Source organism: Nicotiana sylvestris, chromosome 11 (assembly GCF_000393655.2).
Source record: "Nicotiana sylvestris chromosome 11, ASM39365v2, whole genome shotgun sequence".
In the NCBI taxonomy this organism is placed as follows: domain Eukaryota; kingdom Viridiplantae; phylum Streptophyta; class Magnoliopsida; order Solanales; family Solanaceae; genus Nicotiana; species Nicotiana sylvestris.
In genome coordinates, this window is record NC_091067.1 from 141238542 (window position 1) to 141310630 (window position 72089).

General features: G+C 37.0%; 4 protein-coding genes across 7 annotated transcripts; 2 read left to right on the forward strand and 2 right to left on the reverse strand.

Annotated features, from left to right (window-relative positions):
- The first annotated feature begins 9574 nt into the window (after nucleotides 1–9574).
- LOC104233174 (protein ACCELERATED CELL DEATH 6-like) lies at nucleotides 9575–17056 on the forward strand. The gene is made up of 5 exons (XM_009786513.2): nucleotides 9575–10082; nucleotides 14383–14571; nucleotides 14884–14997; nucleotides 15478–15929; nucleotides 16361–17056. The coding sequence occupies exons 1-5, from the start codon at nucleotides 9575–9577 to the stop codon at nucleotides 16982–16984; spliced, it is 1887 nt and encodes a 628-aa protein (XP_009784815.2). The 3' UTR covers nucleotides 16985–17056.
- A 14736-nt stretch (nucleotides 17057–31792) lies between these two features.
- Nucleotides 31793–49171, forward strand: LOC104233175 (uncharacterized). 2 transcript variants are annotated; one of them, XM_009786514.2, is made up of 14 exons: nucleotides 31793–31965; nucleotides 32613–32711; nucleotides 42324–42451; nucleotides 42557–42701; nucleotides 42877–42986; nucleotides 44040–44123; nucleotides 44203–44251; nucleotides 44422–44513; nucleotides 44949–45087; nucleotides 45428–45507; nucleotides 45587–47040; nucleotides 47187–47297; nucleotides 47384–48204; nucleotides 48648–49171. In XM_009786514.2, the coding sequence occupies exons 2-13, from the start codon at nucleotides 32619–32621 to the stop codon at nucleotides 47950–47952; spliced, it is 3054 nt and encodes a 1017-aa protein (XP_009784816.1). In that variant the 5' UTR covers nucleotides 31793–31965; nucleotides 32613–32618; the 3' UTR covers nucleotides 47953–48204; nucleotides 48648–49171. The 2 variants fall into 2 exon arrangements, with proteins under 2 accessions (XP_009784816.1, XP_009784817.1); XM_009786515.2 differs by having other exon boundaries at nucleotides 44955–45087.
- A 6058-nt stretch (nucleotides 49172–55229) lies between these two features.
- Nucleotides 55230–55886, reverse strand: LOC104233178 (uncharacterized). Its single transcript, XM_009786521.2, has one exon. The coding sequence runs from the start codon at nucleotides 55884–55886 to the stop codon at nucleotides 55230–55232; it is 657 nt and encodes a 218-aa protein (XP_009784823.2).
- A 5144-nt stretch (nucleotides 55887–61030) lies between these two features.
- Nucleotides 61031–65586, reverse strand: LOC104233176 (APETALA2-like protein 1). Of its 3 annotated transcripts, none has more exons than XM_009786517.2 (10): nucleotides 64528–65584; nucleotides 64405–64430; nucleotides 64241–64271; nucleotides 63836–63923; nucleotides 63579–63724; nucleotides 63211–63255; nucleotides 62989–63092; nucleotides 62761–62879; nucleotides 62103–62219; nucleotides 61031–61503 (listed from the first exon to the last, which is right to left on the reverse strand). In XM_009786517.2, exons 1-10 carry the CDS (start codon nucleotides 65061–65063, stop codon nucleotides 61222–61224), a joined length of 1494 nt encoding a protein of 497 aa, XP_009784819.1. In that variant the 5' UTR covers nucleotides 65064–65584; the 3' UTR covers nucleotides 61031–61221. The 3 variants fall into 3 exon arrangements, with proteins under 3 accessions (XP_009784819.1, XP_009784820.1, XP_009784821.1); XM_009786519.2 differs by lacking the exon at nucleotides 61031–61503 and adding an exon at nucleotides 61510–61989 and having other exon boundaries at nucleotides 64528–65586; XM_009786518.2 differs by lacking the exon at nucleotides 63211–63255 and having other exon boundaries at nucleotides 64528–65583.
- Between the last annotated feature and the right edge of the window lie 6503 nt (nucleotides 65587–72089).

The following is a 72089-nucleotide window of genomic DNA, read 5'->3' on the forward strand; positions in this document are numbered from 1 at the left end:
TCCAAGTGGCGACTCTGATTTTTTTTAATAAATCCTGTTTTGATTGTCCTTTAATTAGAAAAACTCCCTTGTATTTATACCCTTTACGTGGTATAGGTAAAAAGGAGGTGTGACACTGATTCTTCTACAGATAAAGTATGTTTGTTGTAAACTCTAAAAGATCGACTATTAATGGAGTAACCGATAAAAATACCTTCCTCACTCCTTGGATTAAATTTTCCAAGGTTATCCTTACCATTATTGTGGATGAAGCACTTACTTCCAAACGGATAAAAGTAGCCTATATTGGGCCTTTTACCTTTCCATAATTCATAAGTCTTCTTCAAAATGGGTCTTATGAGACATCTGTTGAGAATACGACATGTTGTGCTTACTGTTTCTGCCCAAAAATGATTTGGCAATGAATGTTCTAATATTATTGTTCTGGCCAAATCTTGTAGAGTTCGGTTCTTGCGCTCAACTACCCCATTTTGTTGGGGTGATCTTGGGGCTGAGAAATTGTGGGTATATCCTTGGTCGTTGCAGAATTCTTCAAATGTTCTACTTTCAAATTCTCATCCATGGTCACTTTGAATGGTTGTGATAAGATACCCCTTTTCTCTTTCAATTCATTTGTAGATAATCTCAAAGTTTTTTAAAGCTTCATCTTTATGAGATAAGAAAATCACCCATGTAAAATATGAGTAGTCATCAACAATAACAAAAGCATATCGTTTACCTCCAATACTGGCAGTTCTGGTGGGTCCAAACAAGTCCATATGAAGTAATTGTAAAGGCTTGGTTGTGGACACAATGTCCTTGGTTTTGAAAGAGTTTCTAGTTTGTTTACCAATCTGACATGCATCACATACATGATTTCTAGAAAAATTGAGTTTGGGAAGGCCAATAACTAAATCATGCTTGGAAAGTTTTTCAATTAGATGCATGCTTGCATGACCAAGTTTTTATGCCAAAGTCATGGATCATCAGATATGGATGCCAAACAGATATAACTATCCAGATTTTCAATATCGTCAAGAATGTAAATATTTCCATATCTTTTACATGGAAGAATGATTTTACCTTACTCATCTTCAATGGCACATCCTATTTTCTTGAATTTAACTTCGTATCCCGAATCACATAGCTGACTTATACTCAAGATATTGTAGTTGAGTCCATCTTCAAGATATACTTCTGTAATATCACAATTATTGTTGAATGGAACTATGCCGGTACCAAAGATCTTTCCTTTTGAATCATCACCAAATTTGGCATTTCCTCCATTTGTTTTTGTGACTTCTTTGAACGGATTTTTATCACCTGTTATGTGACTGGAACATGCACTATCTAAATATCATTTTCCTTTGCGACTCTTTTTGTGGTGTTCATGCAAAATAGAATTATCACATTCTTTTAGGTACTCAAATTTGCTTGGGTCCTTGTTTGTTAGTTCTACTGGAATCAGGGTTACTTTTCGATTTGCAAATCCATCCTAAAACATTAGATTTACAAAATCTATAGAAGAAATATTTATGTCTAACCTTGTTACAATAATGGCACACTGGGGTTGATCCAGTTTTTGATCTACCACTTGTATTAGTATTCGTGTTCTCGGTTCTAACATGTCTTTTTCCAGCTGACTTGTAAGTCACCTGGTTAGACTTGACAAAACCATGACTGGTGAATTTACGCATGCCATTAAGTTGTATTTGCAATTCCTGAACCTCATCTTGAAGCCCATCTCTTTCGATTTCACATACTTCAAGTTTAAGTACCCAATCCTTATTTTCTCTATTGAGTCTCTTTAATTCATTTAACATTTTTTTAGACTCCTTTAGGGTGAGGTCAAGAATATCCTGCAATTTATTACATCTATCATAGTTATAGGGTCTCATCTTGCTTGTTTCACCACGTTCTATGAAACAATTTTCAGTGTCTTCTTTGCATTCATCGTCTGATGCATCTTCATCAATCCAGCAACCAGAGTATTTGTTCATATTATTTTCCAAATAGTCATGAAGCACAGGTTTGCTATTTCTTCATGTTCTGAGCTATCTTCATCACTCCAGCTTCCGAAGAATTTATTTTTATTGAACCCTTTAGAGAATTTTCTTTTAAGATCTGGGCATTCAGCTTGAACATGACCATACCTTCCACATTTAAAGCATCCGTCATTTTTGTCTTGTTCATTGTATTGCATGTCTCATCTAAATGACATCCTTATCTTTTTGTGTTTCTGTGTCTTCTCATTAATCCATTCATGTTTCTTGACACCATGGCAATTTCTTTTTCAAGAGTTTCTGGATCATCATTAATATCATTTTCAGGTCCTTTAGTTGTAGTTTTGAAAGCAACTATTTTCTTATTTTCTTCGTGAAGCATTTTCTTGAGATGGGTTTTCTCAAATACTATAAGATCTCCTCGTAGTTCATCATATGAAATTTTGTCGATATCTTGAGATTCAAGTACAACTACTTTTGTCTGCCATGTGGTAGGCAAACTTCTCGGGATTTTTTGAACTTGATCACCACTTGAGTAAGGTTTACCAAAGGCTTTCAGATCGCCACTGATTTTTCTGAATCTTGCATACATTTCCTCAATAGATTCTCCTTCTTTCATCTAGAAGAGTTCATAATCGTGAACCAACAAGTTTATCCGAGTTTCTTTCACTTTGTTGGTTCCTTTGTAGGTAACTTCGATTTTGTCCCACATTTCCTTGGCGGTATCACATCTTGAAATTTTCTCATATTCTTCTCCACTTATAGCATTATAAAGTAATCTTGGTGCCTTAGCATTAACTTGAATGACAACCATTTGATTGTCTGTGTACTCATCTATATCTCCAGGATCAGCTGGTGGTTGTGCTGCTGTTGGCAGTGGATAATTTCCCTTTTTGATAACACTTCATACTTTGACATCATAGGACTCATAAATTTCCATGCGCACTTTTCAATGAGAGAAGTGTTGTCCATTGAAATATGGTGGTCTTACTTGCGATGTCCCTTCTTGAAAGAGTGCGTCAATAGTTACTTGGTTTGATATCATCTTTTCTCTCTAGCTGTTAAGCAAAAGATAAAAATGTGTGACCTACTCTGATACCAATTGAAAGTACAAGAAGGGGTGAATTATCAATTTTTCTTTATGTGTCCTAAATAGTTGACTAGTTTACTAATTAGTCGACTGAAGGTAAGAACAAACTATAAATAGAGCAGAAGTAAAAATGCATGAATTAAAGATACCAAAATTTTTATACTGGTTCGAATTCAATGTAAATCCTACGTCCAGTCCTATTGGGTTGTAAGGGAGTTCTCTTTCAGTATTTGAAGTTTCTCGATACAAGAGAGTTGATGTAGTTTTACACCAACAGCTATGTCACTATGTTACTTCTCGCTTCTTGATATAATACATCACTAGTGATTTTTCTCTCTTTTTTCTCTCCCTAGTTACACAATAGATTAGAGTAGAGTACAATTCTTGTTTGGAGTAGAACAAAAAGAGTGATAGTAGTTCGATCAAAGTATATGATGCTCCCTTGACATACTCCATTTTATACTTGAGCTTGTCTTGGCAAATCTTTGAAAGACTATTGAAAGATTGGAAATCCCAAGGGAATTGATCTTTGGAATTAAATCTGTTATGATTCATTCCAAGAATAAGTATAGAGCTTCCATAGATGGTCCATGACTGTCGGTCGTTTCCTTCTTCGAAATGGGAATTGTCATAAATTCTCCTTAAGTTGTTCCTTGATTCGTGGGATTGATAGCCTTCTTTTTTCGATACATATCTTCAATAATCATGCTAACCGTAAATCTTGGTCCTTCCTTCATTGTATCAATCATCTTGGTTTCCATATTGCTTCAATATTGAATCTTTCTTACTTACTTTCGTTGGAATATCTTTGCTTTGATTCTTTTACTCCTTCCTTTCTTGACTTCATCCGTACATTATTGATAGATTTGCTCATATCCTTCTTTTCATCTCTCGTGATCCTGCACCATAATAATATGTTATTTTTCATCATTGGAATCTAATCTAAAAATAATCAATATAAATGTTAGTCGATGTCAAATTGTTATCTACTCCAGTACGTACAACGTCAAACTTCTCTATCTGGACCTTTGAGTCTGCTATAGTGATTGATTGTAATACACTTACAATATAATGAGTTCTCTCCTTGCCTTAATCTCTTCCTCGCATGAAATTTTGGAGTTGGTCCCCCATTAAGTAGTAGAGAATAACTCATGGAAGATATGCAAGTCATAATCGGGCTCACCATTCCGAAGGGAAGTCCAAATTCTAAAACATCATTCACAAAAAAGCTCCAATTAACTGAGTCATAAGCTTTTCTCATGTCTACCTTGATCAATCATCTAGGAAAGATCCTTTTTTGTGAGTATCCTTTGACCCGTTCATGGGCAACAATCATATTATATTGCCAATGATACATTGGGTGTGTATGAACAAACCACATGAAAAGTAGAAAGAAATAAGAAACTACCTATAAGGAGTTGGATAGTTTTAATGGTGTGAGGCCTTTTAGGGGACATCGTGCGAGCTTGGCCCAAAACGGATAATATCACACCATGTTAAGAGTATCTTTGGTCCATTTTGGTTTAACAACTAGTTATCAGAACTAGACTCATCCTAATTTATTGTTGGAAAATCCATGCGGTATACCCATTGAAAATACTAGTTAACTCCATATACATTTAAAATATTTATTTTACATTCTATACTTACTTTATAAAACTTTCTTTACTTTTTACATCTTTAATATCATTATATGTCATTAAACAGATTCCACCTTTTAAGGGACTCTATTATCTCTCACTCCAACTTAATAAATGCCTTAAAACACTTCATCATCCCACAAAATTAGGATTATACATTATCACCGAAAAATTTGAACACTAATAATTTCTCTTGTTCGAAATAAACAACCCTCTCTATTCCTTCCTATGATATGGGGGCACAGAAGGAGGAAGAATATGATGGAGCATTTGTTTTGTATAAGAAAATATCACTTTACCATTTATTTGTTAGATGAAGTGTTTCATTCTTTTTATTTTTCTCTTACATCTATGTAATCAAATTAAAAGTTAAAATAAGGTCAAAATATTTTAATTTGGGATACAGTATCTAAACTAAAGAAATATTATAATATACTATTCAAACCAATACACCATAATATTCTAATGTAAAATACAATATTCAAATCAAACACGCCACAATATTCTAATTTGGAATATACTATTAAAACCAAACATACCATAATTTTCTAATAGAATACAGTATTCAAACCAAACATACCACAATATTTTAATGGGCGACACATTATCCAAACCAAATATACCAAACTACAATTGACTAATGAAGAATATAGTATTCAAACCAACATACCATAAAATTCAAAACCAAACATATCACAATTTTCTAATAAAGAATACAATATCCAAAATCAAACATATCATAATATTCTAATTTGGAATACAGAATTCAAACACAATATTCTAGTTTAGAATACAATATTCAAACCAAATATACCACAATATTCTAATTTAGAATATAGTATTCAAATCGATCAAACATACTTTTATTTATTTATTGTGTATATATTATTTTACTTGGAATATTAACATACTTTAATAGTATAGGATGACAGTTTACTGTATTTTATTAATTGTATAGAAGAAAATAAACTTCTATAATGGCAAAGGTTCCCATAGTAAAAACAATAATTGTTTAATGGATAATATTTTTTTATTCTTTAATTTTGGTCCAAGCTTAAAACGGATGGAGTAAGATTTTGAGTTGATTTGCTTTGTCTATATAGCTTCCTTTAATTTAGAGACAAATTTACTAGGTAGATATTGTACTTTGACTAAATGGATATGTGGGCTAATTAATTGATGTGTACAACAAGTAATTTTATAATTAAAGTATATAGTGTTAAGGGTTTCTTAAAGGGGGTATATTGTAATGATCCTACCGATCGTTTCGTGAGTTATAGCCCCGTTTTTTTTCATTTCTGCTTCCTTATGTGTTTTCCAGCTGTATTTCATCGTATTGTGTTGGTTGGTTTGGGTCCGGAATGGTTTCGGTTTGGAATGAGACACTTAGTCTCCTATTTAGAAGTTTAGTTGAAAAAGTCAATTGGATGTTGACCTATGTGTAAACGATCTCGGATTTGGATTTTTATGATATGATTAGCTCCATTAGGTTATTTTGGACTTGGGAGCACGTCCGGAATGTGATTTGGAGGTCTGTGGTAGAATTAGGCTTGAATTGGCGAAATTGAAAATTTGGCGATTTTCGGTCGGCATTGAAAATTTTGATATCGGGGTCGGAATGGCATTCTAGAAGTTGAAGTAGGTTCGTAGTGTCATTTGTGACGTGTGTGCAGAATTTCAGGTCATTCAGAGGTGATTTAGTAGGTTTGGTGTCGTTTGCGAAATTTAGAAGTTTAGAAGTTCTTAGGCTTGAATCCGAGGGTAATTGGCGTTTTGATGTTGTTTTGAGTGTTCCGAAGGTTCGACTAAAGCTCGTATGTTGATATTTAACTTGTTGGTATGTTTGGTAGAAGTCCCGAGGGCCTCGGGTTGATTTCGGGTGGTTGACGAAACTAGGTTGGAATTTGAGAAATGCTGAAGATTGAACTCAACTGTCATAACCGCACCTACGGAGTGGAGACCGCAGGTGCGAGCCCGCGGAAGCGTAGAAGGGGGTTGCAGATGCGGCCAAGGCTGAGGTAGGCTGGGAGCCGCAGGTGCGAGTAGAGGAGTGCACCTGCGAGACCGCAGGTGCGATGTTGGGACCGCAGATGCCGTTTCTGAGGGAATAAGTGGGAACCGCACCTATGACGGATATTTCGCAGGTGCGGCATCACAGATACAACTATTGGACCGCATATGCGAAATTCTGGGCAGAAAGTATAAATTGTGGACTTCGCGAATTTTGGGTCATTCTTCACCATCTTTATCCGATTTTGGAGCTTTTGGGAGCAATTTGAAGAGGGATTCAAGGGAGTTTTCATTGAGGTATGTAATTTGAGTCCTAATACTCGTGCTTATGGTAACTTCCTGTTGTTTAATCATGTAATTTTGTGGAGATTACGGGTGAGAATGGGGGGTTAGGGATTGGGATTTTTGGAGAGTTTGATTGAGGATTTGAGGGGTCAAATGGAGTCGGATTTTGATAAATCTTGTATGTATGGACTCGTGGGTGAAAGGGCTTTCTATTTAATTTTGTGATTTTTGTCGAATTCCGAGAAGTGGGCCGGGGTTGCGAGGATTTCGGTGTTTATGCCTAATTTGATAGTTTTTCTTGTGGAATTCATTCCATTAGCATATATTGATGGTATTGTTCTGGTTGTGAATAGATTCAGAGCGATTGGAGGCCGAGTCGAGGGGAAAGAGCATCGCGGAGTAGGGATTTGATCGGTTTGAGGTAAGTAATGATTGTAAATCTAGTCTTGAAGGTATGAAACCCCGGATTTCGTATCGTTTTACTATTTTAAGGTAACGTGCATGCTAGGTGACGGGCGTGTGGGCGTGCACCGTTGGGGATTGTGACTTGGTCCGTCCCATAGCAACTATAAGTTGCGAATTTGGTTGAAACTATATAATACTTATGTGTTTTAGAAAGAATTTCTATAAATTGGGTTGAATGCCATATTTGGGCCTTGTGTCAGAGCTGTTTGGACCCTTATGGGCCTTTTCTTATTATCCCCTCACTATTTATGGTTGAAAATATATACTCAGTCATGTTTTACTCATTGATTTCATAACTCAGTCTTTATTACTCTATCTTGATGCATATAAAAAATATTATATTGGGCTGAGTACCCTGTTTTTACTGATAGCCCGAGTGGCTTGAGAGGTTTATGATTGAGTGGGGCCGAGGGCCTGACTTGTGAGGATATTTATGGGATCGGACTGCACGACGCAACATGTTGTTACTGATTCATCATTGAGTGACGCCGAGGGCCTGATTGATTTATGCCACGAGGTGGCTTGTTATAGCGCTTGGGCTGAAGGAGCCCCTCCGGAGTCTGCACACCCCCAGTGAGCGCGGGTACCCTGCGTGAGTGATATGAGATATTCTTGAGGGGTTGTATACGAGTGACTGTAAGGTTTGCCCGAGGGGCTGTATATGAGTGATGTTTTGCCCGAGGGGCTATTTATGATTTCATCATTTTTTTGCTCACTATTGCATTGAGCCTTTGTCGAGAACTGTTGAAAAATATTTTCAAATGATTTTTCTGAAACGGAGTTTAAACGAACGGATTTGATTCAAACTCTTCTTTTAAAAGCCTGTTATGTTTTTACTGAAATTTCATGATATGAACATTATATGTTTTTATTGCTCGTCACTACTTCTCAGCCTTTATTTACTTTGGTTACTTACTGAGTTAGTGTACTCACGTTACTCCCTGCACCTTATGTGCAGATCCAGGCACATCAGGACCTGGTAGCAGCTGTTGATTGTTCCAGCTGTAGATCTTCGCGGAGTTAGCAAGGTAGCTGTTGGCGATCGCAGCCCTACTCTTCTCCCTCCTATCTTCCTATAGTTTGTTTTGTAGTTACATTTCGAGACTGTGTTAGTCTCAGTATTTTCGGAACAAATGTAGTAGATGTTCATGACCAGTGACACCCCAATGTCGGATTTTTCTTTTCGCACTTTATTATTCAGATCTTCTTATGAAGTTTTATTATTAAATAGCTTGAAGTTATTGAATTGAAATATCGGGTTATTTTTGGTAAAGAGTCGGCTTGCCTAGTTCCACGATAGGCGTCATCACGACATAGTAGTTTGGGTCGTGACATATATGGTGTAAAGTGCACTTTACCTATGTTGGAACCTTATTTATGTTGTCCACGTTCCAGTTTGCAATCCTAGGCATGAGGAATTAGTTGCTTCAATAAAAGCATATTGGAAATTTTTACCAAGTAATCCACCACAGTTTTCAATCTGGCAGGGAGTATCTTTGCAATAGTCTTATAAATTGTGGAAGGTGTAACATGTTATAACCAATTAAATTTTGCTGAATGTGTAAAATTTTCTTACATTAGCCGCGCTGATAAATTGCTACACTATGATATTGCTTAAAAGGTTTATGATGAAAATGTACACCAACCAAAATCGTTACGAATTACAAACAAAGTGAACCTTAGAAGTGATTTTGATCAAACCAACGTAATATCACACGCACAATTTTCTCGCCTACAGAGTAATTGCAGTATCATTAACATTCATCGTACTCTATTTTATCGAGTTTCAAGTAAATACAATAAACGCCATATAGAAAATTATTTACCTTTAGGAAAGTTCTTGGCTACGATAAAAGCATGTGTAACAGGTAGTTCCGAATTGCTTGCACTATACTTAATCTTATTATATTCCAATTCCAATGAGAATCAATTATATTTACAGCAAACAATATTCCAAATTTGCTTGTAGTAGAGTCAATAATATTATTCCAAATGACTAGACTTACTATTTATTTGAAGCAAATACTAGTAGTAGTAACATTTTATTCCTAATCATCTGACAGTAGCGGAGTCAGTCTCCAACCATACTAAAATATTTTAACATGCAAATTAAAATAGGTAGAAAATGCACCACTGCAAGTCTTCGCCAATCTGCAGCTTACACAGCAACAAATCGCGACGATGAAAAATCTATAGAAATCCTACGCGATTTCTGTAGAGAAGAAATGGTGTCACCTATTGATAATCGCGGCGACACCATTCTTCATTTTATTGCCATTCACGGCAACGTGCGAGCATTTCAACTAATTCTTGAGGAAAGGCCAGTGAGCAGTGAAGATTTGAGAGTTAAAAACAAGAATGGAGATACACCTTTGCATGAAGCTGCTAGGTTTGGACGAAAGAAAATTGTGGAGATGATGTTAAGGTTGAAAACAGATCTTGTTTTGGAGAGAAATAACTCGGGAGAGACACCCATTTATGTTGCAGCTGCGAGTGGAGAGAAAGAAGTGTTCATTTTGTTAGCAGAGAACAATTTTTGGGATGAATTTACTATGACGAGAGACGATGGAAGAACGGTTCTTCATGCTGCTGTAACTCAAGAGTGTTATTGTAAGTCAACTTATTTTTCAGGTTACTAATTTCGTGGTAGGATCACTTCTCACATTACCCCTCTTTCCTTCCTCCGCGCGGCGGAGCCACATGGTTCCACGAGGTATCAATTAACACCCCTTAATTCATTGGAAAATTACACCGTTTTGGTAGATAAATTTTTATTTAATGTATTCATACTATATACTATTAAATTCCCTAAAAAATTTGTGTTTGTTTCTTTAGATGTTGACACTTCTTAGTAAAAATTCTGAGTACGACGTTGTCTTCCCCTTGCCCCAATGACCCTATATGCAATGGGGGGGAAAATTTAGTTCCATTAATTATGAATGTAAATAATACAGATCTAATTGCACCTTCGGAAAAGGGCCATATATGCCAGTGAACTATGCGAATTAGGACATATATGGCCGTCGTTAATAGTTTGGCATAGATATGCCAAATCCGTCCAATACTTGCTTATTCATGCCCTTAGTTTAACGGAACCACTATTTAGTCTTTCTTAAATAATTAATAACTGGACCCAACTAAAATCTGCTGACCCGATCCGTTAGGACCTGACCCAACCTTATTTCAAAGATATTTTTTTATATATTATTTTTGTTTGATTGAGAAATTGTGTGATAATCATATTTATTTATTTGAGTAATTTGATAATCGATTCTTTTTTGTTATACATCATTTCGGGAAGTAATCCTACTAAAAGTAGTAATTGATATTTATTTATTATTTTAAAAATATAATATTCGAATTAGTTTGTGCTTTCTTCAATCATTTTACCATCTATTTTTATTTTTCTCACAGTCTATTTGTATTTTCCACCAATACAAATACGAATAACTTCATGTTCACTATAACTTAACTTGATGGATCCATCTTTTTTTTGTTTAGATAAGTGATCATTATATGATTGATTATTAGTTTATTGAATTATTTTCTGCATTACAAATATGATATGAAATAATTAATAAATTATTAAAATAATGGTGCTTCTTTTCCATTTTTATTAATTAATTATTTCATAACAAATATTATTTCATAACAAGCACCACTGAGAAAAATAAAAATAGAAGGTAAAATGATTGAAGAAAGCACAAACTAATTCGAATATTATATTATTAAAATAATAAATAAATAAATACCAATTAGTACTACTTTTAGTAGGATTACTTCCTGAAATGATGTATAAAAAAAATTGATTATCAAATTACTCAAATAAATAAATATGATTATCACACAGTTTCTCAATCAAACAAAAATAATATATCAAAAAATATCTTTAAAATAAGGCCGGGTCGGGTCCTAACAGACCGGGCCAGCAGATTTTAGTTAGGTCCAGTTATTAATTATTTAAGAAAGACAAAATAGTGGTTCCGTTAAACTAAGGGCATAAATGAATAAGTATTGGACGGATTGGGCATATCTGTGTCAAACTATTAACGACGGACGTATCTGTCCTAATTCGCATAGTTCACTGGCATATATGACCCTTCTTCGTTGTGCCTTTAATGTGACCTCAAATAGTGTACAAAGAATTTACACTATAAGTCATGTATAAATGTTACTAGATCATTTATTGGATGTTCATAGGCAAGTTATATATGCTATATTTGCGTGTACGTTAAGATTTAAGAAAGGGACTATTTGGCGTACTAATATCTCAATTAGATATAAATTTAAATTATATATACCGATAGTATAAAAGAAATTTTACCCAACTTAACGTGGATTTGCCTGCAAAAACAAGTTGCCGTGATTTAATTTGAGGTTATCAGACCATGCTCGTTATGGAATATTACATATAATGATAGGTTATTAAATGACATGACACTAGTACAAATTTTTTTAATACAATCAATGCAACAACAATAATATACTCAATATATTCCTAACAGATGAGGTCTAAGGAGGGTAGTCTGTACGCGCACTTTATTCCTACCTAATGAAGGTAGAGAGGTTGTTTTCACTAGATCCTCTGCTCGGAAAGGGGAAGGAGGAAGAGGAGGAAGAGGAGGAGGAGGCGAGCAATAATGGAAGAGAGAAGAAAAAGAGGGAGATAAAGGATAAGTAATACCAAATAATAACAACTGAGAATAAAATACCTACGGCAAACAAAACCACATAATGCAATAAAGATCCAAGAATATAAAGGGACATGCGTGTTACTAAGACTATCGGTGAGCAACTAAGAAACTCCCAACTACCTACTATCCTTCTACCCTAATTATCGACCTCCACACCCTCCTATCAAGGGTCATGCAATCGGTGAGCTGAGGCAGAGCCATGTCCTGCCTAATTACCTCGACATCTTCTCATACTCGCCATGGCTAACTTTTTGCACCCCCTAACGGGAGCTTTAATGCTTCTCCTCTTAACATGTCCGAACCAACTCATCCACGACTCTCGCATCTTGTCTTCCAAGGAGGCTACTTCCACTTTGCCCCCGATAGCTTCATTCCTAAGCTTATCTCTCCTGGTACACTCACACATCATCTCAACATCCTTATTTCTGCTACTTTCATCTTCTGCACATGGGAGTTCTTGACTGGCCAACACTCAACCCCATACAGCATAGTCAGTCGAACCACAACTCTATAAAATTTACCCTTGAGTCTTGGCGGCACATTCTTATCACATAAAATATCAGAAGCAAGCCTCCATTTCATCCATCCCGCTCTGATGAGATGTGCGACATCTTCATCAATCTGCCCTTTTTTTTTTCAAAGGATCGGCCCCAGACGGATTTCTCAGTCATAAAAAAAAAATAGACCCAAGATACTTGAAACTAGCTCACTTGGGGATAACTTGAGCATCAAGCTTTACATCTACATCTATTTCATGGGTCCCGTCACTGAATTTGCACTCCAAGTATTCTATTTTGGTTCTACTCAACTTGAAACTTTTAGACTCCAAGGTCTGTCTTCAAATCTCCAGCCTCGCGTTAACTCCGTCTCGCATCTCGCCAACCAACATTATATCATTGATAAATAGCATTCACCAAGGCATATCCCCTTGGATATGTCGCGACAGTACATCCATCGCCAAGGCAAAAAAAACATGGGCTAAGAGCTGATCCTTGGTGCAACCCCATCACAACAGGGAAATGCTCTGAGTCACCTCCCAATGTCCTCACTCGAGTCTTAGTACCATCATACATATCCTTAATCACCTTAGTGTACGCTACTGGAACACTACTAGCCTCCAAACACCTCCATAGAACCTTTATCAGGACTTTATCGTACGCTTTCTCAACGTCAGTAAACACCATATACAAGTCATTCTTCCTTTCCCTATACTGCTCCACTAATCTTCTCACGAGATGGATCGCTTTTGTAGTCGAACGCCCCGACATGAATCCGAACTAGTTCTCAGAAATAGACACGCGCCTCGTCACCCTGGCCTCCACCACCCTATCCCAAACCTTCATAGTGTGACTCAACAGCTTTATACCCCTATAGTTGTTGTAATTTTGGATATCACCCTTATTCTTTTACAACAGAACCGTCGTAATCCACCTCCATTCTTCGGACATCTTCTTCATTCTGAAAATAACATTAAACAACCCAGTGAGACACTCCAAGCCTGCTCGCCCCGCTCTATTTTCAGAATTCCACTGGGATTTCGTCTGGGCCTGTCGCTCTGCCCTTGCACATCTTACACATCGCCCCTTCCACCTCCTATACCTTAATCCACCTACAAAACCAAAATCCCGCCGACTTTTGGAGTGCTCCAACTCACCCAGCATAATGGTTTTATCTCCCTCTTCGTTCAATAGTTTATGGAAGTATGCCTGTCATCTTCTTCTAATAAGTGCCTCGTCCATCAATACTTTGTCATCCTCATCCTTGATGCACTTGACTTGGTCTAAGTCACAAGCACTCCTCTCCCTTACCTTGACCAACCGGTACAACTTCTTGTGCCTTTGCCCCCGAGCACATCGTACAAATGACCAAACGCATAGAAGTTAAAAACTGGTTTTGATATAGGTAGGATTTACATCATCAGTTACAAATGAAATATGATACGGTCAGACCTCTCTATAACATCCTATATAACAAAACTTCACTATAAAAGCCAAATTTTTCCGGAATCAATTTTCATGTTATGTTATAATATATATTCTCTATAACAGTAATTCGTTGTAACATTCAAAAATATTCGAAACAAACGAGGTTGTTACATAAAGGTTTGTTATATATATATCGTGGTTTCGCATTGATGTAGTTTTGCCTAGATTCTAACAATTAAATTCGTAGAATATATGACAGTGGGCTTTTGTTTTGCATGAAATGAGAACCAGACTTCGCATTACAGCTGCTGGAAATATATCCTCAGCTAGCCAGCAAAGCTGACGGAAAGGGTACGACTGCATTAAATATATTGGCCACAAAGCACTTGTCTTTCAGGAGTGGATCCATCTATACAATCGGACAATTCGGCACTACTCCTTTCGTTCCCATGCAGGGACTTGAAACCTTTATGTATTTCTGTAAGTACTTTAATTTCCCAAATTATTAATTCTTTATCAAATGCTTAATTTGAAAAGAGAACATTCTCCTTGCTAAATACTCATAGAATTAAGGCTTAAATAGTAATAGTTATTTTTTTCCACATGGTGTCTTGTATCTGCATGGGGTCTGGACTAATTCGAATTCGAGCCGCGTAAGACCTAGTAAAACGCTCCTTAGAAGGATTTTATATATGTTCCACCATCACTTTGGTGGTGCTTATATAGTAGTTTTACCTTTGACTAAGCCAAAAATATGACTTGTTTCTCCTCTAATATAATGCAATGGAACAGGCATACCAGCAATGTATGGAGAGTCAAAACCTAGTTACAACTTGGAGGAGGCAGGGACTACTAAAGGTGTCGTCTTTCAAAGAACAAGGTCTTCATTTGCTAACTATCTACTAGGTAAGCTATCTTCCAAATTTACTCTATACACATGTTAATTATGTATGTATAATGTTCATTATGGTCTGTTTGGTTGGTTGAATAAGGAGATTAATCTTTATATAAAAGTCCAACAAAACTATTACTTGTTCTGTCATCATTACTTTTCCTAATAGTATAAATAAGTTTTGCTAGAACCTATGCACTGTTTCATGCATGACAAAATGTGAAATAAGGATACATGTATTAGTAACACATGAATTACCATACGCAACTAATATGACAAAAATGTCCTCGTATTAATTAAAGAAGATCAAGGGTTCAATATCAAACAGACTTTTATATGTTTTGTTAAAAAATAAACACATTTTCGCCAAACATCTAATAAGAACAGAGTCTCAGTATTACTAATACCTGCATTACCATACACATTTAAACCTATGTGCTCTTCTGATTGTCATTCTTTTATCTTTTGCTGTTCTTGGGTGTGTGTTCCTGTAGGTAATGCATGGTTAGGAGAAATTGATTATGAAAAGCAAAAGCATATTCTTGCATTAATATTAGCAAGAAGATTGATAAGGGAAGAAGATTGGAGCTTCTATGCCAATTTTGTGCCAAATCCTCTAATACAGGCAACAAAACATGGTATAAACGAGTTAGTCGTGGAAATTATACAAAATTATCCTCAAGCAGTAGAAACTGTCGATGAAGATGGAAAGAATATATTGCATATTGCAGCAGAGCAGAAAAACAGATTCCTATTTGATTATATTTTGAAAAAGGCATCTCACAAAGATAGGTTACTTGCTGATACCGATCAACACGGAAACACCATAATGCATTTTGCAGCAAGTGTTGGATCGCCATTCAAATTTTCTGCAGGGAAACCAATTAAAACAATAAGGGGTTACAAAACACTCGTACTCATGGCATGGGGTGTCCTCTGGTTTAAGGTACTTTCTTATTTGCTTTTTTTACCAATATAACATATATAATTCACAGAAATATGTGTTTGTTACACTTCAATCTTATTGTCATTGGTTACATGTATATATTGACAAGTAAATGGCTGAGAATATAAGAGTTTAAAATGAGTTTCTAAAAAATAATACAATATGGTTAAAGATATCATAATGAATGGAATGAATCCCACATCGGACCGGGATGAGATCCCTGGTCTCCTTATAAGGCTTAGGCAATCCTCCTTCCTTCGAGCTAGCTTTTGGGGTAGATGAGTTAGGCCAAGGCTTATTTTGACATCATCCTTATCTATTCGAATACCATATCACCTTAATGTTTCCATACAAATTAGTTGCATGAACGTTTTAGTTTCTCCCAAATTACACCTTTGTCACTTACAATGAATACATTTAATTTTTTGAAGCACGTAAAATATTGTGTCCATCCACGATTATGGACGGTGGAAAATAATGAAGACATGACTGCGACAGAGTTATTCGAGATAAAACATTCAGAAGTATGTAAAGAAGCGGAGAAATCAATCAGAGAATTAGCAGGTTCAGTTCTTATATTAGCTACTCTTCTCTGCACAGTCAACTTTGCTGCAGTTTTTACAGTCCCTGGAGGTTTTGATCAAAATAATGGCATACCTATTCTCCTCAAGACACAACATTCAGATCTATGGATGTTGATGGTTTTCTTAGGTGTAGCTCTTTATATTTCAATATTCACTGTGGGAACATTGCTTTCCATACTTCTCTCGAAATTTGATTCAGACGACTTTTATATTGCCTTGCCAGTGAAGTACTGCACTGTCATTATTTCTGTGTATTATTCCGCAGCATTCACAGTTCTGGCCTGCGTTCAAGCCCTTAATGTTGAGAATATATTCATGAACAAAGATGTCTGGTGGCTACTTTTTTGTATGTTTGTTCTTGGATTTGTAGGACCTTTAATACTACTAGACTTAAGTTATTTCGCCTTTGATTATATGTACCATTTCATTCGTTATTCAGTTTCTTATAAGAGGTTCATACATGCATTCTGAATAAAGTACTATATTTTACTACATTAAGATACGTCAGTTGAACTATGTAATGTGTTATGAGATATTTAAGGCTTTTTTCTGTAAAAGGAACTTAGGAAGTAATTTGCATAATCTTTTGCATTTATTACTTTTTATTTATTTTTGTAAAGTGAACTCATAACAGGTTTTCTTTTCCTTCTAGTTGCGTAGCTATGTTTCAATAGGAGGATGGTGATGCAAGAAAATTAAAAAAAAACTGACATTCTATCTTAAAAGCTCAATCTTATAAACTATGACATTGTGTTGTTAATTTTAGATAAATGATTATTAGAAAAATGGTTAAAGGTTAATCAACTTAATCAAAATAGTTATCTTGTTTGCAAATAATATAGAAATGTTACCAAACTATTAACCTTAAGTTATTACCAACATCAGAAATGTTTTTCCTGGTTTTATGCTCCAACTAATCCCGATCAACTACGAATCCAACCGAACCACTCCCAATATATTCAAGTCAACTCATACTAGCTTTCACATTCAAAACTTATTGAAAATCCAAAATTTCATATATAGGCATACCTAAAGTATCAATTCCACAACCAAGTAACACAAAACAAGCATATAAAACATACAGAGTGGAAACTCAATCCTGAATTTTAAAGGTGTGATACCTGCAGAGTAGAAAACATACAGATATTGTGCTTGTATGACCTCCTCAACCTCCCAATTAGCTTCTCTTTTTTCTTTACTGTGGTATCCGGGCCAGTTTGTGTGCACCTCGACTAATTCCAGGAGATACCTGCCACCTCCCAAATAGCTTCTTTAACTCGAGTGGTTCCTCCAAACGACCTTTACTGACGCGATTTCATTGGAACACAACTTCCTCACTGTCTATCTGTAATGGCAATCGGTTCTTCCCCATACAACAAAATCTCATTCAGTTGTACAGTTTGTACTTATCCAACATGATAACATGAAATACTAAGTCAGCATATATAGTTTGGGTGAGAGTCGGAAGAAAATAATAAAGCAAATAGTCAATAACTAGAATTCTGTAAAAAGTACTAGTAAGAGGATGATAAAAGGACAGCCCGGTGCACTAAGCTTTCGTAAGGTCTGGGAAAGGGTCGGACCACAAGGGTCTAAGGACCAGATAATAATTTAGTAACAACAGGAAAGTTTGTCATAATTTCTTTACAAAAATGTCCAATCTTTGCTGGTCGTTAAATTAGGTACCTTACTAATATATTGATTGTTTTGGTGAGTTGATAAATTCATAAGCACAAATTAAAATTTCATCAATTGTGTTCCGTCTAGCTAGTTAGCGCATCATATTTTAATATTTTTTTTCAAAAGTTTAAGCTTGTGGGCAATACGCCTTCTTTTAAACATGTACTGGTCTATAGGTATGAAACCATAATGAATGAAGGTGCTAAAAGAAGATGAGATAGACCTAAAATCACATGAAATGAAGTTGTCTTGACCTTTTTTACTTTTTTGGATCCATGTAAACTTAAAAAAAGATGAAAAACATCTATATATGCAATAGATATTGTAGTAAAGAATATGTCTAGACGTTGACACTTTTTACTGTAGGTACTTTGCTTTCTGGTTCAGCCTTTTAGAGATTTATATCTTTAGAAAAATATACAGAATGCTTTCTAGGATTAATTTGGCCTTTTCGAGATATATATCTTTACAAAATTATACAAAACTTCTAAAACTTTTTAGTTGTATTCGCATAATATTTACATGAGATGAGTTTAAACAGAATAATATGGTCAGAGTAATATAGTCGGTGAAAATTCATACAACTGAATCCAACTTATTTGGGATTGAGACCTAGTTGTTGTTGGGCTAAAAATATATTAACAATAAATAATATTTTACTTATGTCTGAATACTGAAAAAAGAACCAAAATCTACAGAAAAGACAAAAGAGCAGCCCGATGCACAAGGCATCGTCCATTCACCCAGGGTCCGAGAGAAGAGAGACTTACAGAGCTGAGGTCGTCGCCGATGTTGATCGATTGTGTCGGCGAATCGCGGTTCAGGCACACTGCAAAAAAGAAGTTATAGTTAAAATAATAAAGAATATTCAGTGCACACCTAATTAATTTGTGTCCTAATTAGTCATGAACTTGGCGGATTAATACCTCTTACAAAATTCAAGTATTATTTGGAATTTTGGATTATCATATTCGTGCGGCATCTTTAAAATCTTTTTGGTTAGAATTAACTAGAATCCATTATTTTGGATTTTTTTTTTAGATTTGACTAAAAGTAATGAAATTTAAAAGGGAAACTTACACAAATATCCCAAATAAATCTCAAAACCTTTAGTCATTAATCATAGACTTATCAAAACTAGCCAATAAAAATTGAAAAATCAAATAATAGGGTTCTTTCTCTCAAAGAATCACATGCAAAAATCACCTTCCATATTTTTAAGCGTGATTAGCAATACTAAATATAAGACGGAAAGGAAATTTTATGGATGAGGTAGCAAATAAGGTGATGAAATACAAAAAAAAATATACAATATTCCAAAAATCTAAACTAAAAAGGAACTTTTTCAATGGGTATAGTTGAAATTCATTGAAAATATATAGATAAGTCAATATACAAAATTTGAGGAAGATTGGAGGTGATTTGGACTAGTTTTGTATCAAAATTCGTAATTAAATCGAGTTCAAAAAATTCTTATGTGACACATGTATCACGCATACACCTCACACACAGGTATACATGGATATACATGTGATACACAATAGATACAAATATGATACATATGTGATACACAAATGATACGCAGTGTGATACACATATCATTTTTTCATGTTCAATTTTTACCGAATTTAACCACCTCAAAACTTCACCAAATCATCCCAAAACTGAGATTCAAGCTCCTTAAATTGTGATCAATCTATTCTAATAACACTCACTCAAAACAAAGCAAAAAATGATATTTTTTTGCTACAAATAGCTAATTGGCTAATTTGGCTAATATTAGTAATATTTTATCAATTGGCCAATTTTTGTAATAAGCTACCTATAAATGGACATAGCTGGTAATTTTCCAATTTAAAATACATAGTTTACCCATTGACCTTGCACCCAAATCCCTGTTACACACCTCTCTATCACGGACAACCTTTTACACACCCAACATTTTAGAAGTGTGTCAATGACACATCACTTCTATATTTGACCACTTTTTCTAAACATGTGTGTGCCACGCATGAATAAGGTTGTGACACGTGTCACTAACTTAAAAGTAGAAAAATAAAAAGAATTCATCCAAGTTTAATTTAAAAAATAAAGAAAAAGAAAAGGACTCCCCACCCAACTCGTCGGAGAATCTACTTCGGCCATTGATGTCGAGAGCAATCTTTGTATAATAATTTTACATTTTTCTACAAATGCACTAGGTTTCAATTCCACAAATTCATTAGATTCCAAATTATGGCTACAAGAGACCTTTTTTTAGAAAAACTAAATTAGTTCTCTGATCCCCCATCTCTCCTGCACATCATCGCAGGTGACCACCACTACCATACGTGGCACCACTCATCACATCATCTTCACATTCATTGAATCGGCAGCTTAAAATTATAATTTAATTTTTTTGACATAGGTTCGAATTTTGACAAACCCAACAGCTGATTTAAGCCCAATAACTGTTAAATTCAATTTGAGAACAACAACAAAAACTTAATTCAGTAAACAAACTCAACAATTCGGTCCAAACAATTTCCAACATTGTTGCGAGATTTCTCCGCCCAAACGCCGATTCGAAGACTCAAGAAATCCCAACAATGGAGGTTCAAAAATTTCTCCTCCCAAATGACGATTCAAAAATTCGATACCACCACAAATCGTCGAAATTTTTGAATAGAAAGGGAAAAGATAGAGAAGATGACTTCATTACCTTATTTGATTGAATATTATGGTGTAAATTTATAGATTGGGATTTATATTCTTTATGGTGAAGCTATCGGCGAATTAGACCAGATGGTCTTTTCCTTTTCTTTCTCTTGTTTTTTCTTTATTTTTGTGTTTGTTTTTAAAAATAATTTTCATTTTGGTTTAATTTTTTACAGATGGAACGTAAATACGATTTTGGACAAAAGGTTTATCTTTCTCACGCTCTTACTTTTTGTGTTAAACACGCACATGCCGGCTAAACAAAATGGTGTGTCATTGACACACTTCTAAAAGATTGGTGTGTAAAAGATTGGCCGCGGTAGAGAGGTGTGTAACAGAGATTTGGGAGCAACGTCAATGGGTAAACTATGTATTTTGCCTTTATAGATTGCCCAAAAATGATAATGGGGGGAGAGTTTTTCTAAAAAAATTATTTGGCTAAAACAGTGAAGCTCCAACCAAGTTTACAAATTTGGTGTGTTTACCCTAAAATTCGAGTAACAATTAAACGTGTATTGTGGTTTTAAGGATATGTGATTTAATTCAATGTCAATTGATAAACAAGGGATTAAATAGATAAGTTAAAGAATAAAGTAAATCAAACCAGTGTGTAAGTTAAATCTCGACCTTGACCTGTGACAGTCTCGAGGTATGAAGATGGGAATAACAAATGATAAAACAACTCTGACGAACAGTAAATGAAATAGCAAGAGAGTAATGTGCGTATATGTTTTTATCACTGAACAATGTGTCCTACAAATGAATGGAATCCCCCTTTATATAATAGGGGAATCCTAAATAAGATACACTTCTATTTATAGTAGGAAATCATATTTGACAAATGTTTAACCGCTGAAGATCAATCCATTCTTAAATTCACGTCGTGATATCCGGCCCGTTGCGGGTATCTCGCTCTTTCTGTTACTGAATCATACCGGCGTCATCTCGAAGCACGCCTTCTTCTGACCTCGGTAAGTGTTATCAACCTCGACCATGGAAAGAAACTTCGACCCCGAGCTCGACATCCTGGTCTTCCGACCTAGTGTCACTTTTTCCATCGAGGAACGAAATTGGGTAGCCCTGATTTTCACCTTATACAGATAGTCCCTCGTTTCTTAAAATAAAATGATAAGAAATAACTTGAACCTCGATTTTCCGGAGGCCCCGATAATGACGTCATCCCCGTGACGTAAGCACTCGAGGTGACCGAAACGTCCCGTCGGTTCGGTTCCCCAAAACATTAAATGCTTGCCAATGACGGTCGGCTACTAGTGCCACTGAATCGTCGTCGTGAGCCTATAAATATAGGTTTCCCATTTGAATCAAAACTTTACTTCATCTTCACCAATTTCTCTAAGTTTTTTCCTCTCTCCATCTCTTCTTTTCCACCGCTCGTTGATTCGATCTTTTAGGACCAAAAATACCAAACTCTACTTCTTTCTGCTTCATCTCATCTGAATCAATGGCAAAAACCTCCAAAGTCATCCCTCAAAAGAAGAAAGCCTCTTCTTCTTCTTCCCGTCTGGCCGGTGACAAAACCTTGGTGGAATCGCTCCTTTACGAGATTATTCTCGGCCCTTATGTCCTAAAAAATGACTTCAAAGTCGAGAACCCTTTGTCGGTCCCTAGCCGATGTGAATATGTATCGAGGTATATTTGCTCGATAACAGCAAAATAGCTCGATGTCATGAAGGAAGACTGGAACTGGAGGCCCGAGGTAGTGGTACAGATCCCCGCCCCCGAAGAAAGTATCACCACTCACGTGGACGGGTTTCTAAGTGTTTACACCTACCCCTTCACATTGGGTCCCTTTGACCTAGTTATCATCGATTTCTGCAAGACGTACTAGGTTACCCTCAGCCAGGTGCATCCCTCATTCTAGCGCATAGTGATTATGCTCCGTTTTTTCTCTGTTAAGGCCAAGGGGTTGGAATTCACTTTCAGCCACCTTATACAGCTATATCGACCAAAACTTTATCAAGGATTAATCAAGCTTCAACGCCGATCGACGAAGTCCTTTTTTGCAAGTATCGATGAGGACAAGAACCAAGGTTGGACGAGCCGGTTCGTGCAAGTAAGGACTTGTGACCTCATCCCCGAGGAGAAACCGTCGTTCCTCGAGAAGTGGAACCCCAATCGTAAGTATTAGCCATTAATCTTCATTTTTTATTTTTTGCTTTGTGTAACACTTTCATCCGTTATGCAGCGGTTGCCTGGATGCCTCACGCGGTCCCCGACCTTGAAGACTAGGTTCAGAAGCTGGTTGCAACTTCCTCCCATGCCGAGCGCTGCTGGCGTGACTTGGCTAGGGGTAGATAGAAGGCTAAAAATCATGGTAAGTTTATCTTGTATGCTTACGACGTTCTTTTCTGAAACATTTCATTTCGCTCATACTTGATTCCCTTTTACGCAGGCCTCGGGGACATTGCTAAATTGAGTTCGGCCCGCCCGGGGAAGAGGTGGTTGCCAAACTAGCCAAGAACAAGAATAGGAGAAGGGCTTCGCCTTCTAATACCTCGGAGCCTAAGAAAGGTAAGGCTCGTAAGCCGAAGGACAGCTCTGTTGCTCTATCTGTCGGCATAGCCCAAAAGCTACAAAATGAAGAGGAGGAGGGAGAAGACTTCGGTTGTGAGATGGTGCCTCGAAAGAGGGGGAGAGTCGAGGCTCTAAAAATAGTTGGGCTGGTGAAGGTCGAGGAGACTCATCCTCGGACCGAGAAGATCTCTAAAGGTACTCCGAGAAAAGTCCCTGAGCCATCGGGGGTAAAAGATACTTCCCACCGTGATAAACAAACGACGAGTGTGCCCGAAGGGTCCGGTAGTAGGGCTTTTTGGAAGGGAGAGAGTGCCCCAAGTGACTCTCTTGGGGCAATTAATATTGACTATTCGCCGCCCGACCCTCAATTCTCTAAAGGCAGTTTCGGGAGGCTCGATCCTTGGAGACCCCCAATGTTGGAACAACCCACTAAGGGGAAGACATAATCCGTGGTTACTTTGAGAGGGTCGATGACGTTTCCGACCTAGATACGATGATGGTTTTTGACGAGTCCCATCGTATCCTAAACCAGGTAAACTTCATTCCCTATTATTAAGTTTGTTTTTATCTCATCTTTGCTGATTTTTTTCCTATCTCTATAGGTTGTGGTGCTCCATTAGGAAGCGTTCAACAAGTCCCAAGCCGAGCTGAGCTGGTATGAGGTTGATCTCAAAAGGCTTATTGAGGAGGGAGACGCCGTTAAACGCCTTTACGTGCAGAAAGAAATGGAGCTCCGAGACCTCCGAGCTGAATTGGCCCAGGCTCGTAAGGAAGAGGCTGAGCTAGACGAGCAAGTAACTAAACTTTTGAAAGAGTATGGTCTCTACCAAACTTTGGAGGTTAATACTTAAATATCTCAGTTGCAACAAAAGCTGGAGAGGATCGAGCTGCTCCGAGGAGAGGTCGACCAAGTCAAAGCCGACTGTGATTGGTGGAAGGAGAACATGGACTGCCTTGCTGCAGAGAAAGAGGCTGCTTTAGCCAAACTATCATCGGCCGAGGCCTAACTTCGGGGCGCTAAAGAGACAGGTTCAGCCCAGGCCAAAAGGATCGAGGAGCTTGAAGCCAAGCTTGCTGAGTCCAAGGCAGAATCAGGGAGACGAAGATTGCGGCTGACAAATCCATAGTCGTGTACTTGGCCGATGTTGAGGCTACTCAAACGTAGCTAAGGGAGGCTTCCGCTCGAGAGTGATGAAGTAATGACTTGGAAAAGTGCCAATCCCCGAGGGAAACCCTTGAGGAAATCCACGCTCGAGGTTTTGACCTCTCCAAAGAGATAGCTCAAGCTAAGGCACTTGAAGCTGATGCCAGGTTTCTTGTCTCCTCCAATGACGGCGATGATGATGAAAGCAGCAAAGACGGGTCCGATAATGATGAGGGGCCCGAAGGAGAAGCTGCCCCAAGGGAGAAACCAACTCTAGGCATAGTTAGGATTTTATTTTTCTTTTCTTTTTTTGTAAGACCTCCGTCGGTCTCTTGTACATATCCTTCTTCGTCAATATATATATAAAAGAAAATTTCTCTTGAACACCTTCTCAATTTTTATAAACATGTGTTTTTGCCTTGTAAAATTTTCAACCCAACCTTATGCTTTGAATGGTACGTTCGAGACTTTGGTTTTGGGTGACTTCCTCGAAATCACCATGGTCGAGTTCGAATAAAGTTTGAACTTGAGGCGTAGGCCCTTTAGGGTTTCTGTCGGATAATGGTGAGTCCCTGTGCCATCGTCAAGTTATTCTTTATTTAGGCTCGGGATAGTCGAACCCTTGGGTTCGGATGGAGTGAGAACAAGGTCTCGAACTCTAAGTGTATTGGCCCTTAGGCTCTTTAGATCGGGCCGATATGGTCTTTAAAAGATGGCTATTATTCCCCTCTTTCAGCTTAAAATACTTAGTGAAAATTTCTTTATGCCTTAGCATGTATTTTTTACCCATTGGATTTTTTGAGGGTTCGATGTCGATTGAAACCCCTCTGTTTTTTGTGACTTAGCACGTTTGTGTTAAGATAATTTAATACCTCTTAAAGTTTTTTTAGGGCTGATTGTATCGAAGCCCTTTTGGTTATTTGCCAAGGGTAGCCTTTTTAAACTTATTTTTCAAAGAATTTGAAGGCTATTGTGATTGCGGGATCATCTCCGAGCCGCATTAATTTGGTCGTAGCCTTTGGGTATGCCTCTTGGGCTTATTTCCAATAACTTGTTCGAAGTGTTAGTCCCCGGGAATGATGACCTTGGCCTATAGATCAAGGGATATCTCTTTGAAGTCTTATGAATTCGAGTTTAGATAACTCGAACATGTCGATTGATGATAGTCCCCGAGTGTTAGAGGTATATTTACGCCTGGCCTTTGAGCCATTTCTCACAAAATCATAAGTACAGAGCTCGTATAGTAGAAAGTTTTCTTTGAGACACAAAATGTTTGATATAGAAAGAATGTTTCTTGAAATAATTTATACATGCGTACATGTTTTACCTTCAGGTCTTGACTAATCTATATGGACACGATTCATTCGACCGTTTGACCCATTACAAAATTTTCCTATCGAGACCCTTTGACATGAAGTATTTTCCTCAAAAATATAACTTTTGAGGGTGATTCCCCCCAGTATTCAAGGTTGTTTGAAAAGAAGCCTTGGATACTGTTGAATTTTTCTCAGGTAGCATATAATTGTTGCCTCGCTAAAAACCTCGCCGGAAAAACCCATTTGGGATAAAAATCGATTTAAGGAAAAAAGAGTGCAACGCATGCTTTAAAACCTAAGGTCCTCGTGTTGAAGAGTTTCTTGACGTTTTCGATCGAACACCTGCAATAAGTTAGTATCAAATACAAATGGAAAGGGTAAAAGTCATACCTTAGTAATAATACCATTTGAGGAGTGATACATTCCAATTGTTGGGTAATTGTTCGCCCTCCATTGTGCCAAGTTTGTAAGACCCCTTTCCGATGATACCAAGGTCCTAATATGGTCCTTCCATATTTGGTCCTAGTTTTACTTCGTTTGGGTCTTGAGTGTTGTGGGTGACTTTCCTTACAACTAAGTCCCCGATTCCGAAGTGGCGAATGTTAGTTCTTCTATTATAATATCTCTAGATTTTTTGCTTTTGCGCAGCCATCCGAACGAGCGCGGCTTCTCATTTTTCATCCAATAGCTTGAGGCTAGTATTCATAACCTCGTGATTTGACTCTTCCGTTGTATGTCGAAATCTAGCACTAGGTTCCCCGACTTCAACCGGAATCAAAGGTCTCGAAGCCGTGTACTAAAGAAAATAGGGTTGCCCCCGTACTAGACTTCGATGTTGTTCGATATGTCCAAAGGACTTCGGGTAACATTTGTCTCCACTTACCCTTAGCGTCGTTTAACCTTTTCTTTAAGTTTTGGATAATAGTCTTGTTCGTCAATTCGGCTTGTCCGTTCCCGCTAGGATGGTACGGTGTTGATAATATCCTTTTTATTTTGTGCTCCTCGAGGAATTTTGTTACCTTGATGCCGATAAATTGTTTTCCATTGTCACACACTACTTCGGTGGGTATCCTAAATCAACATACGATGTGATCCCAGATGAAGTCTATAACCTCGTTCTCTTTTACTTTCTCGAATGCATGTGCTTCAACCCATTTAGAGAAATAGTCAGTCATAAATAAAATGAATTTAGCTTTACCTGGGGCCGTTGGCAGTGGGCCGACGATATCCATCCCCCATTTCATGAATGGCCACGGGGGTAGGACTGAATGAAGTTGCTCTCTGGGCTGATGGATCATCGTTGCAAACCTTTGACATTTATCACATTTTCGAACAAACTCCTTAGTGTCTTTCCCATGTTATTCCAGTAGTATCTTGCTCTAATGATTTTGTGAATCAACGATTCGGCACCGGAATGGTTCCCACAAGTGCCTTCATGTACCTTTCGTAAAACATAATCGGTGTCTCCTGGTCCTAAACACACTGCCAATGGTCCATCAAATGTCCTTCTATATAATGTTCCGTCTTCATCCAATATGAATTGATCAACTTTGGTTCGTCGGGCCCTCAATTTTTTGGGGTCCGATGGGAGCCTTCCGTTCTTCAAGTATTCAATATATTTATTCCTCCAATCCAAGGTCAGGCTTGTAGAGTTTATCTCGGTATGGGCTTCCTCGATCACCGATCTCGAGAGTTGAACGACAGTCCCTAAGCCGATCTCATTTTCCTCGACCAATGACCCCAGATTTGCAAGTGCATCGGCCTTGTTGTTTTGTTCTCGAGGTACATATTGTAAAGTCCATTCCTTGAAACGGTGCAAAGTTACCTGCAGCTTGTCCAAATACCTTTGCATTCTATCCTCTCGAACTTCGAAGGTTTTGTTTACTTGGTTTACCACCAGTAAAAAGTCACACTTGGCTTCAATGACTTCTGCTCCCAAGCTTTTATCTAGCTCAAGACCTGAAATCATGGCCTTGTACTCGGCCTCTTTGTTAGTCAACCTAGAAGTTTTGATAGACTGCCTAATAGAGCTACCCGTGGACGGCTTCAGAACGATGCCTAACTCGGATCCCTTCACATTCGAAGAACTGTCTGTGAAAAGGGTCAACACCCCCGATGATGTGCCTAATTTAAACAAAAGTTCGTTTTCAACTTCAGGTACGAGGGTTGGCATGACATCGGCCACAAAGTCCACCAAAATTTGGGACTTGATGGCCGTTCGAGGTTGATACTCGATATTGTACCCACTGAGTTCGACGGCCCATTTGGCCAATCGGCCCGATAGTTCGGGCTTGTGTAAAATATTACGAAGTGGGTAAGTGGTTAATACGCATATGGGGTGACATTGAAAGTATGGTTTTAACTTTCTAGAAGCGCTTATCAGTACAAGTGCCAATTTCTCTAAGTGTGGATACCTAGTTTCTGCTTCTCCTAGGGTTCGACTTACATAATAAACAGGAAATTACGTACCTTGCTCTTCCCGAACTAGGATATCAATTACCGCGATTTTCGATACTGCCAAGTACAAGTAAAGTTTCTCATCTGCCTTTGGAGTGTGAAGCAGTGGTGGGCTCAATAAGTATCACTTTAATTCCTCTAATTCTTGTTGGCATTCCGGGGTCCAGGTGAAATCGTTCTTCTTTTTTAGCAAAGAGAAAAATCTGTGGCTTCGATTCGACGACCTCGAGATGAATCGGTCTAAAGCAGCTATCTGTCCAATTAGCCTCTGCACGGACTTTACACTGTCTACAACGATGATGTCTTTGATGGCCTTGATTTTATCGGGGTTGATCTCGATCCCCCGGTTCGACACCATAAAGCTTGGGAATTTGCCCACCGACCTCGAGAGCACATTTTTCGGGGTTGAGCTTCATGTTATATTTTCTTAAAATCTTGAACGTTTCTTGCAAATGAGCCAAATGGTCCTCTGCGCGCAGGGACTTAACTAGCATGTCATAGATATAAACTTCCACTGACTTTCCTATTTGTTCTTCGAACATTTTATTTACTAGGCGTTGGTAAGTAGCTCCAACATTTTTTAGCCCGAAGGGGCATTACGTTATAGCAATATGTTCCATAATTGTTAATAAATGAAGCATTTTCCTGGTCTTCCAGGTTCATTTGAATTTGGTTATACCCTTAATAGGCATCGAGAAAATCCCGTGGCCTGCCGTGGCATCGATCATGTGATCGATGTTAGGCAGTGGAAAAGAATCTTTGGGGCATGCCTTGTTTAAATCCTTATAGTTTACACACATTCTAATTTTGTTCCCTTTTTTTAGGGACTACGACTATATTGGCTAGCCATTCGGGATATTTTACCTCCCGAATGGACCATATTTTAAGAAGTTTAGTTACCTCGTCATTTGTGAATGCATGCTTTACCTCTGGTTGGGGCCTTCTCTTTTGTTTCACTAGTTTGAACCTGAGGTCAAGGCTTAGCCTATGCATTATTATCTCCGGTGGGATCCCTGTCATGTCTAATGGGACCAAGCAAACAATCCATTTTGTCAATAAGAAACTGAATAAGCTTTGTCCTGAGTTCGGGGGTTAACCCCGTTCCCAGGTATACCTTTCGCTCGAGTAGGTACTCGATCAGTATAACATATTCTAGCTCTTCGACCGTTGATTTGGTGGCGTCGGAGTCTTCGGGAACAATAAAGGTTCGAGGGGTCAGAAAATCCTCCTCTTCTTCTTCTATCTCCTGTTTTCCCGATTCGGTCGAGGCTGGTGGCTGTGATTATTATTTGGCTTCCTGTTTACCTTTGATGCTCGACCTTTCCGAAGTTGATAGTATTGATATCGGTGTTACCTCATCGACCGCAAACATTTCCTTTGCGGCATGCTGCTCCCCGTATACTGTTTTTACACCGTTCGTCATAGGGCATTATACCTCATGTCGCCCTCGATCACGTGGAATTTGGTATCTTGAATGGTTCCAGCCACGTTCATCGGTAAAATAATCTCCCCTTTAGTTATTTCATTGGCCATGTTGAAGCCGTTTAAGACCCGATCTGCGGGCACGATTTAATCCTGTAGGTCGAGTTGCTCCACGAACCTCGATCGGATGATATTTGCTGAGCTACCTGGATCCACTAAAATACGCTTAACTTGAACTTTATTTAATAAGATAGAAATTACCAGAGTGTCGTTGTGTGGCTGAGAAATGCCTTATGCTTTTTCGTCATTGAATGATAAGGAGCATTCTGGCACATAATCTCGGGTTCGTATTTCCCTAGTGATTGACACCTTAGTGCGTTTGAATACCAGATCAGCCTTCCCTGCATACACTCCCTTCGGGGTCCGCGTCTAGGTCCACATTTAGAGCAACGTGCAAACTGATATCGACTGGATCGGCGATCAGTGCTCCCCCGAGATTAGCCGATGGCACCTCGGCTCCTGGAGCAATTACATTGTCATTTTCCTCATGAAACCCGGGACCATCATCACCATGTACGGGTGCGTTTTGTGAGTTTGACATGCTTTAACCTGAGAGCAAAAATACTTGACAAGAACAAGTGTGAAAATAACGTGTGTTATCAGAATCACACTGAAACAATCACTATTATCCTTAGATCCACGGTGGGCGCCAAAATGTTTACCCTAAAATTCGAGTAACAATTAAACTTGTATTGTGGTTTTAAAGATATTTGATTTAATTCAATGCCAATTGATAAACAAGGGATTAAATAGATAAGTTAAAGAATAAAGTAAATCAAACCAGTGTGTAAGCTAAATCTCACCTTGACCTGTGACAGTCTCGAGGTATGAAGATGTGAATAACAAATGATAAAACAACTCTGACGAACAATAATGTGTGTATATTTCTTATCAGTGAACAATGTGTCCTACAAATGAATGGGATCCCCCTTTATACAATAGGGGAATCCTAAATAAGGTACACTTCTATTTATAGTAGGAAATCATATTTGACAACTGTTTAACCGCTAAAGATCAATCCATTCCGAAATTCACGCCGTGATCTCCGGCCCGTTGCGGGATCTCGCTCTTTCTGTTACTGAATCATACCCACGTCATCTCGAAGCACGCCTTCTTCTGACCTCAGTAAGTATTATCGACCTCGACCCTGGAAAGAAACTTCGACCCCGAGCTCGATGTCCTGGTCTTCCGACGTGGTATTACTTTTTTCATCGAGGGACGAAATCGGGTAACCCCGATTTTCACCATATACATGGTGCAAAAAATACGAAATACACCATTAAAATAAATAGTCATCTAAAGTAAAAAAAGATAATGTAAATTTCGTAAAATATGCATAGTGTATATTAAGAAGAAGAAAGAAGAAATACTACATAAATTGAACAATTAAGCCATTGTATATAGCTGTGTGATAAATTTTTTCGATTTTTCTTCATTCTGACGCATTTAAAAGAAAATTATTCACATTATTTGCCACAACAAAATTCAGAGGTTTAAAACTAGTAAACTAGTAAGTTCAAGTATCATATGAGACTGGACTTCTCTTGTAATTCAATTTTTTTTTTTTTGGAAAATTCAGGAGAAAGCACTGCTGCTACAATTTTTATCATAGTTTTTATGCGTAATAATCTGCAAACCATGCTCGACCCAAACAATATTGAGGAGGGATCGATCATCTGTAATGACCGATCTCCAACCCAACTGGGCCAATCTCTTGTAATCCAATTGGCATACTAATTTCGTATGACTTGTGAAACATTTATTGCAATTATGGTAAATACAAGCAACATTACATATATTATTTTAGTTAGTACGAAGTTTCCATTACTCACCGCACTAGATCTCCGTCAATTAGACTCAACGTGAATAACTCACAACCGTCGATCATTCCTATACTGCCACGTGTAAAGCATCCAAAATAACTACAACTATATCTTCAACCCGAGCCCGTTTATAATAATTAGTTGCCCCGAAAAGACACATCCAATCAACTCAAAAAAAGCGACCCAACCCCTTTCACTCTCTTTCTCTCTCTCTAAAACTCCAAAAGCAGCTGTGTGTGTGGTTCTCTCTCTTTCTCTCTCTATCGTTTTGTGTCTCATCCGTTTTACGATTCGCCCGAATTTGATCAAGTCATCACTGTAAGTCCAATCGCAAACCCTAATTTTATAATTTTTATCTTTTTGTTATCAGATCCCTGATTTTGTTTTTGTTATTAATTCAATCGATTTGTGTTGGTATTTGATTGATTTTTGTTTGTGGTTTTATGGGGTTTTAGATTTTTGGGTTTTTGAGTTGGTAAAGTTTAATCTTTTATTTTTTATTTTTTAAGAGATATAATTCTAGATTTTTGACTAGTTCTTTCTATTGGATCGATAGGTTTGATTAATTAGAAAAGTATAAAAAAGATTGAATCTTTGAGTCAATAAGAGTTTGACTTTTTGTTTCTTTGTGGATTAAGTAAAGTTGTTGAGATGGAATTTCATGTAGAGAGAGTGCTGCATTAGAAGTGAATGGATTGTGAGATTTGAATGGTTCTGTGTCGAGTTAATTTTATTGCGATCTACTTTACGTCCTATGCTTTTATAAGAGTTGCTTAGCTTTTCTGAGTTTTATACGTCAATAGAAAATATAAGGAACTTCTAGTACTTTTTATTACAATTATTATTTTGTATAATATGAGAAGAGCTTATATGGGGTAAATATGGTCAGTGAGGAATCATATAATCAAACCCTATTTGTTTGGGATTGAGGCTTAGTTGTTGATGTTATACTTTGTTTGGTGAAGGTAACCATGAGTGACCAAGGAGAAAGAACCTGTCCTTTGTGTGCCGAGGAGATGGATTTGACAGATCAGCAGTTGAAGCCTTGCAAGTGTGGCTATCAGGTTTGTAATTCATCAAATTTCCCACACTCCTACACTAAAGATAATGTCCTTTTTGAATTTTGATTAAGTTTCACGAATGCAATTTGAAGCCGTGTTGCTTGTGTTGAACCTGGTCATTGAGAGACTAGTTATTGTTTATTCACATGTTCTCCTTATTAAGATATGCTTATTATGGCTGCAGTGGAGATGCCTTTCTGGTATTTTGGTGATTGTCCTCTACTCTTAGTCCTCTGATTTTGTCTTGAAAGTTAGTATTTTATTTGAGAAGATTGAAAGTCAGTATTATCAAATGTTAAAAGCGAAATGAAGAGCAGAGATCTATAGCGCTATGGGGATTTTAATGGAAAAATGTCCATTAAAAGTATCTGTGCAATTCAAGAAGAATAACTGTAAGCACAAATCACAATTTTATTGAAACAAGAATCGAGAAAAACTACAATATTTTTGCTTATTGGCACTCCCTTTAAGTAAAAAGCCCATAACGACGGTGATAGGCGCACACCTTAGTGCTTCCACTGAAGTGTCAGCCAAGCAAGGTGAAGCACTTAACCTGTTTTGCACCTAGCTTCATACCTTAAGTGCATCTCAAGCTAGTCTTTGATAACAATGCTTGTATTTTTCATAAGAACTTGATAGTTTTTGTATCTCAGCTGTATGATGTTGCTTCCAAAAAGTTACTTTTACGCGTTCATACCTGTCCTTCCATATGCCTAAGAGATAAGAGTTCATATGTATGTGCTTCTGGGTGACAGTCGCAGTTAAAATTTGTGTCTAGCAATCCACAGTCTTACACCTATATACTTAGAGGTACTTTAATGAAAATTGTTTTGATCAACTTCAGGAGGCCCCTTTTTGTGTGTGTGTGTGTTGTGGGGGAGGGGGGGGGTGAATGGCTGATTAATTTTGCCGTAGGTTTCTACTGTGAATATGCTTTATCAGGTCAGATGTTTTCACCCTATAGTAGTTCTGCGTGGAAGATAGCTGACTCTTTTAGGTTGGTAATCCATGTGCTTTGGGTGGAACTGCTGCCCATATCCACTGTGGAAAGGCAAAGAGAGATTGAGTGAAGGATATATAAGTTCCCGTCTCCACCTATTCTCTACAATTGACGTAGAAAGGTATCTATCCGTGGATGTGGCAGCAGAAACACGTAGAATTTGGTGCTACATAAAGTGCATACTTGTCCTTATTTGTGCTCTAAAATGCCCTACTTTTTGCCAATACCTACTTAGATCGTCTTATTGGGTTTGGGGTTTTTAAATTTTAGTTTCCTTAGCAGGAAAATCCAGTTTCTTAAAATGACAAGAACACCTAAAGCCCACTTAGCAAGTTGGCATGTTTTTATGTTTGCTTTTCATGGTAAGTTTTGGATTAACTAGAGAAAAGAAACCTGTATGTGCAGAAACTAAAACAAATGTTGAGTTTAACTTTTAAGGTAGTAGCTCAAAAGAATATGATAGTATAGATAAAAAAGGAAGGGTAACCTATGCATCAGAGGAAATTCGTATCTTTTATCTTACCTGTCATTAAAAAAATAAAGGAAGAGGAGATTCTTGTCTAACTATGACTTGCAAAAAAAATTGTGGAGAACTACATAACATAAACATTATCAATAAACAAACTACATAAAGGTTTACGGATGTCTAGTGCCTAGGAGTGTCAAATGATCCAGCTGGGCTGAATTTGGGTAGGTCAATATGGGTTGAGTCACTAAATTTACATGGTAAAAATGGGTTAGGCCAATTTGGGCAAAACGATAGGTCATAACTTATTGTTTATAACCCAATTTAACCCGCTCTTGCTCTTTTTTTCACTTTGTTGTTTCTTTAATAATTTGTTTAATCATCAAAGTGGAAAAGGTTTCTTTTCTTTACAAGGAGGGAAAGAGTGCAAGTGTATAGAGAATATACATAGCTAATCAAGTAAGTTATTTCCTTATGTTTTTTGGACGAAGTTGAAAGTGTTGGTTTATGTTTAGTCAACAATGACATGCCAATTGGAAGAGTTGGTGGAAAGAGTTGGTGTCATTGGTGACATCAAACTACCTCTTCTTGATGTCATGGGTGACATCAAAGGAGGAAGCTTCCTCCTAGCATCCACACCAACTCTTTCCACCAACTCTTCCAATTGGCATGCCATTGTTGACTAAACATAAACCAACATTTTCAATCTCCACCTTGGTTTGCGTTTCGAGCGTGTGAACAACTCTGGCCAAAACTTCTAAGCTTACTGGGCAACCCCGTTGTAAGAAACAAGAAGAATCAAACCATTGTTGAACATACCACCTCCACCTAGCAACTGTTCTCTTCGGAGTTGCATCAGTTGATGCACACCCCCGCCAAGTCCTTGCAGTGTGCAAACTTAGCGAGCGGGACTATCTTGGTCAACATGTCTGCAGCATTATCGTCTGTGATAACCTTCACGACCTTGATAGTTCCCTCTTCAACAACATCTCGAATAAAATGAAATCTGACATCAATGTGTTTAGTGCGCTCATGAAATCTCTGATTTTTCATTAGATGAATAGCACTCTGACTATCACATCTAAGAGTTGATTCCAGCTGAACCAAACTCAATTCCGCTACTAAACTTTTCAACCAGATAGCTTCCTTTACCGCCTCCGCTGCTGCCATGTATTCTGCTTCTGTCGTAGACAAAGCGACAATCGACTGCAAAGTCGACTTCCAACTGACGGCACTGCCAACGAGGGTAAAGATGTATCCAGTTGTGGACCTTCTTCTGTCAAGATCTCCTGCATAGTCAGAATCCACATAACCGAGAATTGAAATACCTGTACCACTTTTTCGAAAGGTAAGACCAACACCAGAAGCTCCTTTGAGATATCTCAATATCCACTTGACAGCTTCCCAATGCCTCTTTCCTGGGTTGGACATGTATCTACTTACCACACTTACAGATTGAGCAATATCTGGACGTGTGCATACCATAGCATACATAATACTACCAACTGCACTGGCATAAGGAATCTTTGACATATGCTCCACCTCATCCTCGGACTGAGGCATTTGTGACTCTGAAAGTTTAAAATGAGGAGCTAATGGTGTACTTACAGGCTTGCACGTTTGCATATTGAATCTCTCGAGAACCCTTTCAATATACCTCTTCTGAGAAAGATGTACAACATCGTCTTCTCTTGAAATCTCCATACCAAGGATTTTCTTTGCAGCTCCTAAATCCTTCATGTCAAATTCCTTACTCAATAGTTTCTTCAAAGCATTTATCTCTGTAATGTTGTTAGCAGCAATAAGCATATCATCAACATACAACAGTAAATAAATCATTGAGTTACCAGACATCTTCTTGTGATACACACAACTATCAAATGCACTCCTTGAGAATTCATGTGTAGTCATGAATGCATCAAACCTCTTGTACCACTGTCTAGGGGATTGCTTCAAACCATACAAAGACTTCTTTAGTTGGCATACGTGATCTTCTTTTCCCTCAGCTAGGAAACCTTCAGGTTGATCCATATAGATTGTCTCTTCTAGATCACCGTGTAAGAAAGCAGTTTTGACATCAAGCTGTTGAAGCTCCAAGTCAAATTGTGCAACCAATGCTAGTAGCACGCGAATTGAGCTATGCTTCACGACCGGAGAGAAAATCTCATTGTAGTCAATTCCCTCCTTTTGGCTGAAACCTTTTGCAACCAATCTCGCCTTGAACCTAACATCTTCCACTTCAGAAATTCCCTCTTTCTTTCGGTAGACCCACTCACATTTAAGATGGGGTCAGGTACTTCGTTACAAGATCATTTAGATGCGTTCAATAAACTTGTCATGGACTTACAGATTGCAGGAATTAAAAAGGAGGAGGAGACGCTTGCATGTGCTTTGCTATTTTCATTGACTTCAGGATATCGTGATATTGAGAATTCAATGATGTATAGCAAGGAGCCTATCAAGCTTGAGCAAGTGCGGCAGGCACTTAACTCTAGTGATGTGCGGAGGCACATTGAAGGAGATAGAGATGACCAGGCAAGTGGCCTCTTTGTAAGAGGCCGGACTAGCCAACAGGGAAAGACCAAATCAAAGCACAGATCAAAGTCTCGTGTGAACAAGAAGAATACAGAGTGTTGGGGTTGTGGCAAGAAGGGGCACTTTGAACGAGATTGCCCAATGTCAAAGTCCAAGGAAAAGGCGAGTGCATCTACAGTTGAACAGGTACATAATTTTGATAATGATTATGTACTAACAACATCGTGTAATAATAATAGTAGTTATGAAAACAAATGGGTGTTAGACTCTGCTTGTACTCTGCATATGACGTTCCGAAAAGACTGGTTTAGCAGCTACGAGAAAAGTGGAGGAACCGTAGTAATGGGCAATAATGCAACTTGTGCAATAGTTGGCATTGGCTCAGTTCGGGTTCGCTGCCATGATGGAATCGTGAGGACTATTACACAAGTCCGTCATGTTCCTGATCTGAAGAAGAATTTGATCTCCTTGGGTACTCTGGATGAACAAGGCTACAGGTACATGAGCGAAGCAGGAACTATGAAGGTGACTAAAGGTTCTTTAGTCATGCTGAAAGGCAAGCTGGAGAACGGCCTTTACACATTGGCCGGAAGCACCATTGTTGGCTCTGCAAATGCATCTACAGTGCAGTTATCTAATGATGACAAGGCAAGACTATGGCACATGAGACTGGGTCATATGAGCGCACGTGGACTGGAGATGTTGAGCAATCGTAAACTTTTGGAAGGTGAGAAGATCAGCACGCTTGACTTCTGTGAGCACTGCGTTCTAGGGAAGCAGAAGAAGGTCAGCTTCAGCACTGGCAAACACAAGACAAGAGGAGTGCTAGACTACATCCATTCAGATTTATGGGGTCCTTCTAAACTTCCATCGAAGGGCGGAAAGAGGTATCTTCTCATTTTTATTGATGATTTCTCACGAAAGGTTTGGGTGTATTTTTTGAAGGCAAAAAGTGATGCTTTTGAAGCATTTAAAGAGTGGAAGATTTTGGTTGAAAATCAAATGGAGCGGAAAATCAAGTATCTTCGCACAGACAATGGCTTGGAGTTTTGCAATGAAGAGTTTAATGAATTCTGCAAGGTTCATGGGATCTCAAGACATAGGACTGTCAGGCATACCCCACAGCAGAATGGAGTTGCCGAGAGAATGAACAGAACTCTTCTTGAAAAGGCTCGTTGTATGCTCCTACAAGCCAAAATGTCCAAAGTATTTTGGGCTGAAGCAGTTCACACTGCTGCTCATATTGTCAATCGATCTCCAGCATCGACAATTGACTTTAAGACTCCGAATGAGGTATGGTCAGGTGAACCCTCTAACTATTCATACTTACGAGTATTTGGGTGTCCAGCTTATTATCACGTTAATGAAGGAACGCTTGAACCAATGGCTAAGAAGACCATATTCGTAGGGTATGTGGATGGAGTAAAAGGGTACAAACTTTGGTGTTTTTCTTTACTCAGATTTATAGTTAGTAGAGATGTCACCTTCGATGAATCCTCTATACTTAATCGCCGTAAAATTTCCGTGGAGTTTTCAGGAAACAAGAACGACGAGCAGGTGGAGCTTCCGGTGGAGCTTGCCAAGGAAAAGGATCAAAAGACTCAAGTTAAAGATGAGTCAGAAGATGTAGACCTTGAAGAACTTGCTGTCAATGAACTATACACAATTGTGAAGGGGAGGGAGAAGAGGTATACACGAGAACCGGAACGCCTTATAGATCAAGTAAACTTGATTGCATATGCGTTCGTAGCTGCACAAGAAGAGATTAAGGATCTGGAGCCCTCCTTGTATATTGAAGCAACTTCTTGCAAGGATGCTGTACAATGGCGGTTAGCCATGACTGAAGAGATGGAGTCTCTTCACAAGAATCACACATGGGTCTTAGTGAAAAGACAAAAAGGGAAGAGGAGAGTTGGATGCAAGTGGGTCTACCGAAAGAAAGAGGGAATTCCTGAAGTGGAAGATGCTAGGTTCAAGGCGAGATTGGTTGCAAAAGGTTTCCGTCAGAAGGAGGGAATTGACTACAATGAGATTTTCTCTCCAGTCGTGAAGCATAGCTCAATTCGCGTGTTACTAGCAGTGGTTGCCCAATTTGACTTGGAGCTTCAACAGCTTGATGTCAAAACTGCTTTCTTATACGGTGATCTAGAAGAGGCAATCTATATGGATCAGCCTGAAGGTTTCCTAGCTGAGGGAAAAGAAGATCACGTATGCCAACTAAAGAAGTCTTTGTATGGTTTGAAGCAATCCCCTAGACAGTGGTACAGGAGGTTTGATGCATTCATGACTACACATGAATTCTCAAGGAGTGCATTTGATAGCTGTGTATCACAAGAAGATGTCTGGTAACTCAATGGTTTAGTTACTGTTGTATGTTGATGGTATGCTTATTGCTGCTAACAACATTACATAGATAAATGCTTTGAAGAAACTGTTTAGTAAGGAATTTGACATGAAGGATTTAGGAGCTGCAAAGAAAATCCTTGGTATGGAAATTTCAAGAGAAGACGGTGTTGTACATCTTTCTCAGAAGAGGTATATTGAAAGGGTTCTCGAGAGATTCAATATGCATACGTGCAAGCCTGTAAGTATACCATTAGCTCCTCATTTTAAACTTTCAGAGTTACAAATGCCTCAGTCCGAGGATGAGGTGGAGCATATGTCAAAGATTCCTTATGCCAGAGCAGTCGGTAGCATTATGTATGCTATGGTATGCACGCGTCCAGATATTGCTCAATCTGTAAGTGTGGTAAGTAGATACATGTACGGCTTAGGAAAGAGGCATTGGGAAACTGTCAAGTGGATATTGAGATATCTCAAAGGAGCTTCTGGTGTTGGTCTGACCTTTCGAAAAAGTGGAGGTATTTCAATTCTCGGTTATGTAGATTCTGACTATGCAGGAGATCTTGACAGAAGAAGGTCCACAACTGGATACATTTTTCCCTCGTTGGTAGTGCCGTTAGTTGGAAGTCGACTCTGTAATCGATTGTCGCTTTGTCTACGACAAAAGCAGAATACATGACAACAGCGGAGGCCGTGAAGGAAGCTATCTGGTTGAAAGGTTTAGTAGCGGAATTGAGTTTGGTTAAGCTGGAATCAACTCTTAGATGTGATAGTCAGAGTGCTATTCATCTAATGAAAAATCAGAGATTTCATGAGTGCACTAAACACATTGATGTCAGATTTCATTTTATTCGAGATGTTGTTGAAGAGGGAATTATCAAGGTCGTGAAGGTTATCACAGACGATAATGCTGCAGACATGTTGACCAAGATAGTCCCGCTCGCTAAGTTTGCACACTGCAAGGACTTGGCGGGGATGTGCATCAACTGATGCAACTCCGAAGAGAACAGTTGTTAGGTGGAGGTGGTATGTTCAACAATGGTTTGATTCTTCTTGATTCTTACAACGGGGTTGCCCAGTAAGCTTAGAAGTTTTGGCCAAAGTTGTTCACACGCACGCTCGAAACGCAAACCCAGGTGGAGATTGAAAGTGTTGGTTTATGTTTAGTCAACAATGACATGTCAATTGGAAGAGTTGGTGGAAAGAGTTGGTGTGGATGCTAGGAGGAAGCTTCCTCCTTTGATGTCACCCATGATATCAAGAGGAGGTCTTTACCTCTATAAATAGATGCACTCCTTCATTTGTAGAAACCATCCCAAAAATATAATACAATACATTGTAGTAAGTAGAGAGTTAAGAGAGAAATTCTCTTAAGTGTAATTGGGAAATCTCCCCTTCCTTTGTTAATATTAAAAAGGCATCTTTTCTCTGGTGGACGTAGTATTATTTTGATCCGAACCACGTTAAATCTTGTGTTCTTTCTTTTACGTTTCCGCTAACAGAAGCTTTTCTTGCGGGGTCAACTTGGGCTACTTGGATAGCCCAAATTGAGTTATAGATGAATATATTCCTAGCCTAACCAGCCTAAGTTTGAGTGGGTTGGGTGAGTTACACTTTTGTGACTAAACTCGACAGCCCTTTGCATGACCATTTCTTATAATATAAAATACTGAAAGAATCATTACGCTGAGTTGAAAGAAAGTGATAGTACAATTATTTCTTTGTATAATTTTTTTTACAGCCATTTTGTACGATAACTGTACCACGAGTTTATTGAGGTTTCCCTTGCTAATTGGGAAATAAGTTCTCTTTCTGTACTTTCCAAAGAAAAGTTTGAAACCTGTAATAGTTTCTTGGCACCATAGTAAAAACATCAAAAAAAAATTGCATCCAAGGGTGTGGGTTAACCGTCTGAAATTGAGAGGTTCAAATTTTAGCAAAAAGACTATGATTTCTTACGATCTGTCTAAACCTCGCTAGGTAAAGTCACAATGTACTTGTATTATTGAGAGGATGCAGGCACCCCGAGTTAGTCGCAAGCTAGTCCAGATACCTCCCAAGCTGTGTAGCAGACAAATGGGACATTTCTTTTATTGGACAAGCTGGGTAGAAGTGTCTTTTGTATGTTAATGCTTCTGACAGCTATAGGCCTTGTTTTGTCCATGCATATGATATATCATAATCTGGTACTGCTTGTATCAATGATTGTGTACTTTCTTCGGTGGTGTTGTAGAACTCTTTGTTTTCAGTGCAGAAAATTGTACCCTGAAGCAATATTATAGCTGATTCAAAATATATAGGGTGACTCAATTAATGCCTATTGTAAGATGTTCTAGTATAGATAACGCGTTCTAAGGGTTGTTTCATGCATGGATAACAGCTAGTCAATCCTTATCTCCATAAAAGAAAAATACAATCTATGAAGTACACAATAGTATCTTCTAGGAATCAAAACTTTTGTGCTGTTCTGGAGTATGATAGGTTCACTTGGATTTATATTAGGCATTTTTGAGGTATTTATATTTGTCATGTCTAGCTCTGGACTCTGGAGATATTCTTGAGCATGTCGATTGATGGATGATCTTACCTAATCAACTTATAGTTGTTGGTATAACTCTGATGATTCAATCTGATGTTTATTTTCTTCATGAGAATATTTGAACAATCTAGACTACCTTAAAGTTACCGATGTATATGGTCTTAATAAAAAAAGGGTTTATTAACCTCCTCACTAGCCCCTTTCCACTCCCAATAAAATATGAGATTCTTTGGGCTAATTATGCATCAATGCTTGTCTTTTGATGTCAAGTTTCACTCTTCAAGAAACCACTCTTGCTAGGTTGGGATGGTACATTCAAGCATTGAGATACTAAGCAACACTGTATTTCCTTTTCTGCATATTGACTTTCCTAGATATATTATTTCATGTTTGTTTCCTAGATTCTGTTTCAGATCTGAATTAATAAATAAAAGTATCACATTTTAAATGATACAATTCAACATGTTATAGAGTAGAAAAAGGTGTTTGATTCAATTTATTGCCAGCCATCACCCCAAGAGTGTTAACGTGCTTGGTCCAACAAAAAGAATCAGATTCGCATATTAGAGGAAGATGGAGGGTGGCATATTTCTGACCTAAATAAATAAAAGTGCTTCCTCTCTAACAACTTAAGCTTTAGATGAAACAGTTCACAAAATTCGATAGTTCTTTTGCACTTCTCTCTCTCTCTCTCTGAAAATTTATGTTAACTTTTGGCACCCGTTACTATAGATATGCGTCTGGTGCTGGCATCACATAATGGAGATGGCTGAGAAGGACGAGACAGAAGGGCGGTGTCCTGCATGCCGCAGTCCATATAACAAGGAAAAGATTGTTGGCATGGCAGCAAACTGTGAAAAGTAATATTTGAATTTTTTTTCTTAAGGACAAACTCCATTATCAGATTAGTAGGTCCTATATTTTTTGCATTCTTCATAGATTGTTTTTTTGGGTCATTTCAACAGGATAGCGGGCATGGAGAAAAAATCGACATCTCGAAAGGGTAAAAGTAAAACAGCTGATTTGCGAAAGCAACTTACCAGTGTGCGAGTCATTCAAAGGAATCTTGTCTACATTGTGGGGTTGCCTCTCAGTTTAGCTGACGAAGATGTATGCACAGTTAGTTGTGAAATCTTTAACACCTACTTAAAAAGATATCATTTTATCCAATTTATATGAAATTTCCCACTTAGGAATGTCCTAAATATTTGACACTTCTCTATTAGTAACATTATTCTCACAAACTAACACAAATTTACCCCCCCCCCCCCCCAAAAAAAAACAGCTTCTACAGCGGAAAGAATATTTTGCTCAGTATGGAAAGGTTCAGAAGGTTTCCATGTCTCGGACAGCTGCTGGCGCCATTCAACAGTTTGCAAATAATACATGTAGTGTGTAAGTATGCTTCCTGATTTAAAATTTGTACCAGTTCTCAAAAATCTTCATATTAAAGCAGTAATAATAGGATGCTCCAACATGTTGTAGGAAAGAATTATGTAAGGCTTCTAGTCTCAAAACCAAGCATCGATCAAAATGGAGAGTTGTTAGTCTTCCAGAACCTTGTTCTCTGTCCTAGAAAACCCTCTACATCATTCTATGAGATCTCATATGTTCCAATTCGAAGTGTCTAATCATATGTTATGTTTAGGATAACAATTTACTATTCTTGTGCTAACGTTGCTCTATACTCACTTAAGTCGATAGTCCCATGTTTATCTTCTGCATTATAGGATTTTCCGCAAGTATTTTAGTGGTACAGTCTTCAAGACAGGATTCTGTAGAGTGTACTTCCTTTCTCTTGCGTGTTGAAGAGATGAATAAGAAGATTGTTTTCTGCTATGGCCTAGTGGTCCATGAAGTGGGAGCAGAACCATGAAGTCTTAGGTTCAAATCCCAGGGGAGGCAACACTAGGTGATTTATTCCCATTGGCCTAAGCGTTGGCGGTTGGTAGACAGAGTTACCCGGTACATGTGCTTGTGGGAGGTGGTAGGTGTCGGGTGGAATGGTCGAGGTGCGTGCAAGCTGGATTGGACACCACTGTGAAAATTGTTCTGACGTCCTTATTAATAAAAGAACATTATTGTGAATAAGCATTTGGTCTACCCAACGCTACGTGATCTAATCCTCTTGTTTCTCGGAATTGCGCCAGGCTGCTGCCTTAGGCAGGTCCAATTTTGCAAAGCAAAAAATTCAGACCAGTCCTCCATACTGATTCTTTTTATACCTGTACCTCGAAGTTGCTGTTCCCATCCGAGAAAGCATGCAACAAGACCTGTTTCGATCAGTTTTTCCATGAGTGTTAACTTCATGATATTTATTAGGTGTTTGGCATTTAAAATCCTCAAAGCGTATTCCTTTCTTTTACATTCGAAAGAAAGTCGGTTAGCTAGTACTTATAAAATAAGTTCTATTAGCTATCACTTTTTTAATATTTCTGTTGGTTACAGATATATTACCTATTCAAATGAGGAGGAAGCGGTCCGTTGTATTCAGTCTGTACATGGATTTGTTTTGGACGGTAGACCTCTAAGGTGTGTGCAGTTTTTTGTTACTGATATGCTACATTGGCTGTTATAGTTCAGTAATCATTTTTTACTTTCTTACTGGCAGGGCTTGCTTCGGAACCACAAAATACTGTCATGCTTGGCTGAGGAGTGTGGTATGATTTCACAATTAGCCAATTACTTAGAATTTCGATCAGAACATTGATTATGGGTCGTCACTTGAATCTTTATAATTTTAAATTTTGTAATCTTTAAAAAGAATGAAAGTCTTTCTGGAACATCTTAGATTTAATGTCTCTAAGGGAAGAGTTTTCTTTTGGTCCAGCCCTGCACCAATCCTGATTGTTTATATTTGCACGAGATTGGATCACAAGAGGATAGCTTTACTAAAGACGAAGTAATATCGGCTTACACAAGGTAATGGGATTTATTTAACGGTGGTTTTATAATGTTGTGGTAGTTAATAACATTGTTGCTAGAATTTCATCATTGCGTATGAAGTCCAAGATGTCTGGGAGTATGTGACACTGAAAAAAGAGCAACTATTCTTTTGCACTATTTTGTCCATGCTGTAGTCATTGCTCTTCATAAAAATTTATGTAACAACATAATTATGAAATTATTGATAAATAGGTGCCATTTCCATGGCTGTGGCAGGATAAGCTTCAACTTCTATTTTGTACGCTCTGATCAGTCCAAACGAGTTTTTTTCAGAGGTCTTGTAGTATATTATTATTAATCTGTGTCTGGACTCTGGACCGGTGCGACAACCTTATATTGTGGCTCTGCATGTCATCTGTTGTATATGTACATTCATTGGATAAATAATTAACTTGCATAGTTATTTTAAAGGAGTAGAGTTCAACAAATTACTGGTGCCATTAATAGTATGCAACGGAGATCAGGGAGTGTTTTACCATCACCAGCAGACGATTACTGCAATAACAGCTCTGCTTCTGCAGGACAACCTATTAGTAAAACTGCTGCAAATGTAAGATTTGCTTTTATTATTCTCTTTTCTTCTATCTTTTCTTTCCATTTTGTTTTCTTTTTTCCCTTCCCCAGTTCCCATCGTTTTGGGAAGGAGGAAATGCTAGCTCCTTATTTGGAGGAGGCCTGAATAGGGAAGTCAGCTTCTCAAGGGAGGGCCATAAACTTTCGCTCTTATGATCTAAACTTTTGACATTTCCATCTTCATATGGTCGTATTACATTTTCGAGCTTTTTAGGTATAAAGTTGATGAAGTTTGAATTTTTTTATTCGTACTGCCTACTGGAGATGATGCCAAAAGTGTGCCTGTGAAATTTATAATTTTGTCATATGACTTGCAGAATTCAGCAACCAATGCCAGAGTCTCTCCACCAAATAGCAGCTCTGGTAGATCAGCTGCTCTTCCGGCCGGCGCTTTATGGTATGCAATTAAAATCACCCACTGTTCTCATTGGTATATGGTTCTTAAAAGCATAATACATTTTTTTTCATTTTGCTAGGGGAACGCGTGCGTCAAATAACCAACTGCCGCCAGCCACTGCACCAAGTTCTAATGGACTGCCTCCTGCCAGCGCACCAAGTTCTAATGGGCCTCTTAAACAGAAGGCTGAGACCTGTAGCCCACTGACATTCTCTACAGCTGTTGCAAACACTAGTCAGGTTTTGTCATTGCCTACTGAATCAGGAAAGAAATTTATTCACAGCAAAGAAAGTGGCACTAGTCAAGAGAAAGGTAAAACAGAGATGTTAGAACCTGTTAAGCAGTCCGCAGGTGCAGATGATGGAACCTATAGTTCTGAAGAATCCACTATCGCCGTACGTACTGCTTCTTCATTCCTGAACAATCAGTTACATATCACCCCAGCTTTGGAGGACCAAGGTAAACAAATCACACCATCCAGAGCTACAAATGCCTTTGATCTTCCTTTGATGTCTAATGGACCTGGTTTATCAGAAGATTCCTGTGATGCCAGAGATGTTGAGATCAATATTGAATGCTCAGATTTGTCATCATTTAGCATTGATAGACAGCAAAAATCACATTATGAGAAATCAAGGGAACCTTCGCCGCCTCATATGAATGGGAAATCTATGACTTCTGCAGATGAAGTTTGTAACTCAAGAGAAACGTCTAATTTGAGACTGGAAACACAGGCTCAAGGAAGACTAGACACAACTCCTGAAATGGAGGATGATTTGCTATCTTTCAATGCACAGAGACATAGGGATCCGGAAGTAATTGTAGAGAAAAGCTACTCATCAAGTCCTTCCATCTCTTTACACTCTTCAGTGCAGCTTAAGGGTTATTCTCCACATCTTGCCAATGGTGTTGGACCTATTAAAGCCAACATGCAATCGTTTGACGAAAGAACTGATTCAGTATTACAGCCTTCTAGCATTGGAGAACTTCCTAATGGATACCCTGAAAATGCATTCAATATTGTGGGTAATTTGGGAAATTATCCACTGTCTAATGATGGTAAGGGGATGAATATGGATAGGTTTGAAGCTGAAGCTGAAGCTGCTAGTGTGGACCATAGTACTACTGTAGATAGGGGAGAGAACAGTATAATATCTAATATTTTGTCTATGGATTTTGACCCATGGAATGAGTCGTTAACCTCTCAGAACTTGGCTAAGTTGTTGGGAGAGACTGATAACCAACAAGGGTCTCTTAGAGTATCAAACTCAAGAAAATTACAGAGCAGCAATCAATCAAGGTTCTCTTTTGCAAGGGAGGAGGAGCCAATGAATCCATTGACTCATCCTCAACCATCTTTAAGTTACACTGAGAGAAGTTATAGTCATCATCCTCTCGGTCAAGATTTTCCAAATAGTAGAAGCTATCAGCTTGATGGTTTTGGTACTCAGAATGGTTTCTCTCTATTTAATAATGAGGAACGTAATGGTTTTACCAACAATTATTCTCAACTCTCTTCTAACAAGCTGTCAGGTTAGGGCATCACTTGTTTTTTTAACTTCTATTCCCCTTGTTTATCTGCAGCTTTTATTGTTTCTGATTTAATCCGAGTGCAATTATCAAAACGAAACAAAAGCTTTGAAGTGCTTGACTTACTGATTTTCTGGCGAATTCTCCAGTGTCGAGATCTCAGATGACTGCGCCTCCAGGATTTGCAGCGCCAAACAGGGCCCCACCCCCAGGCTTTATTTCTCATGATAAAATGGAACAGAATTACGGTTCTCTCTCTGGTCAGTAATCTTATAGCTGTCTTTTTTTTTCTCCACTTTGTTGGACCTAATTTTAGATGTGTATTTCAAATCATCTTATTTTGTAGGTAATCACATTCTTGATACCACCTCCTTATTGCGCAATGAATATCAGGCTCCACCAATTGGAAATGTCAACAACGGGGACATTGAGTTTATGGATCCTGCAATATTGGCAGTTGGTAAAGGGAGGGTTCCGAATGGCCTTAGTGTCTCAAGTATAGACATGTCTTCAAGTTTTCCTCCACAGCTTAGTGCTTTCGAAAATGAAGCAAGACTTCAGTTGCTGATGCAAAGATCTCTCTCTCTGCATCAGAACCAGAGATTCAGTGATATGGGGGATAACTTTACTCCATTCAATGATGCTTATGGAATTTCTTCCAGGGTTGTGGAGCAAACTCTGGCCAACAATCTTTCACCATTTTCACAGCTCAATGTTACCCAGAGCAGGAACTCTGTCATGTCAAATGGCCAGTGGGATGGCTGGAATGGTGCCCAGAGTGCAAACGATTTGGGCATGGCTGAACTCCTCCGAAGTGAAAGGCTGGGTTATAACAAGTTCTTTAATGGATATGAGGAATCAAAGTTTCGCATGCCCAATTCAGGCGAACTGTATAACAGAACATTCGGGATATAATTATGATTCTGTGATTGGCTGGGCTTGAGTAGTTGTGGGCGAAACAATGAATTAGAAAGATCATGTGGGACCGTGCTTGAGATGATCAAAGTTACAATGATGCTCAGTGGTGGTAATAACTCGATGGATAGCTGTGAGGAAACTTGACCGACTTGCATTCTAGAAGGGAGCTCGATTCATGATTGTCTGAAAACTGCTTTCTGATTGGTGAAGGATGAAATCCTTGAAAACAGGATGTCCAGATACCAACAGGTTAGCATTTCTCAACCAACTTCCGAACTACCATGCTTATCGTGAGTGTTTTCTCTTACATCATATGGGTAAGCTGAAGCTCACAACCTAGAAGTTTCTTCTTATCATAATGGAGACAAACATAGAACAAACATTAAGTTTAATGCAGTTTTGATTATGAAGAACCTTTCACGAATTTTACTACTAGTACCTGATATTTGCTTGAGAAAGGCGGAAGTGCTTTAAGCGCTTTTGGTTTAGGATACATGTCTGTGGAATTATTTTGTAAAACAAATTGATTTCAAGTGTGGGAGAGACTAGCTCCTCACCTTTCCCCTACCCTTCTACTGACGAGTGGCCCGAAAAGTATTGTGTTCAAAGTTTATGAGTGATGTGATTCCTGTTCGATTACATCTATTTCTTTGTGTTGATAACTGTTTTGTTTTATGATATGACATTTCCAGGTGAAAGCTGAGATCGGGGCTCAACACGGTGGTTTAGACGGGATATCATGTGTGATTGAGTTGGCAGGTGATGTGGGAGTGGATAATCAGGTTGTCACACGCACACGCACTCTCTCTCTCTCTCTCTCTCTACTTGAAAGCATTGAGAAACAAAGCTCATTTAAAATGCTGGAGCTTGATTGCAATAATGCAAATAGTGAAATTTGCAAATATAAGTCAAAGAAATATATATATGCTTTTATGTTGAAAAGTGGATGGGATTAGTCGTCCTTTGGTTGTTACTCGGACAAAACTGGGCTCGAATAAATTAAGGTGTGTGGGAGTGCTTTAAATTATCTTGCCGAGTTTGCTCACAAATCTTAGAAACAGCTCTTTTACGCATGCAAGGTATGCTTATGTTACCTTTTGGTGGAAAATTTATTGTCGAAAGCTGGGTTGAAGGCTGGGTTGAAGACTTGAAGTCTAATATTCTACCTCTTAATTAATGTTGTATTTTATGGTGCTAAAGAGGCAGTTAAGAGATTTGAAAGTTTGTCTTTGAAATTTTCAAAGAATTAGAATTTAAAAAAAAAAAAAAACTCAAACAAACCTTTTCAATAATAAAAAAACTGACTATGCCAACTCTATGGGCTCGTTGGGTAGGGATAATGGAGAATTATTTTTGGGATTAAATTTGAGATGAGTTTTTTCCACTTTTGATTGGGATAGATCACGGTATATTTGATCTTGGGATTAGTTATTTCGGAATTGTAGTGCAATTCTAGGATAATTAATCTTGGGATAACTAGTTTCTCAACAAACGATCTCTGGTATAATGGATAAGTAAATGTAATCTTGAGATAAAAATTTACTATTGTCTTATTCCTTATTTGGTATTAATTCTGGGATAAATTATCTCATGATTAAAATATTCAGGTTAACTGGTACCTGTTAGATAATGGAATGGTAATCCCAGAATAAGTTATTTAAAGATAAAATAGTAAAATTGACAATCCAAATATTAATACAATATATATATTAAATAGATAATAAAAAATAATACCAACATAATTAATTTCAGCATAACTTATCTTCAAACCCACTGTCCCTAAATGTGAAACTGAAACCTTGGATATTGAACTCGAGAATCCAGCTACAGAAGATGAATTACACTAAGTCCTTTTAAAATGACCTTATATCTTTTTCCATTTTCCCTAAAAGAATTTGAACTATTTTTGGGCAAATTACAAAACTGAACACCTGTAACAATTCAATCTAGAAGAGAAAATAAGTGTCCTGTGTCGTGACCCAATTTAGGATTGTGACCGGCGCTTAAGAGCAGGTGCTTTCAAATAAGCCTCATCGGTAATTTTACAGAAAATCGGATAGAGTTTTCTCTGTTTTTGGACCATCCCAAAATTTTTCCTGTCTCAAATCAACAACCAAACATCGTAATATCATACCAAATAATTGACAATTTGTCAATTAACCAATACAAGTCTCCACCATAACTAAACCACCAACTAACCACTAGAAATACTAATTTATCTCCAACATTTGATAAATGAGAATGACACTCAACATAAGACTATAATAATAAAAGAATACTCATGACACTAAAATAATGACTATGGAGCGACTCTAAGAGTTCAAAAAAAAAGTATAACAATAAATAAAATCTCCGCCCACGCGAACAAGTGCGAGGCTCACCAAGAACTATCAACCTGTGCGCTCTAATTAACGAAATCCTCGCCCACGTCAACTGCTGTCTCAGAAAAAATTAGCGGGGAATGAGTCGCTAGCTCAGTGAGTAATAATACTTAACCACATCCGTTTTTATTGGGGACAAGTCAGAAAACATGCTAGTATATCAAACAGAAAACAACATAAAAATTCCCTTTCAGAAACAATAAATAATTTTCAGTCTCGTCATGCTTTTCCTGTAGTATAATACAATTAACAGTTCGGTAATAAACTCGGTAACCACTGTCTAATATCAATATTTACATTTGGGAGGTTTCAATGAACGGATCATGTAATCGGTATAACTGCGGACTTATTCGCAAGAAATCAAATATAACGGTAGTCCCTACTCAAGGGAAGTCGGTAACGGTATGCTAGTTCTACCTTCCCACTAGCGAAGGCTATAACGGCAATCTGTAATTACAAGGTGCACCAGGTCTAACGAACCCGCCGTTAGCTACGAGATCCTTCAATGTCTACTCCCATTTATACTTGTCTCTGTAATCCGTATATACTCATAGAAAATATTTTAAACAATATAGGGCATTTTAGTTCTTATCAAATCAAATAATTTCTTTTCGATAACAGTAAATTCAAGTAACAGTAACAGATCTAATGACAACGAAAATATTTAAAACAACGGTAATCTTCTTAAATAGCTATTTCGGTATCATATCGAGTAAAAGACTTGTCCCACATGCAACTTAAAATAATCGGTAACATATTCATATTAAAAATCATGTGTAAATCATGTAAGTTATGAAAACACAAATTGCGGTAAGATTACTACTCACCTCTTGATGTCAACTAACCAAAGCTTAATTTCCAGTCAGATCCGGATTTCTCAGCTCGTGTATGAATCTATAAATCAATTTATAGCTTAGTGTTACCATCCACTAGTTCTGTAATTTATAATTAAGGTGATAACGAATTGCTATTTTTGATTACCCACGTCTTGATTTCACTTAAAATTGCAACAGTTAGGCTGTGTATTTCTTTAAAATAATTCTGTGAAATCCTCCATTCATGACTTATATCTTCTTTAATGAACTATTCTATTTTATTATGAAAATTCCTACTTAGTGCCGCCATTACAGTTAAACATTGATAAAATCTTAGAATCCCAATCTCACTTAGTCTGACCAAAAACTAACGAGACTAGTTTAAATTAAACAAAATGTGTTGCTATCTCCTTTTTTTTTTCGTTTTCTTAAATCCCAATTTGTTTCCCAACTCTTAATCAAATTACAACCTCATATTTATTTAAACTTTAAAAATAATACTACTTCAAATAGGAGGAAACATATATGTAGTTACCTGGAATTCTACTATTGAGGGTCAAGATATTTTAATTCTTCTAAGTAGAACACAGCATTGGATGGAGCACGATGGAGCACCAGAAACCGTTCTGCTTTGATGTTTACGATTACTGAAGGGTTTTTTTCTTTCCCAAATCACTTGTTCCTCTTTTCTATCTCACGTCACTTTTGACCAAATGGGTTACGACCCATTAATTTCATCCCTTCATTATATAAATATAGGTTTTTTGTTTGTATTTATTATTATTATTATTATTATTATTATTATTATTATTATTATTATTATTATTATTTTGCTAATGACCAATACACCCTTGTTAAAATATAGGGTATTACATCCTCCCCTCCTTATGAAATTCGGTCCCCGAATTTAACTCAAGTACGTACCTGTAGACTGAAACAAATGGGGGTACTTGACTCGCATAGTATCCTCTATTTCCCAAGTAGCTTCTTCAACTGTATGATTTCGCCATAAGACTTTTACGAACTCAATTTCTTTCGACCGTAGCTTTCTTACTTGCCTATCAACAATAGCCATCAGTTCCTCCTCGTAAGATAACTTCTCATCAAGCGGTATAGCAGGTGCTTCAATCACCTGAGATGAGTATGATATACATTTTCTTAGCATTGAGACGTGAAACATTGGATGAATAAAGGACAACTCAGGAGGAAGTGCCAAACGATAAGCCACCGCTCCCACTCGGTCTAATATCTCATACGGTCCTATAAACCTGGGGCACAACTTGACTTTTTTCCCAAACCGCATTACACCTTTCATAGGGGAGACCCGTAGGAAACTTTGTCTCCAATTGTGAACACTAAATCTCTTCTTCGCTTATCAGCATAAGACTTTTGTCTGCTTTGAGCTGCAAGCAATCTCTGCCTGATCAATTGGACCTTGTCCATAGCTTCTTGTACTAGGTCGGGTCCTAATAAGTTAGTCTCACCGGCTTCAAACCATCCGATAGGAGAACAACATCTTCTACCATACAATGCTTCGTACAGTGCCATTTGAATACTGGACTGGAAGCTATTGTTGTAAGCAAATTCCGCTAACGGTAGATAAGTGTCCCAACTACCTCCAAACTCAAGAATGCAAGCTCTCAACATATTCTCCAAGATCTGAATAGTACGTTCAGACTACCCGTCTGTCTGTGGATGAAATACAGTACTAAGATCTACTTGTGTACCCAATGCTTCTTGAAAAGATTTCCAAAAGCGTGAGGTAAATTGTGATCCTCAATTAGAGATGATGGATATTGGAACTCCGTGAAGTTGGACAATTTCGTTCATAAATATCTGTGCATACCTCACTCCACCATATGTAGTCTTCACCGGCAAAAAGTGTGCTGATTTTTCAGTCGATCTACAATCACCCATACCGAGTCATAGCCTCTAAGGGTTCGTGGTAGCCCGGTGACAAAATCCATAGTAATTCTTTCCCATTTCCACTCTGGAATCTCAATTTGTTGTAGTAGTCCTGCGGGTCGCTGATTCTCAGCCTTGACCTGCTGACAAGTCAAACAACTAGAAACAAAGTTAGCAACATCTTTCTTCATACCTTCCCGCCAATAAAATTGCTTCAGGTCATGGTACATTTTTGTGGATCCAGGATGTATAGTGTATTTAGTGTTGTGAGCTTCTTTAAGAATAGCATGTCTCAACCCATCTACGTCTGCTACACATAGCCTGTCACCCATTCGAAGAACACCATCACTTTCAACAATCATATCCTTGCTTTTACCAGTTAAGGCCTCATTTTTATATTTGCATAATCGTTCATCCTCATATTGGGTGGTCTTAATGCGCTCAACTAATGAAGACTTAGCTTGAGCACAAGCCAACAATGCCTCTGAATTTTTGACACAAAATCTGACACCTGTGTCTTCTAGTCTCTGAATATCTTTGGCCAAAAGTCTCTTTGTAGGAGCTATGTGTGCTAGACTCCCCATAGATTTTTTGCTTAATGCATCAGTCACCACATTGGCTTTTCCAGGATGATACAAAATGGAACAATCATAGTCTTTAAGTAGTTCCATCCAACGGCGCTGCCGATGATTTAGATCTCTCTACTGAAAGATATACTTCAGACTCTTATGGTCAGTATAAATCTCACAAGTTTCGCCGTATAGATAATGTCTCCAAATTTTTAGAGCAAATATCACTGCATCCATCTCCAAATCATGTGTAGGATAGTTTTGCTCGTGCTTTTTCAATTGTCTCGAAGCATAAGCAATAACACGACCATTTTGCATGAGTACACATCCTAATCCCACACTCGAGGTGTAATAGAATACTGAAAATCCTCCAGAACCTGATGGTAAGGCTAATATTGGGGAAGTTATCAAACACGTTTTGAGTTTCTGAAAGCTTTGCTCACATTCCTCCATCCACTGAAACTTTGCATTTTTCTGTGTTAGCTTGGTCAGTGGCGCTGCTATTCTGGAGAAATCCTGCACAAAACGCCTGTAATAGCCTGCTAAGCCTAAAAAGTTGCGAATCTCTGTAGGAGAAGTAGGCCTGGGCCATTGCTGCACAACTTCGGTCTTCTTAGGATCTACCATAATTCCATCTTTGGATACAACATGCCCTAGAAATGCTACCGACTCTAGCCAGAATTCACACTTCGAGAACTTAGCATAAAGTCGATATTCTCGCAATGTTTGCAACACAGTCCTGAGATGATTCTCGTGTTCTCTTTGGCTACGAGAATATATCAGTATGTCATCAATAAATACTATTACAAATCTATTCAGAAATGGCTTGAACACCCTATTCATTAAATCCATGAATGCAGCTGGAGCATTTGTTAGTCCGAAAGGCATCACAAGAAACTCATGGTGCCCGTATCGAGTTCTGAAAGCAGTCTTAGAAATATCTTCATCTTTGATTCTAAGTTGATGATAACCAGAACGGAGGTCAATCTTTGAAAAGTGGGCAACTCCTTGTAGCTGATCAAACATGTCATCTATACGAGGTAAGGGATATTTATTGCGTATTGTTATCTTGTTCAACTGCCTGCAGTCAATGCACATTCTCAGGGATCCGTCTTTCTTCTTTACGAACAGTACTGGTGCACCCGATGGTGATACACTAGGTCTAATAAAACCATTATCTAACAAATCTTGTAACTGTTGCTTTAGCTCCCTCAACTCTGTTGGTGCCATTCGATATGAGGGTATCGATATGGGCTGTGTGTCTGGTAGCAAATCAATACCAAAGCCTATTTCTCGTACTGGAGACAATCCTGGTAAATCCTCAGGAAATACATAAGAAAATTCTCTCACTACGGGTACATTTTCTATACTAATTGTTTCCTTTCTTGTATCATTTAAAATAGCTAAGAGACCCAAGAAACCTTTCTTCAGAAGTCGTTGAGCCTTTATAAAAGATACAATTTTGCAAGTCTCTGGAATCTGACTCCCTCTTAGAATAAAACTAGGTTCATTTGGTATCTCAAACTTAACTATCTTTGCATGACAATCGACTGTAGCATAGCAAGAAGATAACCAATTCATTCCCATCAGCATGTCAAAGTCAATCACATTAGTACAATAAGGTCAGCTAGAGTATCTCTACCCTCAACCCGAATCTGACAAGCACGATACACGTATTCAGCTAATAGAGACTCTCCAACAGGAGTAGCAACTAGAAAAGGATCATTCAATAGCTCGGATTGTCTACTAAATCTCAAAGCAAAGTACGAGGACACGTAGGAGTGAGTAGATCCCGGATCAATCAACGCAAGTGCATCAAATGAACAGACAGAAAGAATACCTATAACCACTGCATTCGAGGACTGAGCATCATGTCTAGTAAAAGCAAAAACTCTCGCCTGACCTCTACCAGTATTGCCTTGTCCTTGATTCACAGTAGCATGGTCTCCAGCACCTCGACATCTATTTCCTGTACCTGTAGCACATGAAGTATTACGAGTAGTTTGAGTCGGTGCAGCTGACTGAATGGAAGCCTGGTTGAAATTTCTCGGAAGCTGAGGGCAATCCCTCAAGTGATGTCCCAACTGGCCACACCGAAAGCACTCTCTAGTTAGAACACGACATTGGCCCAAATGTGATCTACCACAAGTCTGGCAGACTGGAGTAGTGGCATATATATGCCCAGAATTACGATGTCCAGAAGATGATGGTCCCATATTACCTTGTCTGTAATGTGGTCTGTATGTGGACTGTGAAGACATGTGTGTCCCTGTCTGAGAACCCTGTTGTTGTTGTTGTCCCTGATTTCTGCTCTTCTATTTTCACTAAAACCACCACTGACATGGGACGAGTTCACTAAGTTGTTCAAGAATCATTTTCTTTCAGACAGTCTGATGCAACAATATGCTAGAGACTTTAAGAGATTGGTTCAGACTCCAGATATGGATGTGTCAACATATAACACTAAGTTCTGTAAGCTGGCTATATATGCTCCTCACTCAGTGCCTACCGAAGAAGCTCGAGTTTAGAGGTTTGTTGATGGATTGGTTGGTCGTTTATACATTGCAGTAGCCCCACAGATGAAGACTTTATCCTACTCTGATGTAGTCGACCTTGCTAGAAAGATTGAAAACAAGGGACGTGATATCGTTTTCTTTAATTTCTTCTTAAAACCCAAAGCTCAATCCTTTTTTAATTCTCTCTTATCCTTTTCTAATTCTTGTTAAGAGTATCTTTAACTGAAGGGGCTGCTCAAACACATATGTGGTTCAAAGCCAAAGTTTAATGTGAGGCCTAAATTTTTAAAAGAAAAGTTATGATATACTTATATTTTTTATTTGAAGTCTATTTTTCTATACTTTTGAGATGCAAAGTTATTAATAATTTTTATAATTAATTTCCTATATTCCTTTTCAATTGATAATATACCCAACCCATTATATTTACCTTGAGACATTGTTAATCTGAGACAATTGTTATAAAAAAATTCCACTTTTATATGAAAAGTATAACAGTACGTAAATATTTTTTTTTTTAAAAATACCTATAAACCTATTATTTCTAAAAAATAAAATTTTGAAGCCTAAGACAAAAATCTTACTTGGAACAACATTAGAGCCGGCCCTGTTTAGCTGCTAGTATAAAGAAAGAAAATATTTTTCACCGCGCACAACCTATTTTGTACCTTAAGATGAGGACAAAGTTGACACTGTTAGTGAACAGTGTAAAGATGGATGAGAGATGAGTTGGCTTACTATTAACAAACAGTAAATGTCTTCATCTTCACATATCCTTTGGACATTCTGTGTCTCCTTAAAGGTCATATCTAGTGTCCACTCCTACTTAGTCCAAACCTCAACCACAACTAGTCTAGCCAATTAACCTCAACATTATAACAACCATAGTTAAGTTATAAGTCAAGCTATAAATATTCGTTTTCTTCTTCTTCTTTTTTTATTTTGGGATAATTCAGAGATTATTGTTATACAAAGTTTTGTTTTCATGCCAACTACTTTGATTTTCAGACGTTAAGAGTTTCAACTGAAATACAAACTAAAAAAAGATTTTCGACAGCCATGGATGAACTCACATTGGAGAAGAGTAAAATATTACAAGGAAAAAGCTTGGATGAACAATCAATCACTCAAAATGATGAACAAAATTCAAACCATGAACGCCTGGAAGGTAGGCAACTTTCATGTCTTTCTGTCTCCGGTCATTAATGTATTGTATAAAATATTACGACAACAATAAATACTTAAATAATACTTGTACGACACAGTAGTTCCGTAGAAAAAATCAGACTAGCATTTTCATGTGTGAGACAAGAGCAAATCAGAAAAACTTCAGCTCTAAAGTTGAAGTTCGCCAACTACAAAACAAAAACTTTAGCTCTAGAGCTGAAGTTTGCCAGTTACAAAATAAAAACTTTCACCAGTTACAAAAACACAATTACAAAACAAAAACTTCGCCAGTTACAAAACAAAAACTTAAGCTCTAGAGCTGAAGCACACTTGCTATTTCAGACCCGTCTACTAGAATGCTGAAGTTTTACGTGATTGCCTTTGCTACTTCAACCCTGTATGTTGAAGTTACGCGAAAAAGTGGGTACGCTTGCAATTTTTTTTGTAAAGCCGACACAAGTTAAAACGTGATCCAAAAAGCGGGTATAAATATAAATGCCCCATGAGTTTTAATATTTCTTTATTGCGAAAAAGAAATAAAATCAAAATTGAAGGCCCACCAACCAACATAAAACACCCTAGCACTTAGTAGAACAAAATCTGACCTAAATCCAACAAAAAGTGACAAATAGGCCCATACGGTATGAATTATGGACCCACCACGTGTAGAAAAAGCCATAATATATAAATCTAGGTCATAGGTCTCTGTCCTCCTATACTTGTAATTCAATCATCATAGGATAGGAGTGTAGTGAAAAAAAAGGGCTATGTTTGAGGAATATTAACATAGGACAAAGCAACTACTGAAACCTAAGTGGAGCAAAATTAAGAAATTGCAAAAAGAAAAAAGGAAAGAGCAATTGATTGTGTGAGAATAGTGCAAAGTACATATGCATTGCATCTATCTCCCATGTAAAGTGAGAAACAGGCCTAATTTATGGTACATGCTAGCAGTACCTTTTCATTTTGTACTACTTGTATCATACATGGTACTTTGTAAAAATATCTGCTTCCATCTAAGACCCCCCTTGAATTGTCTTATTTTAAGTATTTTTAAGTTTGTAGTATTTGAATAAAGTAAAAGAAAAATTTTTAAACACTTGTTTTTAAGTTAAAATGACAAAAACAAGCCAAAAGTCAAAAGTAAGAATTCCTAACTTATGTCTTAAAAGTTATTTTTGTTTAAAAGTCATTTAAAATAAGTCCATCCAAATGAGCTCTATTTCTATACTTGTAAATTGTAATTGTGGTTACGGATTAACTTGACGCACTGAACGATGAAATTCTTTCACCGCACTCTACTTCCTTAGGGTGCCTCTTCCTCTTTCTAAATCAACTTATCACTGCATTTATCACTTCTTAGAATTTGCGAGCGAGTGTTGATCGCACCATTGCCTGAATAAGGTCCGGCAATTCCCGCCAAATATGACGGGTTACGAATTCAAAAGATTACCTACGCCTAAGACGACGATCGAGAAATATGAGAAAAGAGTTTCAAAAGTCAGATTGGATAAATTTATTTATTATATAATTTGATTGAACACGAATTTTTTTAAAAATATTTTGTGAAATTTGTAATCTTAAATATTCTATGAGATTTTGATTGCTATAAAATCAGCCATTAAAGTAAAATTGAAGATTTAAAGATAAATTATGTTCAAATATAAAATATATTACTTTTTAAAAATAAATTAATAAAGAATTGAATCACATAAAATACAATTGAGAAAGCATAAATTAATGCTTTAAATTCTCAGGGATGCTATTTCGGGATTAGCCAAAACTTATTTTGTTCTGAAGTTTTAAGCTAAAAATCTGTACGTCAGGACAACTCATAACATTTTTGTCCTAAGAATTGAACTGAAAAACTGAAATTAAGAATGCACTGGCTAATTCCTAAATAGCAGCCCTTTAAAATGGCTACCTAGTCTTATTTCTACCTAATTATAGGCAGTGGCAGATCTGCTTGGACAATTGCGGATGTTCATTACCATTGACCAGATTTAGTAAATTTGCTTAGGCAATTATATATATATATATATATATATATAATATTAAATGAGCACCCATAATTAAACTCCTTCTCCTCTTCGTTCCTAATTTTTGTCAGCTAGCACCCATGATTTTTAATTTCTTGATCTGCCACTAATTATAGGCTGCATAATTAAGAAGAAAAAAAACAACAAAAGGATATACATTGTAATTTCTACCATAAGAGTATTTCAAGAGACAGAGAAATAAAGAGCTGAAATAAAGGGAGAGGTACGACTACTGATTCAACAGATTTATGATGATGTCCCCTTTAATCTTCGTACTACTATATTTTATGATTAATATACGTCAAGAATAACGTGGCATCCCCCTCTCCATTTCTTTTTCTTTTTCTTTATCTTTTTGGAGAAATCAGTTTTGATTATTGACTATCTATTTTGGAAGTGTCGTAATTATTTTTGCATGCATGCTTTGGATATCTACCTAAAGGAAAGTACAAAACCAAAATAAAAATAGGTGTAAAATGATAAAATGTCACATTAATCATGGAAATCATAATAGCTAATCTAGCTTGATTAGCTATTAAAAGGCATGCTTCAATTTTCCATCTTATAATTTCCTCCCTTTATGTGTAGTTAAAATTTGAAACAAAAAAATGTCATATTAGTCAAAAAGTCGCTGGCTAGGTTATAGGAAATCTTAATCCATGCCAAAAATTATTTATATTCAATAGTCAAAAAAAAATATAATTTGTATAATTTTTGTATATGACATATATATATATACAAAAATATACATTTTTCGGCTATGATTTTGAGAGCGACTATACAGTGTCATTTTCCCAAACTTTTAAGTGAATTGTTTTCTAGAACTGCAAAGACAAGTTGTAGGATAGGGGCAGTTCAATGGAATAAGTGATCTAAAATTAAACCTTAATAAAATACATCAAACTTATTTAATAAATTTTTATCTATTATTTGAAACATACTTCTATTTTTTTTAGTTGCAAACTCGTAAATTAATTTTTTTAAATCAATTTCTTCTTATGTTCCTTTTCAATTAACAATGTAGTCAATCAATTTAACCCCTCTTGAAAAATACTATTCTTAAGCCTTTCACAATAACAACCATGTGGAATGTGTTTTTACAGAAATATCCGTACCAAGAAACAAACAAAACATAGGCCTTTAATGGCAGACTGAGACAACTCTGAATAATTGCATAAATTGACAAATACTATGATGTGAAACTAGAAAAATAATGAGGCTTGTTAAATGTTGAAATAATAATTTGATAAGAGAAACACATAATGACAAGAAACAAGTCATTTTCAAGCGTTATTTAGGTGAGTTAGGCCCCATGAATGATTTTCTTGCTCTATATATAGTAAGGGGTCGTTTGGTGGGATGTATTAATCCATTGTTTGGTAATATTTTTCAATAATTAATCCTATTTGGTATTATCCCACGTATAAATAATACGTCGCAAACCATGACATTAGCGATAATGGTCTTTAATACATGGATAAATATGTATACACCCCGGTGCAGTGTATGTTATTTTAGTACACTAAACCAAACAAAGATAAAAAAGAATTCCAACATTATTCTTATACTCTATTCAGTACTATTCTTATACACCCTATCAAACAGACTCCTAATATTATATGCATATGTACAATCCCTATTAAATATTTGAGTGATATAATTGAGCATCTTTTGCACCAAAGATAACAATAATAAGCAAGGGAAGCTCAAAAGTAATAATGGAAATATTGAATCTTCACCTTACAAAATTTTACAAGTTGAAAAAGAACTCAATTTAGAATCAACATGTTAATGAATTGATGACACTCAAATCATACAAATAGAATCAGTGAGATATGTCTAACTATATTACTAGCAATGGTGGAAAAAACACGTTATGGAGGTGGTAGCGGCGGCCTGATCTGGTAATAGTATTGAGTGGTATTTGTTGATGGTGTAGAATATGAAGCAAAGGGAAGATTGGGAGTATTCGTATTCGGGTTGGGACCAGACATTGGAGAGGCCGAAGCAGTGGTAGCCGGAGTTGAGAATCCTGATGATGCTGCAGCAGTAAACATTGACATTGGCGTTGTTCCGACCTGACCATGCATTTGCAACGCCCAGTTTGGGCGCCCTTGGGAGGAACCTACATCTATTCTCTTCCCGGACGCTCTTTCCTGCTAAGCCATTTAGTTAATTAGCAAGAATATTAATTAGTAACCTAGAGTAAATGATAAGTAATCTGCTATAATAAGTTAAATTGCACTGATCCTATAAAGATACAATGCCAACATATGTATAACTGGAAACAACCCAAAGGAAGAAAGACCTGAAGCAAAGGCCCATATCACAAAAAAAACTATTCATACATTTCCTGTTATGTTTACAAGAATCTGTAAACATAAATTGAGTAGTAAAGTTCACAAGAACTCTATAAGTCAAGGTGTTTCCGTGTGACCTATAGGTCATGTGTTCAGCCACTGATGCTTGCATCAGGGTAGGCTGCCTACATCACATCCCACTGGAGTGTGGCACTTCCCTGAACCCTGCATGAACGTGGGATGCTTTGTGCACCGAGCTGCCCTGGCCCTTTTTTCAGTAGAGTTCACAAGAATCAGAACCTATACTTGTATTTGATTTCTCTCGTACACAGTGAAACAATCCTGTAATGTAGGAAACAAGGGCAATTGCAGTATTGCAGATTGCAGGCATATGCCCATTGTTTTTACCATAAGTTTCAACTGATATAACTAATAGGGGAAACAGCAGAAAATACCTCGTAGCTGGGAAAGAAGTTGGAATATACTCCATTCCACAAGTGAGCCTGTTCTGATGTCACTGGTTGTGCCTTAAAATGTGAACTACCAACAATTGCTGGTGCAGATTTGTCCATCTGTGTTTTAAAAGCACAAAATAACTGATTATCAGTACAATCCAAACAAAATCAAGATTAATTATTTTCGCAGCGCATCATATCGGCGTTACTTCAGCTTACCGAAGACATAAATCTTGATAGAAAGTTGTGGAGGTCGAGAATAAAGGTAGACAGTTAGTAGGTAGTCAGGAATTTTAGTGTTAGTCTTGAATTCTATTATTGTTAGATTCTTTTTAGTATTACTTCTTGTTCCTTTCGCTTCGTTTTCTTGCTATCTTATTGTTGTTACTACTTAGTGCTACTGCTTATCTTTTCGTCTTTCGTGAGCGAGGGTCTATTGGAAACAACCTCTCTACCTTCAAGATGGGGGTAAGGTTTGCGTACACACTACCCTCCCCAGACCCCCACTTGTGGGATTATACTGGGTTTGTTGTTGTTATTGTACAACGTATCATATCAAAGTTTTGAACAGAATAGAACATCCATCTCAATTAGCCAAATAAGAGTTCCATTTAATTCAATCTGCTGTAACATTTCTACATAATTACTCTGTTTGTACCTGTGATTTTGATGCATCTTGCATGTCATATGGATGATACTGGAAACCCCCCATCCTTTCATTTTCCTTCGGAGAAGAAGTTGCGATCCCTAAGTTCAGATCAAGATCCTGTTGGCCACCTGCATTATATTTGCATAATATAAATGTAACAGGGAAGATATAGAAAAACTAGTGATCATGGTATTGGATAACATTATTTGCGAATATAGTGAGCGCTTATGAACAAACCTGCACTCTGAGGATCAGAGATTGTTTCCCCTTCATACGTACTTGGCTCAAAGTTGGTAACAGCTTCTCTTCCATTACATTTGATAGCCGCCTTATCGTACGCCCTAATTTGCAGAAAATAAAAAGGGAGATACCGGTTGGTCGATACAACATTTTGGTTGAGAATTTAAGGGTAATAAATTCATTATCAAGGAGAGGGTAAAAATTCATGATCATTAGGACCTTGCGGCTTCTACTTCACTGTCGAATAGTCCAAGATATATATACCTGCAATGTAATCCCCACCATGAATATGTAGTCCTAGTAGTTTCCTTTCTCAAATAGGCATGTTTAGCAGATTTTGTTTCCCAATTCAGACCAACTACACATTCTCAAGATGTAATCTACTCCTTATCTTGCTCGGATCTTCCAAAAATGTCACCATACCTGTATCAGATTCTTCAGATATTATGCATTTTTGGAGGATTTGACACGAGTATGGCGACATTTTTGGAAGATCTGAGCAACACTAAATTGAGACTACTCCTACGACTATTTTAATGAATAAAGTTTCTATTTCCACAACAATTTCAATGAATGAAGTATCTTACTTTTTGCCAAGGAACTGCCCCATCCGAGCCTCCCATCTTCCGCATTTGTGCAACGTTACTCCTCTGTATTTCGAGCTACCTCTCGAGAATCCAGTGCTCTGGCGTCGCAGCACGTGGACGAATTCTTCTTTACTCAGGCTTTTCATCTACATTAGTTCCCAAGGAAATTAAACCCAAAATCAAGACAATGCAAAATTCATATTTAACATTGAGCTTAACATGTTTTAGCACTTATGGAAATCTTTTACATTTCTAACCTGCTTCATATCTTCCTCGTAATCACTTAGGTTAAAGTTTATATCAGCATCAACACCCCGGAACTTAATTGCAGCTCTATCATAAGCTCTGATACCATGAAAATGCATCAAGACAAACTTCATCAATTCAAGCAGAGATTTAACTTCGGAAAAAACATAAAACTAAAATAATCTAACAAAATATCGATGAACTTAAAAGAGCAGCCCCCGCATTCACGGAGGGTCCGGGGAAGGGCCGCATCCCAGGGGTGTGATTAGACAGCCTACCCTAATGAAAACATTAGTGGCTACTTTCACGACTCGAACTCGTGACCTATAGGTCACGAGGAAACAACTTTTCAGTTGCTCCAAGGCTCCCCTCCAAAATATCGATAAACTTGAATATAATAAATTTCTATTTTATACCTAGCAGCTGCATGAGCAGTGTCAAATCCACCTAAACATAAGCCAACAACAAAACCAATCAGAAAATTTTCCAAAATAGAAATATCATATCTAAACTTAAAAAGATCAACCAATCAACAACCAATTAGGTAACAATTAGAATTAAAACATTACATAGTACATACCCAAATAAACTTGCTTGCCACAATCCCTGCAAAAAAATAATAATAACTATATAATTAATTTTAATCTCAATAAATTAAACAAAAATTAAGAAAATGAACATTTGTTAGGTAAAGCACACATACCAAATGTGTGATTCCCATCTACCAGTTCTTCTGTAAAAAGTAACACCTCTGTACTGTGAACTTCTAGACCGAGGCCCCCTCCTACTCTTCTTAACTTGTTGCGGTTGTTGTTGTTGCTGTTGTTGGTACTGTTGTTGCGCACGTACTATTTCTGCCTCTCGGAAACTAACAGTATTGGGTGGATCAAACGATAGATCCACCCAATCAGGTTTCCGAGAAGTGTGGGACCCATCGAGAGGGAACAATTGCCGAGTCACGAACTCGGACTGAGTTACCCTCCGATTCTCATCATATCCTTCTTGGTCATCATCATTGTTGCTGCAACTCCTGCTAGTTTCAGCTCCACCAACTTTAAGGATGTCGAAATTGAAAGCAAACATGTCACCGGCGCGTGTGGAGCACGTGTCGTCGTCTCCGGCACTACTGGAAGCTTCCGCATTCCTCGCCGATGAATTCGAGGTTCCCGATTCATCGGCAACGGAACCTTCTGGAACTTTCTCATCGTAAATTGCACTTAGATTGAGATCCAACATCATTCTCTTAACAATTTCAACGTATATCACAAAATTCTTACTAAAAAAACACAACTATATATTTTTACTCAAAAATCTTCCAGTTATAGAGATGGGGTTCTTACATAACTTATATTCAACTCAAACAATTAAAAAAAGTCTATATTTTTCTTTTATATATGTTCAAACATTTGTCAAGAATTATTAAAAAAATCTTGATAAGAACTTTAGGAGAAAAAAAACACACTTATAAGTTGTATATCAGATCAGAAAAAATTCAATAAGAAGAAGCTGATCAGCCATAGAAATTAAGCTGATGCTTACATTTCTTGTTTGTAAAGAAGAAGAGAGGAAATAGAGAAGTAAAAAAAGGAGTGTTTGTTATGTTTTTATGTTGTGGTGGGTAAATGAGTAGTACTTATATATATAGAGAAGAAGAAGAAGAGGAAGGAATCATGTTGGACTGCGTAAATTCCATTGATATTTTTGTGTGTGTGTATTTGTAGAAATTGGAAAGATAAAGGGGGGACAGATGTTTGTGTAATAGTAGTAGAGTAGAGTATTTCGTTTGTTTATTTTTAAAGAAAGTACAGAAGATGGGACGTGTGAGGGGCTTTGCTTCCTCCTATATTTGGGAAAAACTAATATTATCTCTTTTTATTTTTGTTGCTGTCTCTCATCCAAATGGAAGGGGTATCTTAACCAGGGTAGCCGGCAGGGGTGTCGGAAAACCGATCCAAACCGAAAATCGAACCAAACCGATTAAGTAAACTGATATTTTTGTTGATTTGGATTGGTTTTGGTTTTAAATTTTAAAAATCGATAATATTTGGTTTGGTTTTGGTTCTATTTTAAAAAATCGAAAAATAAACCGAACCAAACCGACTAATTATATACAAAATTTAATAATTATTTATATGCAATATAATATCTTTTTGTAAATAATTTTAAATATTGTATGCATTTTAATGGTTATTTTGAATTTTGATTTATCGTTTTATATCTTAAAAGAATGTCTAAGTCCAAAACAATAGGACTCGATCAATTTTCTTTTCATTAAGAGACTTTAATTCTCTAACCCTCCGCGCATACTTTTGCCTAACAGAATAGTTAAAAAAAAATTACCACAAGAGTAAAGAAAGCAAATTCAAATTGCAAGACAACAATGGCTAAAGCTTGAGAAAGCAAACTTTTAGTTTGTTTTTTGTTCATTCTTTTCATATAAACAGGTAAATAAACTTTCAGTTCTAAAAGAAATATATAAAAAAGCATAAATTTAACAAATTATTTTCAGATTATTGTCTAGCGTTGTTTTACTATTATCGACTTATCATTAGCTTACTAAAAATCGAAAAACCGAACCAAACCAACAACAATCAAACCGATGGTTTATATTTAATTTGGTTTGATTTTGATTTTAAAATTTTAAAAACCGATTAAATTGGTTTGGTTTTGATTTTAATCAAAAACCGACCAAACCGAACCCGTGAACACCCCTAGTAGCCGGTCCTCTGTTTTCCTTAATAATGTTCTATCCCTTTTCTTTCTTTTTTTTTTTCTCATTTTTGTAATGACTACTCCATCTATTTCAGTTTATATGAACATATTTCCTTTTTGGTCCGTTCCAAAAAAAAATGATCCCTTTCTAAATTTGGTAACAACTTAGCTTGAACGTACAATTCTACTCTTAATGGGAAACTTTTATAACCACACAAATACTCTGGGCTCCTTTTTGACTTGTTTAGGACCACAAATTTCAAAAGTCTTCATTTTTTTCTTAAACTCTGTGCTCAGTCAAACAAGTTCACATAAATTGGAATAGAGGGACTATGATATTTGGGTATGTTTGCATGTATTTTTTACTATTTGATCATATATTTGTTACCTTTCACTTAGAGGTACAGTCAAACCTCTCTATAACAACTTCGTTTGTTCCGAATATTTTTGGATGTTATAGCGAAGTGCTGTTATATAGAACATATATTATAACATAACATAAAAATTAGTTCCGAAAAAGCTTGGCTTTTATAATGGAGTGTTGTTATATAGGGATGTTGTTATAGAGAGGTCTGATTGTAGAACTAGAGTTCTAGTTATCGATTCTATAGAACGAGTAGATTGGCCGAAATCTCGTATAAATAATTTAAGGCACAATAGCCTAAATGGAACCTACACTTGTGTCACTTTGTCATCCCGGTCCCTATATTCAATGAAGTTTCATCCAGACACCTGAACTCAATCAAAACATTTATTTTAAAACCCTCTGACCATTGACTGAGCTTATGTGTCATTTATTTTGCCGAGTCAGAAAAATGAGTGGTTACACGCTCTAAAAAGGAGAGTGGATATATTTATTTTGATTTAAAAATATTAAAATTAATAAAAAATAACCATAAAAAAAGAAAAGAGTAAATTAATTTCCCAACCCAAGTATCTCTACCCGTTTCCCAACCCTTCGGCCTTATTTCACCCCGTTTCTCCCCGTCTTCTTCTCCCCTCCCTCTTTCCTATCGTAACCCCCCTCACCTACCCTTTGTGGATAGTTAGCAACAAAATTAATAGTATAAAAAGGAGAAAGAATTTTATTTTAGGGAAGCTAAATAAACATATCTGTTAATGGGATTAAAGTTTTTAAAGATATCAAGAAGCTATGACCAAGTAATTTTTGTATTCATCAGTCCATTATGGTCATGGGTTTTCTAAAGGAGTCCGGTGAGTGAATAAATAGGTGGTGAAGTCCGCTAGTGATTATTTTCCAGCGAGGCGTGCGAGCTAATTAAATGGATGCTAAAACAAATGATAACTAATTACAATACCTAACCGAACCTAATGATGAAAATCTATTTTGGAGGTAATCAGGGTCGGCGATGGTCTTCAGATTTGGAGATTTGTTGTTGTAATTGGCACAAATTTCCACTGGAGTCGAAGTGACCTGCATAAACATATTATTCCCAGCAAAAAGATCCCCAAAATGCGACTGACTTTCCTTTAATCTCTTCAACGTTTTAGCCAATGCAACAACAATGATCCTAGCTTTTCTTCTTAAGAATTTCTTCAAGCTCGGAACTTTTATCTTCAATCGCTTCTTCAGGTGACTTTCTGAACTTTATATTCCAGAAAGAAAAGGTTTTTTTCCTGATTTTCCCAATTACTTTTTCCCTTAGGTGTATTAAGTCAATGATGTGGCATTGATTTATCTGACGCGGACATGATATTTTTTCCACATCAGGCGAGTGACCAACACGTAATGCTGAAGGGGTTTAAAATATATATTTTGACTGAGTTCAGATGTCTGGATGAAACTTCATTGAATATAGAGACAGGGAAGACAAAGTGATATAAGTATATGTGCCATTTAGGCTATTCTTGCCATAATTTAATGCAGAACTTAATAAGGTGTTTTTTCTTGAATGCAAAACTTATAAACTCAAAGTTTTGCGTCCACTACTTCCACTAGCTCAGGTATTCACTTTTTTTTTTTTTAATTTTGTTTTTGGGTTTAGCTTTGGAAGATTTAACTTTAGGTTTGGTTCGAGCTAGTTTTAGAAATGTTTTTGGCTTTGAAAAAATTAGTTTGTGAAAATTTCAAGAATTACTACATCTTACGAGGTTCAGTATAAAAGACTTGAGTAGTCTACTTTTTGGTCTAAATTTGGACATTGATTATTTATTTATTTTTTAAAACACAATTTATAGTTAAAAATTACACATATATCACTATTTATTATAATTAGAATGATTTGAAAAAAATTCTAAATTTTAAAATTATTTAACGTCTTAAATATTAATAATGACATAAAAAAATGAAACAAACAGAAACTTTAAATGTACGAGAGGAAATATAAACGGGTTTGCTACAGAATAGGCCCGCTTTTAACAGTGAGCCCAAATATCAACCCCAGGATTGTTTTCTGTTTTTGGATTTGGTTCCCAAGGGAAGAAAACGGATTTTTCCTTTCTAAAATAACCAATTTGTCAAGAGTTTCTGAGTTTGTAACCCCTAAAAAAAAAAAAGGGCAACTCGGTGCACTAAGCTTCTGCTATGCGCGAGGTTTGAGGAAGGGTCGGACAACAAAGGTCTATTGTATATCGTCTTACCCTGTATTTTGCAAGAGGCAGTTTCCGCAGCTTGAACCCGTGACCTCCTGGTCACATGACAACAACTTTACCAGTTACGCCAAGACTCCCCTTCACACAGAAGCGAACCCGTGTGTATGGGTGGGGGGTCACCGGACCCTGTAAACTTCATATGAAATCCTGTATATACCTTGGGAGTAAAATAAAGAATTTTATTTATTGCTACTAGATATTACACAAAATAGATGTCCCATGGGGATCATTATTTCTCGTAGAGACAATAAAAACGAAATACGATCTAGTAGTGCTATTTTGAATACAAAGGTTACAAAAGCTAGCTAAATTATTACAAATAATTTCCATTAAATATTTATCATAAAAAGATCATTAGGAAGTTTTCTTTCAATAACTAAGACCACAATAGTTACTTATGATGTTTTAACTAAGCCGGCAGAGACATTCCATTTTCAAAAATATTACTCCAACTAAGTGATACCTTAAAAACCTAGGATTATGAAATCTTAAAATAATATTTTTTTATGCAAGTGGTAAATGGGGCTAAAATCTTATTTGAACTTTTGTACCCTACTTTGTCTTGATATTATCGCATAATTCTGGTGAAAGAAAAAAAATCTTGATGTGAACACAAGATTTAAATTAAATATTTAACAAAAAGTTACCTAATAAATGCAACCATCTGTCCTATTTCCATATCTCCTTTTGAAATTTCGTAAATCAAGCAAGGAACTTGTGCTTAAATTTAGAAGCATTGGGTCATTAATTAATTAGGTTATCTGTAAAATCGGATATATCGAGCCTTCTTGAAGTCTTGTCTTTGTACTTTTGCAACTTCAAATTTTTAGAATCGAATATCACGTGTTTAATGGTATTTTTTAAATTATATTTTACTTTTTCTTTCTTTCTTTCTTTTCTTGAGAGTGCAAAAGCTTCATATTGCTTGTTTTCTTGTGTCTTTCCAATTAAAACCTTTTCTCATTTGTTGACTCCATTTTATATATAATTTTCATGAATCAAATTTCCAAATTTTTATGTTGAAGATTACTATCAATATGAATCATATGTAGATAAACTGGAAAGTTCTCAATTCTAAAACTAAAATCGAAAACATTCTGCAGACAAGACGACGACGATGGCGACACCAACATTGTTAGGATATACTATAAAAATCATGTGTTGTTATAGTATTCTTTATGGAATAATTATTTATTCATTTACTCAATTTAATAAAATTTTATTTTAAATAGATCATGTATTTGTCAGTGTGTCCATTGCTTATATAGTAGATGATTTAGAGCCCGTTTGACTTAGCTGATTTAGAGTAACTGATAAGGATTATGTGCTCAAAAGCACTTTTAAGTGCTGAAGCTGATTTAAAAAATAAGTAGTTACGTGTTTGAATAAAAGTGCTGAAGTTAATATAAGCAACTGCAGAATTGGGTATATGAAGAGTTTTGTTTTAAAAAGAAGAATTTATAGGGATAGAATAGTAAATATTTTGGTCAAACCTAAAGTGCTTATAAGCTGAAATTTGATAAGTTGGGGGAGACCAGCTTATGGCTTTTGGCTTATAAGCACTTTTAATTTTACCAAACACGTAGATAAGCCAAAAAGTGCTTATAAGCCAGTTTGACCAGCTTATAAGATTAGCCAAACATAGTGTATAGAGTTTAGCTTATACACGGAAGATTAAATCATCGGTTCTTATAAGTCACAAAGTTTATGTTCACAATCTAATGATGGAATCAGACAAACCATCGGAATGGTTGTAGCACAAGATTAAATGTGATTTATCTTGATTATGGGAATGGTTTAATTCTGACTTCTTGTGCTAATATATTTGTATGTATTGAACGGATCAAGTAGAGATAAGTATTTTATACTGACTTAATAAAATAATTTCTCTAGTCCATTCAATGTACTTATACTCTTAATGTTGATATAATTATTATTAGTTGTGTGTGTCATTTATTGTTTTGATTTATTAAAAGGCGAGATTCTTTCATGGGTCAATAAGCCTGGTAAATTGGATAATAATGATATACATTGGCAAAGTAATAATTAGTTCATAGAATCCATGTCTCGGTTTTTGAGATTGATGATACTCCTTTATGAAAGCTTATAAGTTTTCATGTGTAAATCTGGCCGACGGATTTTGTATCCGACACATGAAATAAGTTAAGCGAAAGTCTAAAGGAAGTAATCAAGAAATTAAGTTGTCAGTAATTTAATTTAATTGGTTAGTATCTGAATCTTAACATGGGGAGTTAAATAAGGTTTTATGGAAGAATTTTGAAATTATACTAAGGAGTGCAATTATAAATTTTTAGTGGAATAATTTATAATTTATTATGGTAGAAATTAATTTCAAATTTCAAAATTAATTCCATAATAGGAAGCCTTGTTAATTAAATTCTATGGTTCCTACTGTGCTTAAATAATAGGAAATAAAGGAAATATTTTCTTAATGGGAGAAGAAAAACTAACAAGTTTCGGAAAATGGTTTTAACCTAAAAAGCATGGCTATATATACTCCATATAGGGCTGGCCGTTTTTGACACTGGTTTTTACACGTTTTCTTCCTTGGAATTTTGCCCACCCAAAATTCTCTCTTTCCAGATATTATTTGGGTAACAAGGTAGAAGACTATGGAGGTTTTGCTGAGGTCGCAGTCTTGCAACTTTGGAACTGGAGACCGAGATTAATCTGCTTTGTTCACGCTTCAAGATGTAACTCGAATAATTTCCGTATGTGCTAATTATTTAATTCACACGTGAATATGATACTGTAATTTCTTTTGCTACGATATATAATCCAACAAACATACCCAGTAATATCCCACACCGTAGGATCTGGAGAGAGTAGTGTGTACGCAGACCTTACCCCTACCTTGTGAGGATAGAGAGGCTATTTCCAATAGATCATCGGCTTAGGAAAGCATAAGTACCACAATAA

Coding starts and splice junctions, on each gene's coding strand:
- LOC104233178 (XM_009786521.2), bottom strand. CDS start 55,886: ATGTCTTCACAGTCCACATACAGACCACATTACAGACAAGGTAATATG.
- LOC104233174 (XM_009786513.2), top strand. CDS start 9,575: ATGCAAATTAAAATAGGTAGAAAATGCACCACTGCAAGTCTTCGCCAA. Junction 10,083..14,382: donor TGTAACTCAAGAGTGTTATT/GTAAGTCAACTT, acceptor AATGAGAACCAG/ACTTCGCATTACAGCTGCTG. Junction 14,998..15,477: donor ATTTGCTAACTATCTACTAG/GTAAGCTATCTT, acceptor GTGTTCCTGTAG/GTAATGCATGGTTAGGAGAA.
- LOC104233175 (XM_009786514.2), top strand. CDS start 32,619: ATGAGTGACCAAGGAGAAAGAACCTGTCCTTTGTGTGCCGAGGAGATG. Junction 47,041..47,186: donor CTCTTCTAACAAGCTGTCAG/GTTAGGGCATCA, acceptor CGAATTCTCCAG/TGTCGAGATCTCAGATGACT. Junction 47,298..47,383: donor GAATTACGGTTCTCTCTCTG/GTCAGTAATCTT, acceptor CTTATTTTGTAG/GTAATCACATTCTTGATACC.
- LOC104233176 (XM_009786517.2), bottom strand. CDS start 65,063: ATGATGTTGGATCTCAATCTAAGTGCAATTTACGATGAGAAAGTTCCA. Junction 64,431..64,527: donor AGATGGGAATCACACATTTG/GTATGTGTGCTT, acceptor ATTTTTTTGCAG/GGATTGTGGCAAGCAAGTTT. Junction 63,924..64,240: donor ACTGCTCATGCAGCTGCTAG/GTATAAAATAGA, acceptor TCATGGTATCAG/AGCTTATGATAGAGCTGCAA.